At 34.8% G+C, this 64,488-nt stretch overlaps 5 protein-coding genes across 5 annotated transcripts in view; 4 read left to right on the top strand and 1 right to left on the bottom strand.

Moving 5' to 3' along the window:
* LOC111470312 (probable gamma-secretase subunit PEN-2) overlaps positions 1–874 on the top strand; it is a 4,245-nt gene extending 3,371 nt beyond the window's left edge. The window contains exon 2 of the mRNA XM_023115861.1: positions 510–874. Coding sequence (XP_022971629.1) covers positions 510–670 — 161 coding nt within the window. The 3' untranslated portion in view covers positions 671–874. The remainder of the gene's footprint in view (positions 1–509) is intronic.
* Positions 875–7,467: 6,593 nt separating this feature from the next.
* On the top strand, positions 7,468–8,350 carry LOC111470309 (transcription factor CSA-like). The gene is made up of 2 exons (XM_023115859.1): positions 7,468–7,669; positions 7,773–8,350. The coding sequence occupies exons 1-2, from the start codon at positions 7,477–7,479 to the stop codon at positions 8,234–8,236; spliced, it is 657 nt and encodes a 218-aa protein (XP_022971627.1). The 5' UTR covers positions 7,468–7,476; the 3' UTR covers positions 8,237–8,350.
* Positions 8,351–28,500: 20,150 nt separating this feature from the next.
* On the top strand, positions 28,501–32,103 carry LOC111470311 (ras-related protein RABC1-like). Its single transcript, XM_023115860.1, has 7 exons — positions 28,501–28,686; positions 28,828–29,006; positions 29,809–29,877; positions 29,963–30,028; positions 30,240–30,361; positions 31,347–31,475; positions 31,792–32,103. The coding sequence occupies exons 2-7, from the start codon at positions 28,871–28,873 to the stop codon at positions 31,897–31,899; spliced, it is 630 nt and encodes a 209-aa protein (XP_022971628.1). The 5' UTR covers positions 28,501–28,686; positions 28,828–28,870; the 3' UTR covers positions 31,900–32,103.
* A 1,206-nt stretch (positions 32,104–33,309) lies between these two features.
* Positions 33,310–36,857, top strand: LOC111470308. Its single transcript, XM_023115858.1, has 3 exons — positions 33,310–33,734; positions 35,704–35,842; positions 36,482–36,857. Exons 1-3 carry the CDS (start codon positions 33,375–33,377, stop codon positions 36,664–36,666), a joined length of 684 nt encoding a protein of 227 aa, XP_022971626.1. The 5' UTR covers positions 33,310–33,374; the 3' UTR covers positions 36,667–36,857.
* Positions 36,858–38,678: 1,821 nt separating this feature from the next.
* Positions 38,679–40,237, bottom strand: LOC111470306 (U-box domain-containing protein 26-like). Its single transcript, XM_023115856.1, has one exon. The coding sequence runs from the start codon at positions 40,058–40,060 to the stop codon at positions 38,864–38,866; it is 1,197 nt and encodes a 398-aa protein (XP_022971624.1). The 5' UTR covers positions 40,061–40,237; the 3' UTR covers positions 38,679–38,863.
* Positions 40,238–64,488: the final 24,251 nt, after the last annotated feature.

Genomic DNA, 64,488 nt, shown 5'->3' with positions numbered 1-64,488 from the left:
TCAACCTATAGTGGTGCTTTCTGGCCAGCACTCAGGATTCCCTCATTCAAATTCTAAGAATAGGTCACGGCTTCAAAAGGAATTTGGTTAACATAGTTTCAATCACAAATTTTGGATCTCTAGTTAGAGTTCCTAGGAACTATTGAGGGTATAACTAGGCCTAGGAGTGAAATTGAGGACTTTGTAGTTTCACTAGCTTTCTAGATGGTGTTCCTTGCATAAGAATATTTACAATTAATTCTCATCTTTTCTAAATATACATAGCTGAGCTTTTATTTTTTTATCTTATATCTTTCGTCAAAATTTTCCTTACTTCGGCTATTACGAGTTTTTGTTATGAATTTTAACAAGGTATATTTTTAGTTACTCCTAGATCCACATTATGGTAGCGTATTCTTTTTTTTTTATATATATAATCTTAATAGAAATTTACTTTTATTATTTTTCCCATTATCTCGGTTTGGTACTTGATAAAGTTATCTAACGATTTGAAATTACTCTTCCTTTAGATATTGTTGGCTCAGCTATTGGTTTTGCTGTTTTCATGGCCATTATCTCGTCTTGGGCCTTGACATTTGCCATTGGAGGAGAACGCCTCTTTGGACCTGTTTGGGATAAACTAGTGATGTACAACCTTGCTGACAAATTAGGATTAACAGGTTGGAGCTAGTCTGGTTCCATTCCTTCAGCAACCAACTTCGAACTTGTTCTTGTATATTTTAAGATGTGTAACTCTCTACTGTCATTCTTTTCTTGAAATATCAAAGTTGAAGCTTTTAGTTTCACTTCTCTAAGTGCTTCAAGTGTCAAACATAAACATAGAAGGGATCTTATATCGAACATAATTGAAATGAACAATATCAGGTTAAACAAACCCATGGTTTAAAGAACACTTGAACTTTAACAAACCCATGGTCAAATGCACACGTTTTGAAACGGTTCTCCCTGCAGCTGCGTCGACAGAGTTCTGTGGATTGAATTCTAAACTGGTTATCTGAAATTCTCCTTTGCTTCCCTTTTCTCCCACTTTCAATACTATAAGCTGTGCTCTGTTTTCTGATTCCCTACTTGAGAACATTCATTTTTCAGGTGGATAACATCTGATGTTATGAATTTTGTTAAAGTTCTTAAGGGACTGTGTAGAATGCATCAACGAGCACCCAAAAAAGGTACGATTATGTACTTCTATGATGTGATTATTAAATTTTATTAGGTTACTGTCGTATTCCCAGTTTGAGACATATGGCTCACAGTTGATTCACCGTATCAGATAGCATTGAAACTAGTTTGTTTTCAAATGCTAGTTTTGGATTATTGCCTGTATCAGATTATGCTGTGATTCACTTATTAAACTTTGGTTAGTAAAAATGCTAACCTCTTGATGTTTGGTGGAGTTATCAATACTCCAAATGGGAAAGCCATTCACTAAAATAGACATGAGAGAACCAAAAGACTTGCTAGAAATAGTGAAAGATGGGTAGGGTGGTTGGTGGGGGATCTGCTTTTTGAATGGTGTTTGTTTGGTTAGGTTTTCTTCATTACTACTATCCTCCTCTTCAATCTGGCTTTTCAACTTTAGCAGCACATAGGGGTCGAGTCGGGTTAGCACGGGTCGGGTTGGGTTGGGTTTGAAAGTGAAGAATTTTCTCTGAATCCACTTTTGTGTTTTGAAAATTGGTTACATTTTGAAATGTATTTTTCTTGGATGAAACAACTTAATTATTGGAAAAGCTTTGATTGGAGTAATAGGTCAGGTTTTAGTATATGTAGAATAGAGTTAGACGTTTCCCACATAGCATATTCTAATTTGAATCATATTTGGTATAAATGGATACTAACAGTTGGCACTCAGGGTTTTGCCTACTTCAAAAGTTAATACCCATCGCTGGATTTAGGAAAAAGTGCTCAACATTGATGATAAATAACATGATTTGGACGTATTTGGTTCATCTCTGAATCTTTTCTCTTGTGGAATAAGTTATTGGATATGGAAATGTGCTTTTTATGAATGTGAGAATAAAATAGCCATTGGTGAATCAGCTCCGTACAAAACCAACTTCTCTTAATAAGTGATTTTGATTCTTAGTGATTTTGTTAAGAGGTGTCCTTTGTCCGACCCTCTTCCATTTCAGGTGTCTTGTTATATGTTACAATCGTACTTTCTCGAAATTTTGTAGAGCGATTGTGCAATACTCACTCTCACTAATGAGTCAGTCGGTCAACTAGAATTACTTTAAAGATTTGATGAATTTGTTATGTTAAGAACGTCTGTAGTGACGTGAACGTAGGAGTTGTTAGGAAAGGAAAGGATTAGAACCTTAAAGAAAACCAAAAAACAAAAAAGAAATGGTAATGATGGGTTATGACAACCTAATGTAACTGCACAGCCAGAAATGCATTATGTGGAATTTGGAATGTTTCTCAAAATCTGTAATGCAACCAACCAAATGAATTGGGTTTCCCTCCCTTCATAGGTTGTTGGTGAGTTCTCAATAACAAAATACAAAAGCTTTAACTGTCCACAATTAACACTCTCCAACTTTCTTCTCTTTCTCCGCTCTAATTTCCGTGGGTTTTGTGTACTTTCTTGTTTCTTTTTCGTAAAACTTTGAACCGAACAATCCCTTTGTGAACTTTTTTATGCTCTTTAATCTCGGTAAATTCCGGATTTTGTGTATTTTCTTGTTTCTTTCCCGTGAAACATTTATTCTTAGGTATTCATATGTTCTAAACAAAACTTCGAACCAAACAACCACTTATGGATTTCTTTATGCTTTTTTTGTTAGATCTTATGTCGATTAGAGAGGAGAATGAAACATTCTGTATAAGGGTGTGAAAACTTATCCCTAGCAGACACGTTTTAAAAACTTTGAGAGGAAGCTCGAAAGAGGATAATATCTGTTAGCAGTGGATTTGGATTGTTACATCTTTAATCTTGGTAGATTTCGGGTTTTGTGTACTTTCTTGTTTATTTCTGATAAATTTTTTTGGCATTCTATCGTTCGAAAGAAACTTATTTATCATTTTTTAAGTTTGAGAAATTTAATTTATTAGATGGGATGTATTAAATATAAATATTAAATAACTTTATTGAATAATGTTAAAATCAAATGTCAAACAGAACTATTAATAAAGGTGGAGTGTGTTAAAATGGTGTATTCATCAGATGATTCTATTTATAACAACAAAATCATATTCATTTAATTCAAATCCTCTGTCCAATCAATGATTTTAGTCTACCTTTTTTTTTTTCCCTTAAATTAATTGTCTTTTAGTAAAATTGTCCGTTTGAATAATGGTTTTACCTAAAATAAAAATTACTATACCTATTTTAAAATATTGTGGGAGGCACCCTGGTTTTAAAAATATATTAAATTACCATTTTACCCTTCGAATTTTAAATCTCGATCACTCACGCTAGTCAAAGCCATCAGATACCGAATCAAATTCTGGGTATGAAGGAATAAAGGAAAATGACTCATGTTGGTCAGAATCATTACGGACCAAATCCAAATTTTAAATTTTGATCCAAATTCTGAATTTTAAATCTTGATCTAAATTCCGAACATGAATGAATAAAGAAAAATGACTCATGTTGGCTAGAGACATCAGGTACCAAATCCGAGTCTTAAATCCTGATCCAAACTATGGGCATGAATTAACAGTGGTAAATGACTCATGTTGGTCAGAGCTATCCGATACTGAATCCGAATTTTAAATCTTGATCTAAATTCAATGCAGGTATGAACAAAGAAACATAACTCAGTCTTAACTCAAATCCCGAGCATCCATCCTTGCAATTTTATTCTATTGTATCGAAAATTAAACCAAGATTGGGCACATGTTTCTAAACATCAACTATCCACCAATATTGCTTTGGAGTCAATAAATTTGACTTAATTATGTAGAAAAATAAGGTGATGTAAAACTTACCATATATAATGGATATTATTAACTCTTTTTCTTGGCCTTTTTTTATTGGAACAAAGATTTTTTTTTTTTTTTTTTTTTTGGGTAAGAAAATATATATTTTGAAGGTTAAATTTTAGTTCTTAAAAGTTAGTTACCATTTTTAACTATTTGGTCTAAATCCTCGGTCTAAATGTTATTATAGTTTTTCAACTTTTAAAAGTCAACATTTAATTGAGATATCAATTCATGCGCCCTTCAAAAGAAGAAGGAACTGTATACCGGTATACTGTTTATCACACCCTGATACCTAAATTACAGAGTGAAGAAATGTAGCAACACCTTAAAGTTTTGACGGTGGAAAACGAGGAACCATAATACTGTATTTATATGAAATTTCACTCGACCCGAAAATATGGACTTGGAATCAGATCAACTTGACCCTGAGGTCTCTTGGGCATCAAATCGAGAAACACACGTACCTGATCTTATATATGTATAGTTTATATTTATTAAGTATATATTTTAAGCCTAGAAAATAATATTAAATTATAGTTTTTAAAAATGATTTTATTTCTAATAAGTTCCTAAACTTTCAATTTTACCTAATAGTTTAGTTTTTAAAAAACATTTAGGAAACTATTTGTGACCACCCAAGCTCACTGCTAAGCTAGTAGATATTGTCAGTTTTGGTTCGTTACGTGTATCTTGTCAGTCTCGATTTTTAAAACACGTCTATCAGTTAGAGGTTTCTACATCCTTATAAGGAATGTTTCGTTCCCCTCTCCAACCGAGGTGGAATCTCACAATCTACCTCCCTGATGCCTTGCTCTGATACCATTTGTAACTACCCAAGCCCATCGCTAGCAGATATTGTCCACTTTGGCCTGTTATATCACCATCAACCTCACAATTTTTAAAATGCATCTACTAGAGAAAGATTTTCACGTCCTTATAAAAACGTTTCGTTCTCATTTACAATCAATCTGAAACCTCACAACTTTTAAAATGTATCCCATCAACCTCAAGATTTTTAAAACACGTATACTAGTTAGATGTTTTTACACTCTTACAAGGAACGTTTCATTCCCGTCTCCGACCGAGGTGGAATCTCGGGAGGGAGGGGGGCTATCGTCCTCACTAACACACAGTCCGATATCTTGCTCTGATCCATTTGTAACTGCTTAAGTCCATCGCTAGTAGACATTGTCCACTTTAGCGTGTTACGTATAATTATAAACCTCATCGTTCTCCTCTACAACAAACATGGGCCCTCACACTATTTTTACATAAAATTGAAAGTTTAATATTCTATTCAATAATAAAAATTTAATTTTATATCGGATAAATTAATAATAAATCTTCAGAAATTTATTAAACCCAAAATTGTTAATAATTATTATTAAATATATATATTTTAAAAAGTTTAAATATATTTTAGATCCAAAATTACAAATTTAATAATTGAACTTATAATTTAATATAGAAAATAATATATATTTATATATATATATATATATAATTAAACTGTTTTTGAGTTTGACCATTTGTGTTTGAATTCAGAGTCCAAAGGGACCCACTTTTGGGACATTATGACGTCATCAGAATCTGTTTACTGAGATTTGGCTAACTGCAAAAGGAAAAAAATAAGCAAACAAAGTAAGAAGAAAAATATTGTTGCTTATCCAAAAACACTCTCTATATTTATTTATTTATTTATTAAAAACCATAAATTTATTAACTCTCACCCTTTTAAGTTAATTTGTCTATTATACCCCCAACGTTCGAGGCGTTGAACGGAGTTATTAACCTCGATGTTATTAAGTAATTTGTGTTCGGGGTGCTGTGTTGTTTAGTCGTAGGTTAACAAAGTTTGTATTCGAAGTCTGATGTTGTTTAATCGAGAGGTATGAAGGTCGTGTTTGTTATTTTGTCTATTTTTGTATATTTTCTTGTTGTATTATATAATTTTTTAAATTTTAAAATAGTAATATTCTTTATAGTTTAAATAACTATATTAAAAATAAACCATTTTAATATGATTTAAGTTCAAAATAAATGCTATATATGATTATTTTATATAATTTGTATTTAGACTCTAATGGTATGAGATTTCATGTCTGTTGGAGAGAGAAACTAAATATTTTTTATAACGGTGTGAAAATCTCTCCCTAACAGACACTTTTTCAAACTATGAGTTCGACTGCCATATGTAACAGGTCAAAACAGAAAATATCTATTAACAGTGGACTTAGGACTGTTACAAATGGTATGAGATCTCATGTCTTTTGGAGAGGGGAACAAGATATTCTTTCTGAGTATGAAAACCTCTCCTAAGAGACACGTTTTAAAATTTTGAGTATGACGACGATATATAACCGATCAAAACGGATAATATCTGTTAATAGTGGATTTGGGTTGTTACATATAGTATGAGATCTCATGTCTATTGGGGAGAACGAAATATTCTTTACAAGAGTGTGAAAACCTCTCCCTGACAGACACATTTTAAAATTTTGAGTATGACGACGATACATCACGGGTCAAAACAGACAATATCTGTTAATGGTGGACTTGAGCTGTTACAAATGATATTAGAGCTAGACCCCGAGTGGTGTGCCAACAAAGACGCTGGCCTCCAAGGGGGTGGATTGTGAGATTCCACAATTGTAAGGCTGACAACGATACGTAACGGGCCAAAGCAAACAATATTTATTAACAGTGAGCTTGAGCTGTTACAATATATATATATATACAGAACAATCCTGAGGAAAATACATTTCTTGAATTGATTATTATATCATCAATCAAGACACTGAATGATATTAGAGATAGACACTGAGTGGTGTGCCAAGGAAGACGTTGGCCTCCAAGGGGTGGATTGTGAGATCCCACAATTGTAACGCTGACAATGATACGTAACGGGCTAAAGCAAACAATACCTATTAGCAGTGAACTTGAGCTGAGCTGAGCTGTTACTATATACGAAACACATGAATGAACTGAAAATCATGTCCAAATAAGAACAACCCTAAGGACAATACATTTCTTGAATTGATTATATATCATCGATAAAAAAATCTTCACTTTAGTTCCACATGTGTAGAATTTTACATGACCTTTAGGAATAAGAAGATTTGAATCTCGAGCCACACACCCATTAGCTTTCGAAACAGACTATTGAATTGAATGATTAAAGATCGAGTAGTAAACTGAAGAATGTATGTATCATATCAACGATGAAAGTAGAATTTTAGTTATGAAAGTGAATTGGACAGATACCAACTTCTTCCAACTGATATTAATGAGGTTTCCCTAATATATAACAAATAAAAAAAAGAATAAAAAGAAGAATTAATTGTAGTGAAGGGATCATCCCAAATAAGGTACTATTACTAAGCCAACCCATTTACCTAATTAGATCACTAAATGCCTTATAATGGGATGTGTTCTTTGTTCTTACAAACAAAATTAAATTTAAAAAAAAAAAAAAAAAAAAAAAAAAAAAAAAAAAANAAAATAAAATTAAAAAAAAAAAAAAAAAAAAAAAACTCTTCTTCTTCTTCAATGATGAGATCAAGAAGCAGCAGCAGTGGCGGCAGCAGCGGCGGTGTCGGTGGCGGTGGCTGCGGAAACAGCTCGGTCAGCTGCTACCGAGGCCACTGGCGGCCGGCTGAGGACAACAAACTCCGGCAACTCGTTGAACAGCTTGGCCCTCAGAACTGGAATTACATTGCTGAACATTTCGAGGGCAGATCCGGTAATATTTCGTTTCAAATTTTATTACATTTCTTCGTTGTGATTCGCAAATGAAAGTACAGAGACTAAAATGAACGGTTTTTGGTTTTTTTTTTTCTCGATAGGAAAAAGTTGTAGATTGAGATGGTACAATCAACTCGATCCAAATATAAACAAGAACCCGTTCACCGAAGAAGAAGAAGAAAGGCTTCTAATGTTTCAACAGCTTCACGGGAACAAATGGGCATTAATCGCAAGACATTTCAAAGGAAGAACAGACAATGCTGTGAAGAATCACTACCATGTAATAATGGCTAGAAGAAGAAGAGAACGTTTCACAATCTTCACTAATCACAACAACAACAATATTCTACGAACCCGTCATAGCTTATTGCCGTTTTCAAAGGTCCTACAAAGCTCTCATCAAAAAACAGCCATCAAATGGACACCTCTCATGGCCACCACCGTGCTTCGACATGGCGGTGGAATGTTGGCTCCGACAGCGACGGTTGCGGTGGGTTCCGACGAGAGGGAGGACCAAAAGAGGAGGGTTCCATTCATAGACTTTCTTGGTATGGGAAGCTCTTAGTTTTGCCAAATTTTTAATTTTCTTAGGATGTATGAGTTTCATCTTGGTTGTCAAATGTAAGAGTAATTATGGATTGCCAACTATATTATAAGAGATTATCCATTAACGTTTTTACCTATCAAATATATATATATATATATATATATTTTATATATTTTTCTCGATTTGAACTTAGAACGGGAGAGAGATTAGCGTAGATATCTAAAATATGTCTAAGTTATGTTTATTTCTTCGAAAAATTATTTTCAAAATGGGTTTTCTTGTATAACATACATCCGAGATAAAATTTTAAACTTTGAATCTCTCGAGTAGGAATACATAGATTTCACGCCTGATGGTCCAAAGTCGGCATATGATGACCCCAACATTTCTCTGCATCATCGGCAACATGGTACGTTATTAATCCTAGCTGAATACTATCCTCACAAACCAACTCGAGTTTTTCAGCATGATTTGTTCTCTCTTACATGCATTTAAGGAAAATTTTCACGAGGTTACTCAATATTAAATTGCTACGAGCAAAGCATGATTAATCTTGGAGTGCTTATAATTAAGCCACCAAAAAAGAATGTGCGGGAACCTTCATTTTTTTTCCCTCTTTGTTAACCCTACGATTTGGGTTCAACTAGACTCTTAATTAAGTAAGGAGTCAAAATAACAATTTTATCCATCCCGTTCACTTTTACCCAATTTTTCTAATGTTCACAATTTAGGGTTTAGGATTTAGGGTTTTAAAAAGAAAAAATTGGTTCACAAGGATAGAGGTTCGTTTTATACTAAATAATTAAATATATATATATATATATATATATATATATGTGATCGTTTGTGGATGTATATAATAAAATGATGTAAAATTCACAAAAATAAGTGCAAGTATACACTATCACGAGTATAAAGTAATAAGTAAATTATCAATTCCATAGGGAACCTATCTTTTTGGTTAATTTTATTGCTCGAAATTAAGTGAGTTTTTGGGTAACATTCAAATGGGTGTTCGTGATTTTAACTACTTAAACAAAACTAAAACAGATTGCCACTGTTGTCGGAAAAGCAGAAAAGGATGAGAAAATCAACTATGATTAGGAAGCTTCGGCTAAGAGAGATTAAATAGATAAGTTGTTGAGTTTTATGATAGATTTTAGTTCATTTTAATAGATTCTCAAGCCCACTTCCAAGGGTCATGAATGGTGATTATTTACATAATCGTTGTAATTTCTATTAACAATGCTGTAAGAGAAGAATTATTTCTACCCCTTCTATTACCCTTCACGTCTCCTTGCTATGAAACTAGAGTATTAAAGAGGATTTCATTGCTCCCTCTTTCTCCCGAATAAGAGAACAACTATGTATGTAAAGTAGCTAATTAAACACACATGTAAATCATTAACAACAACTCTTTCATAAACTAAAATCATACCGTCAACATACTTAAACTATATAAAACTCTCTTGCTTCCCCTATAAAGTTTAGCTCTCCATACAAAGTGAATTAAACAAAGGAACCTACATCTTAATCATATAAAATTGATAGAGTAAGAAAAGAGAGTAAGGAAATAGAGAGTTATCCAGCTTTGTTGCTGTTCTTCAATGGAAGTTCCCTTCCCTTGAGCTCTCACATCCACCTCGTTGTCCTAATATATCATTCTTGGTCTTCTCTTCCTTCGTTGTCCTAACAGCTGCTGGATTAGTGTTTTTCTTCTTCTTCTCTGGTTTTACAGCAGTTCACTACAGTAGAGGCACTGCTGTCTAATCCGATTTTTCTCTCCAAAGTGTGTCTCACTCTTCTTGGTCTTATTTTTCCTTTTATATTGTGCATTAGTTTCCCTTTAAGGGCTAAAAAGGAATAAGTAGTGCACATAGGATGTGATGGTGTTACTATAACATGTTCAGACGCAATTTCGATCTTAGACACACTAAGTACATCAATTATAGTAAATTAGTTAGCATGTTCAAAAACATTAAAACTCAATGAGTTTGAATACTAACCTTTTGTAGTTCAAATTCCTTTTTCCTCACGAACCGATTTCGAACCACCACTAATGTCTTCCCTACTATTCTCCGGCCTTAGAACAAAATTGTGGAATCCGGTGAGTGACTAAACTTGATAGGAATTTAGTATAGGTAAAGAGAGAGTTTTGAGAGATTTTCTCAAACTTTTTCAAGAAAAATTTCCATGTACTTTGATTACTCTATAGAGTCATATTTGCATGTTCATGCAAATTTGAGATTACCAAATTTTGACACTCAAACTTCAACTCAAATTTGTGGGGTTTATTGGGCAAACATGCAAGTTTGGTAAAAACAAATTTTGACACTCAAATTTGTGTGATTACATGGCAAACATGCAAGTTTGGTTAAACATGAATTTTTACGTGAGGTGGAGTCAACATTTTGACTTTCTCCCTTTTAATTCAATAATTAATTTTAAATTAAAACAATATTAATGATTAATTAAACAATTTAATTAATATTTAACATTAATTCAAATGTCAATCTCAATCAATTCCCGCACATATTGAATTATGAATCTCTATTCATAATTAAAATATTTAAATCTTATTTGAATATCTCTAATTCTCTTTTTTTGTTTAATTCATAATTAAAACAAAATACGGTTAAATATATTGTATATATGTAGTGCATTTTCCCTAATTTGAATTCGAACACTTCGAACTCACTCGTCACACTGTTTTAAGGTTTAGTCCGATATGAGCTAGAAGGGGGACCTAATGGACCTATAGATCATGGGCTCCAACGATTCGAGATTAACCGGCTAAACTCATTAACCTTGTTAACCAACATTCATTAACTACTAGGACACTCCAATATAGCTTAGTAGTTGCACTCCCCTTATTATAGATATATTTTTTCCATTTGATATAACCATGATTAGTAAGTCGATCCTTCACACGTTGTTCGTAACTAGAGCTGGATCAATTTACCGTTTTACCCCTCAAGTTACTTATTATTCCTTAAGTCCCATTGATTCTCTAATGAACAATTAGTTTGTGGTCCAACCACCAAACCGAATCCCTCTGGCCAATGGGAGGGTGAGGCCCCTTGTTTAAGGCCTGAAGTTAGTACTTAAGGGAACAACCTCTCTATTATTCTTAAAAGCGAGTAGGAGTGAATTCTATCTTGCACCCTATGTCCCCAGCTATTCACCCAGTCTTACCCTTGAAATGGGAGGCTTATTGAGTCGGCGAACTCGGCCACTCTCACCCATGAAAATCTAAGGATAATTATGAATAAACAGGAGTTCATAGTTAGCTCAGGATTAAAGTCGAGTTACCTAGGCCATCAAGTGAAAAAATCAGTCTCAACAGTAAACGACATTAAAAAGTGAGAGTGATTTTCTTCATGGTTCGATCTTATGCAATACTCATTGCATAGGATGCCCCCACTCACATGTCTCCACATGTACAATTTAGTGATCACATTGTTTATATCATATACAAAAGTGGACCGCTTCTATATTGTCCCCAGGATAAGGTACTCAGCCTTATCCCTGTACGATAGATCATTTTGACTATATACTTGAACTTGATCCACTCTTATGTCTCTACATATAGTTCAAGTAATCATACTATAGCCAGAGTATACTTAGTTTATTGGATTTAGATTAATGATCGTAAAATTCACTTAATTTAATAACAATCTTTACTGAATAAACATCAATAATAACTTTAAAAATAGAATATGTTTTTGTTTACAAACTCTGAGTTTTAGGACATAAAACCCAACAAATTCCCACTTGGACTAAAACTCAAGTGGGTTTTATAATGTTGAGTAGAGAGAAATATATAAATACAATAAACTAGGGCATCCCATACCCATGCATTTTCACCCACTTGCCATAAAGTACATAACTCGTAGTCCTAGACTCACTAGGTGGCCTTCAAACACTTTAGACGTGAAGGGCTTTGTAAATGGATCAGCAATGTTGTGCTTTGAAGCTATCTGTGTGACGATCACATCTCCTCGTTGTACAATATCTCTTATGAAATGATATTTGCGCTCAATATGTTTTCCTCGCTTATGGCTTCTTGGTTCTTTAGAATTTTCAATTGCTCCACTATTATCACAATAAAGAGTGATAGATAGATGCATATTTGGAACAACTTCTAAATCAGTTAAGAAATTCCTAAGCCATACAGATTCTTTCACTGCTTCACAAGCAACAACATACTCAGCCTCCATGGTGGAATCAGCAATGCAACCTTGCTTTATGCTTCTCCATATTATTGCTCCTCAGTTTAGAGTGAAAACAGATTTGATGTCAATTTCCTTGAATCGATATCGATCTGAAAATCTGAGTCAGTGTACCCTGTAAGAATCATATCCTTAGCACCGTACATTAGCATATAGTCCCTTGTTCTCCGAAGATACTTGAGGATATTTTTGACGACAGTCCAATGAGCATGTCCCGAATTGAGTTGATATATGCTAACAATGTCCACAGCATATCATATGTCGGGTCGAGTACACAACATGGCATACATCAGACTACCGACTGCTGATGCATAGGGAATATGTCTCATATTCTCAATTTCTTGAGGTATCCTAGGATTTTGTTCCTTCGACAAATGAACTCCATGCCTGAAAGGTAAATAATCCTTTCTTGGAGTCCTGCATCTTAAATCAAACCAACATTTTGTCGATGTACGATGCCTAAGAGAATGCTAGTGTTTTGTTCTTGCGATTACGAACAATTTGGATAACAAGAACAAACTGAGCCTCTCTCAAATCTTTCATTTGGAATCGTGTCGCTAGCCAATGCTTAATGTCAGTCAGAAATCCCACATCATTCCCAATGAGTAGGATATCGTCAATGTACAACACTAGGAAAACTATTGTAGAATTGACTATCTTCTTGTAAGCACAAGGTTCGTCAACATTTTGTTTAAAGCCATAAGATTTGATCGCAGTATCAAACCTTATATTCCAAGATCGAGATGCTTGCTTTAGCTCATAAATGGATCTTTTAAGCTTGCAAACCTTTTGCTCATGATCTTGTTCAATGAGCCCTTCTGGTTGAGCCATATAGATACTCTTCTCAAGATTTCCGTTTATAAAGACCGTCTTGACATCCATTTGCCAAATTTCATAATCATAAAATGTGGCAATGGGAAAGAGTATTCTAATCGATTTAAGCATAGCAACAGGAGAGAAGGTTTCTTCATAGTCCACCCCCTCTCTGCTACAAGTCGAGCTTTAAAGGTCTGTAGCTTACCATCTTAGTCTCGTTTCCTCTTGGAGATCCATTTGCGACCAATAGGTTTTACTCCATCTAGTTGATCTACAAGTTCCCAGACTGAATTGAAGTACATTGACTCCATTTCAAGATTCATGGCTTTGATCCATTGATCTCTATCTTCATTATTCATTGCTTGTTTATAGGTTAATGAATCCTCAATGTCATTATCAGGTATGATGACCTGTGTTTCTGCCAAACCCAAGTAACGATCGGGTTGAGTTATAACCCTCCCACTACGTCGAGGCATTCTTAACTCTTAAGAAGGATGTGATTGGCTAGAAGTGCCAGATCCATCCACAACTCTTGTTGAAGGATCAACCTGATCAACAACTCTTTTTGTTTTATCAGTAGTTTCTTTAGAAATCTCACTCAATACTAGTTTGTTGCGAGGTTGATGATTTCTTACGTGGTCTTCCTCTAAGAATGTAGCGTTTGTTGATAAAAATATTTTGTTTTCTTGAGGGTCATAAAACAGACCACTTTTGTCTCTTTGGGGTATCCTACGAATAGGAATAGTTTTGAACGACGTTTTAATTTCTTGGGGTTTTGGACCAACACGTGTTGGGCATCCCCAAATCCTGGAGTGACATAAACTACCTCTACGCCCCTCTCCAGAACTCATAAGGTGTTTCGGAAACACTCTTAGAAGGAAGCATGTTCAAAATGTATACAACAGTCTCCACTTCATATCCCCAAAACGAATTAGATAATTGAGCGAAACTCATCATAGACTGAACCATGTCTAACAGAGTTCTATTTCTCCTTTCTAGTACACCGTTCTGTTAAGGCATACTAGGGGCTGAGAGTTGAGACGTTATTCCATGTTCTATCATATAGTCCTAGAATCATAAGTCCATATACTCTCCACCTCGATTTAATCGAAGTGTTTTATAGTTTTTCCTAATAAATTCTCAACCTCAGTCTTATACTCTTTAAATTTTTCAAGAGCTTTAGACTTGTGATGTATTAGGTAAATATAGTCATACCTTGAATAATCATCAATAAAACTGATGAAATATTCATACCCTCCTTGTGCTTTGACATTCATTGGACCACAGAGATCTGTATGCACAAATTCTAAAGTTTCTTTGGCTCTATAACCTTTTTCGGAAAAAGGTCGTTTACCCTCAAGACAAGACTTACATGGAGGTAAAGAGTTGTCTTCTAACTGATTTAGAAGTCCTCTTTTAACCAATCTCCCAATCCTATTGAGATTAATGTGGCCTAGTCTTAAGTGCCAAAGATAGGTATTAATAGAAATCTTTTGCCGTTTATTTTGAGTTTCAGCTGTTTTAAACATCACGGTATTTAAAATAGCTTTTGTCTCGCTCGGTTTTAACACATATAAGTTGTTTTCTTGTTTTGCAGAACAAATATGAATACCTCTTTTGCAAGTGAACACTTCATTGATTTCAAAAGATACTTTATACAATTGTTCTGATAAACAAGAGATAGATATTAGATTTCTTTTTATTCTAAGAACAAAAAGTACATTATCTAATATAATGAATCTATCTCCAAAAAAACAACTTTAAATTTCTTACTGATCTTGCTGAGACAACTTCTCCTATTCCAACCTTGAGTGTTATCTTGCCTTCTGCAAGCATTCTCCCGGAACTAGTTTCCTGAAGAAAAAAAACAAATATGATTAGTGGCCCCAAAATCCAGTATCCAAGTTAAGTGATCATACTCTACTAAACATATTTCTACAACTAGTAAATCATATTTACTTGTGGCTTTTCAGCTTTCTTCTTTGCAAGATATTTTGGGCAGTCATTTTTCCAGTGCCCGTTTTCATTGCAATGGAAACATTTTCTATTATTTGTATTTTGAACCTTGAGTTTGCTGTCAGAGGAATCTTATCTTTCCCCTTACCCTTTTTGTCATATGCATCCAAAACTTTTCGGTTTGCATTTGAGCCAGGGTTTAGGGGACATTCCTCAGTTAAAACAAACCTCAAATCATCATTTACAAGTATTGTGTTTAGGTTTGATTTCCTTGTTGCGTAATTGTCACCGTTTAATTTCTCACAAGCGAGTAATTGTACTATCGAGCTTGACATGATGCGATTTAAAACAAATTCTATTAGTAAATTGACTTAATTTTTTTCTTAATCCAATAAGATTTAGCAAATGTAATAATGTACCCAAAAATTATTAATTTGCAACGATATTTTAGTGAGTTAGAGCAACTGCTACTGAGGGGCAGTCAATCATTCCTTCACTGAACCAAGACATTCTTGACTTAAATACTAATCTCATAATAACTCCTATTCGTATAGTCTTAGTTATCGCTACTTTGGTCAAGAATATACTAACTCTTTGTAATTCTTCATAAGTGTGACCCGCCATTTTCAGACCTCAGAGATCGGCCCCAACAATGCTATCGAATGAAAAAACCAAAGTTGGGAATGGACCTAAGAAATCCTATCAATTTCTGGAGTTTGCGTTGTTTTGACTCCCATATGACGACCCTCCGAATGGGTAGTTGCTCTAGGGCAACATGCAGGCGGAACATGGGAATCTCACGGTCAACCTAGTGGTGGAGACCATAGGATGTGTTGATATACTTCCTTCTCCCACTTATTATAAATACTTTCTCTATTCACCTTGTTATTGACTTATGCAAATACCTTACGAATGGAGGCCGCTCCAAGGGCAACATGAGGCCGAGCATGAATCTCACAGTGTGAATTTTCTAGAGAGCGTAAAAAGAAAACGATGTATCTCATATACTTTTTTCCTCCCACTAAGTATTTTAGACGGTTGGGTATACTTAGTACTTAGGTATATTCCGGCTAATTAAATTTAACCTAAGTCTAGGTGATTTTTCTAAGTATAATGCTAAGACCCGAGATAAAATTACAATGTCGTTTTGTCGAGGGAGCGAAACCCAAAATGGTGATATTCTTCATGCATACACCGTCAAACAACGCACCCCGATGTTGTCAAGAAGTGGAGCCTTTGTCAAATTTAAGCTCATGACATTACTAATGAAGAGGAGCCTCTGTGATGTATCCTTCTCTACCTTTGTCCGACTTGATCTGGATTCTAGCTGCCGAATCTCAAACGTTTAAATCCTCGATCGTAATGTTTGATATTCCACCTAACATCTCGCTTCCTATTCCAACACCAGAACATGTTGGAGTGGTGCCAGAAACTCACCTTATGATGATGTTCGAGCTCGAGCGTGGAAAGTTGATTCCATATTGATCTCACCCACTCTTCACTCCAACTAGATCATCTCCGCTCTCAATGTAATAGTCTTCAAGGTTGGAAATAGCTTATGATCGAAATATGTCAAAACAAATAAAGGGAGCAAAAAGAACGGGGAGAAATCTTTTGGAACAAAGAAACTTAATCACTTAGTTTTTCAATTCTCATCATTTTGTTGTAAAAAAAAAACATATATTGAGTATTTGGAGCGTAGAAAGCACTAACTTGCCTAAGCTTTCTCCTCAAGATAAGAATCACTAACAAATTTTCTAATTAAAGCACAAAACTTATCCACCATTTGTTAACTACTACCAATTCTTATATATAGTTGCTTCATATACTACCAATTCTTATATAGTTACTTCAGTAACTTATTCTATTATGTCTACTAACCATTCTTCGAAGGTTATTCGATATTAAGTCGGTTAACAATTCTATAAAGTTACTATCTAGTAACTTATTCTGCTAGGCCAAGTTTATAAGCTCACATTCAATACAAGATACCGGTACTCGAATCAAAAGTCAAAAGTAAATGTCTATATAAGTAAAAGATATTATCTCCATTAGTATGAAGTTCTCGGAAGAAATCAAAAACAAACTCAAAATACTTGTGTCCGAGGGCATATAATCTAACATCTTCCGAACCGCCGCATATACTCAATCGCATCCTAAAATACATTTATAAGTACGACGAAACTCGCTTATAATATATATTCGTTTTCTCATGGAAGACTTTGAAAAATTACTCTTAAGAATGTGCATCCGGGACTAAATGGTTAATTAATCTTTATTTAATAGTGATTGAAATATCAATCTCAATCTCATCAATTGAATTGCTTTTTCGAAAAATACGAGACATCTAAGTCATATAAATAAAGAGATATATTCATTGATATGAAAACTAAAAAATGGGAATTTTTTTTTATATCATTCCTAGTTCAATTTGACCGGATCAATGATCTTGTTTAAATTATATCTTATTTAAATCATATTTAAATTTATATTGAGATTCAAAGTTTTAATATTTTTTTATTTAATCTATCTAATATATCTTAAATAATTTAATATTTAATACATTAAATATAATAAATATTAATTTAAACCTTTCAAATTAAATATTTTTTTTATATTAAGTATATTAAATACTAATTTAACCCTCCAAATGAAATATATTTTCTCCATTTTTATTTAATAGGTCTAATAGATTAGTATATTAATTTCAATACTTCAAATTAGAACCTTAAAAATCTACCGAGTATAAGCTCCAATGATATAAAATTAATTAATTAAACTCTTTAATTAATCAATTTTCATTCATTAACTATAAGTCATTCCACTGTAAATTTATAGTTGAACTCTTATACGGTAGGGCAAATTGTGTCTATTGATATAACCATTATAAGCAAGTCGATCCTTAACGAGGTATTGTAATTATGGTTAAAAGTTTGTTTTACCCTATAATTATATCTTGCACCTTAAATACCATTGATTCTATAACGAACAATTCGTTTGGGCCATTGTTGAATCGACTACAAATGTCATTCTCATCTATGTAAATCAAAGGACAAACTCTCACAGGTAGAAGTATATGATCGAGTCACATATGATATACTTACGAAATATTAATCTTCTCAATTAACACATTTATAAAGAGTGATTAAATATTTTGTGGTATAGCCTTATGCAAACTCATTGTATAGGATATCCCCACTCACATGTCTCCACATGAACGACTTGGATCAAATCATTTGTAACAATTACAAAGTAAACCGTATCCAATCATTGCACTTGTCTAACCCTAAACCACTCTCCTAGGAGACCTGCTAGGTCACATGGTTGGTAAACAAAATGGACATGGAGACTTTTGTGGGGATCTAACAAAGATTTAGAATTTGAATTTGGCACATGGTAGCCCCGATAATTCTTTGCATTCTCTACGACACGATCCTTGTATCCATGCTAGGGATTTAGAATCTAGATTTAACTCATAACTTTCTCGGCATCCCTCGCGATATAGTCCTAACATCTCATGCTCAAGGTTCATATCAAGATTCGGGATCCCTTTTCCGTATCTTAACTGCCTCGATCCCCTATAACAAGGTCCTAATGTCCCATGCTCAAGGTTCATATCAAGATTTGGGATCCATATTAATGGTGTTAATATAACACATGCGAAAGCAGTTTGGATCTTAGGCACTTTTAGAACATTAATTATAGTAAATAACTAGCATGTTCATAACTATTAAAACTTAATGAGTTTGAATACTAACATTTTGTAGTTCAAATTTCTTTTTCCTCACGAACCGGTTTCGAACCATCACTAGTGTCTTCTCCACTATCCTCCGGCCTTAGAACAGGATTGTGGAATCCGGTGAGTGACTAAACTTGGGAGAGATTTTGTATATATGAATAGAGTGTTTGTGAGAGATTTTTCTCAAGGTTTTTCACCAACAAGAAGACCTTTCATGTATTATGATCACTCTATTTGTAGAGTCATGTTTGCATGTTCATGCAAATTTGAGATCACCAAATTTTGACACTCAAAATTCCACTCAAATTTGTGGGGTTTATTTAGCAAGCATGCAAGTTTCGTTAAACCAAATTTTGGCACCTCATTATTCCACTAACATGGATTTTTCCATTAAATGAAGTCAACCTTTCGACTATCTTCACTTTGATTCAACAATCAATTTAAATTATTAATTTCAAATTAAAGTAATATTAAATGATTAATTAAACTATTTAATTAATATTTAATATTAATTCAAATCTCAATCAATTTGAACTTGAGCCACATTTTAGTGATCTATAGTATAAGGATAAGGCTGAGTATCTTATTCTGGGGACACTATGGATGCGGCCCACTTTTGTATATGATATAAACAATGTGATCACTAAAATTGTACATGTGGAGACATGTGAGTGGGGGCGTCCTATGCAATGAGTATTGCATAAGATCGGACCATGAAAAAAATCACTCTCTTTATAATGTCGTTTACTGTTGAGACTGATTTTCTTTTCATTTGATGACCTAGGTAACTCGATCTTAATCCTGAGCTAACCATGAACTCCTGTTTATTTGGAATTATCCTTAGATTTGCATGGGTGAGAGTGGCTCAAGTTCGCCGACTCAATAGGCCTCCCATTTTAGGGGTAAGACTGGGTAAATGGCTGGGGACGTGGGGTGCAAGATGGAATTCACTCCTACCCTCTTTTAGGGATAGAAGAGAGGTAATTCCCTTAAGTACCGACTCCAGGTCTTGAACAAGGGGCCCCACCTTCTCATTGGCCTGAGAGGGATTCGGTCTACTGGTTGGACCACAAACCAATTGTTCATTAGAGGATCCGTGAGAAATAAGAAACAAGAAGTAACTTCAGGGGTAAAATGGTAAATTAACCCAGCTCTAGTTACAAACAACGTGTGAAGAATCGACTTACTAATCATGGTTATATCAAATGGACAGAAATATATCTATAGTGAGGGGAGTGCAACTACTAGGCTATAGTGGAGTGTCCTAGTAGTTAACGAATGTTGGTTAACAAGGTTAATGAGTTTAACCGGTTAATCTTGGATCGTTGGAGCCCATGATCTATAGGTCCATTAGGTTCCTCTGCTAGCTCACATCGGACTAAACCATAGAACAGTGTGACGAGTGAGTTCGAAGTGTTCGAATTCACATTAGGGAATATGCGCTACATATATACGATATATTTAACCGGATTTTTGTTTTATTTATGAATTAAACAAAAAGAGAGAATCTTAGATATTTAAATAAGATTTAAATATCTTAATCAAATATGTGTCGGAAAAAATTGGGATTGGCATTTGAATTAATATTAAATATTAATTAAATAGTTTAATTAATCATTTAATATTACTTTAATTTAAAATTAATTATTCAAATTAATTGTTGAATTAAATGAAGAAAGTCAAAATGTTCATTTCATTTAATGGAAAAATACATGTTTGAGTTAGTGAAATTTTGAGGTGTCAAAATTTGGTTTAACCAAACTTGCATGCTTGCCAAATAAACCCCACAAATTTGAGTGAAATTTTGAGTGTCAAAATTTGGTTAACTCGAGCATGCATGCTTGCCACATAATCCCAAACATTTGAGTGGAATTTTGAGTGTCAAAATTTGGTGATCTCAAATTTGCATGAACATGCAAACATGACTCTACAAATAGAGTGATCATAATACATGAAAGGTATTCTTGTTGGTTAAAAACCTTGAAAAAAACCTCTCACAAACACTCTCTTCATATATACAAAATCTCTCCCAAGTTTAGTCACTCACCGGATTCCACAATCCCGTTCTAAGGCCGGAGGATAGTAGAGAATACACTAATGGTGGTTCGAAACCGGTTCGTGAGGAAAAAGGAATTTGAACTACAAAAGGTTAGTATTCAAACTCATTAAATTTTAATACTTATGAACATACTAGTTATTTATTATAATTAATGTTCTAAAAATGCTTAAGATTCAAATTGGTTCCGCATGTGTTATATTAACACCATCACCAATACCTTTGAAATTATGTATACTAATCCACAATATCTCAAAAAAGAGTCGGCACAATTTAATATCATCTTAAGTCTAGTTAAACATTGAAAACATCATAAAGACATAGTAAGGGTATTCTAGTCATTTTTTTTTTGTCTCGATCGTAGCCTAATCATATTCTAATGTTTTTAAAATGATGCATAGTCATTCAAAACCTTATAATTATGTCTTATATAAAATTTCAAGTTATTTATGGCTCATTTGGACCATAAAGTATCATAAGGACATCGTAGGGATATTTTGGTCATTTTACCCTTATATTTGGTTTATGCCCTAAACATACTTCTATGTCTGTAAAAATTTTATACATTATTACTATATGGTACTAGGTCATTTAGTGCACAACGAATATCATTTAGTGAGTTAATTTCATAACTTATGATTCTCAAGTAAAACGTTCAATATAAGTCCTTAACTCGTGGTTATTGACCTAATCCTTCCATTTTTAGTTATTTCTAAGTTAACTAAGGTTTTAGGTCAATATAAAGAAATTCCTACCAACATTTTTTAAGAAAGATCAAAATGGCTACTTACTTGCTCGATTGTATTCGAGACCTTGGTTCTTACACCTGAGATGTTTAAATCTCTCACAACAACTTTTATAGGACATGTAGGGTGTCAATTTTAATGAACAGGATAACCGACTTGAAAAAGGGCTAAAACGAAAAAGGATTCATTGTCAGCTAGTTCAATTGAACCAGTAATGTCATTCAACCTCAGGCAGAAGGAGGCCTTGCATGGATCTTGGCTTGATACCTCAAAAACTTACCTTCTAAAGTCTCATAAGATATATATATATATATATATATATATATATATATATTTTATTATTCCTGTTGGATATGAAAGTCTCACATCGACTAATTTAGGGAATGATCTATGGGTTTATAAGTGAGGAATACTAACTCCATTGGTAGAGGCCTTTTGAGAAGCCCAAAGCAAAGCCAAAGCCATGAGAGTTTATGCCTAACAATTCCTTCTACAAACTTTTAGATAAAGTGTCGAGGAAGACCTAAAAACTCATTTCATGAATTTTGGCTCACCGTGGATGAAGTTATAAACCGTGGAAGATCCCTTGGAAACTAGCTTCTCATCGAAGCAAAACCCTTAAATCATTCATGAAAATTGTTAGAAATCTTCTTACAAAGGTGTGAGAATTAGTTTGAGTCTAAATGGTTGAGTGTAGCTCCTACTTCAAAACCTCAACTTTTTCACCAAATTGTGGTTCAAAATTCCTTATTTATAGTCCAAGCTTCCACGGACTTTGAAAGATCAAGAATTGACCTGAAAATTGGAATCAAAATCTTGAGGTTTGCCAGAGGAATAATCTCCTCCACTCAACCCTTTATTGACATCGTGGCAGAGCCCCATAGGTCATATCGGAGTTTTAACCTACGTGGACATTTAGATCTCCAAAATTTTGAGAAATAATCTAGCAGATCATTTTTGTCTACTTTTACGAATAGGTCATTTTTGCGAATGGTTAATGAGACTATTTTTCAAAATAGGAATAATCTCCTCCACCCAACCCTTTATTGACATCGTGGCAGAGCCCCATAGGTCATATCGGAGTTTTAACCCACGTGAACATTTACATCTCCAAAATTTTGAGAAATAATCTAGCAGATCATTTTTGCCTACTTTTACGAATAGGTCATTTTTGTGAATGGTTAATGAGGCTATTTTTCAAAATTTCTATTTCTAAATATTTTTAATATTATTTTTTTAAAAAATATATCTTGCCCTTATTTTGGATACTTTTCTCTTCTTGGACTCCTTGACTTGTTTATAAATTATTAAAAATTCAAAATTACATTTTTGCCCTCCTAATGCAAATTAAAGGAGTAATCAGAAGAACGATTCATAACTCTAGGATTAAAATCGAGTCGCTTATGATCATTCTGTGAAAATATCAATATTCTCAATTAAAAAGTATAAAAAAAGAATAAATATTTTATGGTTCAATCTGATACAAATTCATTGTATAAGATAAATCCACTTACATGTCTCCACATAAACGATTGGATAAAATTATTTGTAACAATTATAAAATGAGTGCATGGATACCGTTACCTGAACAAGACACCTAAAGTTATCCATCTATTATAGACCCTTTAAATTAATACTTTAACACGATTCTCCATATTACACACTATTCAAGATTTTATTAATAACTTTAGATTCATACGATGAATAATACTTGTAACTGATCAGACAAAAAAAAAAAGTTAGAGGCATCCGTGGTTGTCAGCGAGACCTGAAAACTCTAGCGAATACCGGAGTTTTCATTCTCACACGATCCACAACCCCCGCCCAACTTCTTGATCACCACAACACCAAACATCGGGCTTCAGCCACCTCAGAACCACGTGTAAGAAAAGAAAATGGTGAGAAAATGAGAGAGGCAGTGAAACCGACAACGCTCTCGCGAAGTGAACCTATATGAAACCGACGTCAAAACCTCCAATTTATGCCACAAAAATCATCACAGATACTTGTACACACACCAGAGAAAGATTTCGATGCTTCATACACGTCGTACACCGTCGGAGGAGGAAGACAAAACCTCGGGTTTTCGGATCTCCCTAGACTCAAAAATGAAAGAAAAAGGAGGAAAGAAGACGTCGAAAACGACGTTACTAAAGAGAGAGAAAGGTCGCCGGAATTTTTTTGATAACCAGGCGAAGAAGACGAATCCCGACCCACGACTCGAGCCAAAACCCAGTCGAGTCCAATACCCGCGACCCAGATGTCTCAGCCTAACCCAGAAAACCCAATCTGCGCCTCGACCTAACCTATCAGTCGTGACCCGAAACCGCAAACCGAAACCAACCCACAAACACTAGCCTCGAACTCAACTCCAACCCGTCTGTGATAGAACCCAACCCAGAAATCGTGACCAAGACCCAAACTGCTGATCGCTTGTGGATGTATATAATAAAATGATGTCAAAATCACAAGAATAAGGGCAAGAATAAGGGCAAGTATATACTATCACAACTAGCAAGTAATAAGTACATTATCGATTCTACGAAGAACCTATCTTTTTGGATAATTGTATCGCTGAAAATTAAGTGAGTTTTGAGTAACATTCAAATGAGTGTTTGTGATTTTAACTAATTAAACAAAACTAATGCAGAGTGTCACTACTGTCGAAGAACAGAAAATGACGAGAAAATCAACTATAACGAGGAAGGTTCGACTAAGAGAGATTCCATAGATAAGTTGTTGAGTTTTATGGTAGATTTTAGTTCCTTTTAATGGACTCTCAAGCCCACTTTCGAGCATCATGCATAGTGATTACGTCCATAGTCGTTTTTAATTTCTATTAACATAAAGTCTCCTTACAATGGAACTATAGTATTAAAGAGGATTTTATTGCTCTCTCTCTCCTCTCGAATAAGAGAACAACTATGTATTTAAAATAACTAATTATACACACATGTAAATCATTAATAGCAACTCTTTAATAAACTAAAACCATACCGCCAACCTACTTAAACTATATAAAACTCTCTAGCCTCCCCTATAAAGTTTAGCTCTCCATACAAACTGATTGAACAGAGGAACCCACGTCTCAATCATATAAAATGGATAGAATAAGAAGAGGGAGTAAGAAATAAGAGATTTATCCAACTTTGTTGTTGTTCTTCAATAGAAGTTCCCTTCTTTTGAGCTCTCACGTCCATCTCTTCGCCCTAATCTATCTTTCTTGGTCTTCTTTTTTTATGTTGTCAATAGCTGCTGGTTTAAGGCTTTTCTTCTTCTCAGGTTTCACAACAGCAGAGGCTCTACTGTCTAATCCGAAAATCCTCTCTCAAAGTGTGGCTCCACTCCTTTTTTTTAAGCATCATTTTTCTTTTATAATGTTTGTTTCTTCTCATTCAGGGAAGAGTGTGAATGTTTGATTAATCCACCACACCTAAATAGTGTGAAAGTTATCTTATTTATAATCATATGGAAATAGTAATAAATGGAAATAACAATAAATGGAAAGATACTTATGATAATAAGGCAAATATTAGATATTTGCCTTATAATAAAATATCAAATATAATATATATGGTAAACTATAATTTATTACTAAATATCCTTAACACCCCACTGCAAGCTAAGCGTCGGATTTAAACGAACGTGAAGCTTGAATTTGAAAAATTCAAAGAGGTTGAGAAATACTTTTCATGAAGATGCTAACAACCCGGTTCTTGGCCATCAAAAATTGCAGAGGGATCGCCGCTCAGCGGCGATGCTGCCTTGGCTTCAGCGAGAATATGTCTAACACATGAAGAGGGATTGTCGCTTAGCAACGATGCTGCTTTGGCTCTGGTGAGAATATTTCTAACCCCAAGAAGTAGAAGGGGAAACCTAGAGCAAGGGACAAAGACAAATATTGAAGCCGGAAGAGTCGCCACATTGGGTGAAGGAGCCAATTTTTGCGAGAATGGCAGTCGGAAGAGTCGCCTCATCGGGTGAAGAAGCCAATTTTGGCAGGAAGGGCGGCGGCAACTTGATTGGCGAATAGACCAGTGCGACACCCAGATTCCGAAGGTAAATCTCTGCAAAAGATTGATAGGTTTAGGTTAGGGTTTATTTGAAGGATGAAGGTTGATTAGGAAGAAAATGAGAGAGACTATATTGACCAAGGGGAAAACCGATTGGGTTGGAAAAGGTGAGGTTGTATGTACAGAGTATGACGAAAGGTGATTTAGAGGTTAATAGGGTGGAGCCGAAGAGTAATCAATCGGCTCCGACTACGACAGCCATGAAGACTGCCCCTGCGGCGTCAAAGCCAGCAGGGGTGGTGGAGAAGAAGATTAGAGGATTCAAAAGCCATTGAAAAGAAAGAATCGGGGTTGTTAAACCGAGAGGGCTCTGATACCATGTGAATGTTTGATTAATCCACCACACCTAAATAATGTGAAAGTTATCTTATTTATAATCAAATGAATGACAAGGATATGGAAATAGTAATAAATGGAAATAACCATAAATAGAAAAAGATACCTATGATAATAAGGCAAATATGAGATATTTGCCTTATAATAAAATATCAAATATAATATATATGGTAATATATATGGTAAACTATAATTTATTACTAAATATCCTTAACAAAGAGAAAGGATAAAAATTTTCACCTACGATGTTTCTAATTTGGTAGTCAATAACCCACTTGGAGGGTTTAGGGTTTAGGGTTGATGTGGATTAAAATTTCTAGGTCATCCTGGAAAGTTTTCTTTGCGAATTAGTTCAGCATCAGGGTCAACAATTTATTTCCAGATTTGCAAGCAGTGTTATTTCTAGATTTGATACAACATCATGGTTCCGTAAATGTTCTGGAATTTTACCAAATAATTCAATTAAGTGTACAATTAAGCTCGATTTATGCAAATTGATTTTCTTTTCATGTTAAACCACAATTGACTATTTCATGTATACTCATTAGAATAAATGGAGCATTTGATGAGAAAATGGTGAGTATGAGTGCAAAATTAACTCTAAAAAGACTTGATATAGCTCTACTTTTGGAGAGCTATCAATTGCTTGACGACCCACGCCTCGACCCGACTTCAGCAGCCCAAATCCTCAGCAGACAAAATTCCCGTAGCCTAATAATAGAACCCAGCCTAGAAACCGTGACCGAGACCCGAACTACCTGACGACCCGTGCCTCGACCCAACTTCGGCTTGCACACGCGGGCGCTTCTGGTTGTTCCACATGTCACCGTCTGGCCCAAACTCCCTCTCGGCTCCGATGGTTTGATCGACTCGGCAACTCCTCGGCTCCGGCGGTGTATTCGGCTCAGGAAACTTACTTTTGACTTGTTCGGCACTGTTTCGACCCTCCCAAACTCGATTTCAACCTCATTTAAGGTAAAATAGGTCAATATAAGACCCTATTTCACAATTTCAAGTTGGACTTTAATTATGTTGTTAAATATTAACAAGGGTGTTGAACGACCCAATAGGAACCAATCACAACAAAAGCGTAGGATGCATACAAGGAGCTAGAAGCTTGCGTATATTTTAGGGAGTACATTGGCTAAGGCCTTCCAAGTAAGTGGCTCTACCCTCGTATCTTACGCAATTGTATGTTGTATGTTGGCACGTGTCATAAATTGTAAGTTAGACTGTTACGATTTAATACGTAACAATATGCAATGGGAATGTATGCTATTTTTGAAATGACTTGATGTGCGATATAATTTGACGTGATGTGTTGTGCTTAGAATGTTGATGTGATCGTTGAGATGTTTTCGGTATGAATCGGATGTCATGGTATGTTATGATGAAAGCATGAAATGTGAGATTATGTTTCCTAAATTATATGTATACAACATGATATGTATGACATGAAATCACAATGTATAACATGAAACATAACCCTGTTAGAATTATGCATGATAGGAGAACTGGAAAAATGAGAAGTAATATAATACGAATGAAAACGATAACGAGATTATATCTATTAATGATAAAAGTAGAAATATTGGGGACCTCATGCATTATGTGTACTCATGCATTGAGGGGATACCCCTATTCTATCACGATGGTATGAACGCGTACACCCAAGAGCAGGAGAATGATCATTATGTTTTACATAGCGATGCCGTGATGGTTACTAATTCGAATGAGTGTCCGACCTAAGAAGCTCCTAGAGTATGCTTGCCCGATAAGGAAAGTAGCCTAGCGGTGTGCGAACTGACTGGTGAGTCTATTCTTGCAAGTTACCCGTTAGGATAGCACCGTAGGAAGATAGATTGAAGGATAGGTCCCGCCATCTCATTTGCATGTGTTTGCTACATAACCTTAATATGGGGTCGCTTATTGAGTATTCTTAAAATACTCAAGGCTTGTGCTAGATTAGTGTAGGTTGAATTGTATCTGCATTCATAGTATATGTTAGTATAGGTTGAATTTCATTTGCATCATTAGTATAGGTTAGTACAAGCTGAATTGTAATTGCATTAATAAACTATAGATTAGCATAGAGTATTTAACTCGACATATTTTATGAATTATGTTTCCAAGATTTTTGAAATGGATAGAAACTCATGCAACCTTGCCATTTAATAAAAATGAAGATCCGTTAGATTGTACCGTTCAAACTGTTAGCTGAAAATGTCTCACATTGATTAATTTAGAGAATGGTCATGAGTTTATAATCTAAGAATACACTCTCCATTGTACGAGGTATTTTGGGGAAATGAGAGCTTATACTATAAGTTCCAATCAATCGATTGCCTGAGTTGACTCAAGGGCCGGCTCCATAAAGGATTCGCCATTTTCATTTGCCATTCCTTTTTCTAATTCTATAGCCTAACCAAGATCACGGAGTTCTTCAATTTCTTTGTTTCGTTTCCCCTTTTCATTGGACGCGCCATCGATTTTACATTGGATTGGAGTATTTTGGTATTATGTCTGATCTGTTCTTACGGGATGATATCTTCAATTTCATTTATGTTTTTCTTTTCTAATCTCCCTTGGTAATGCCACATGCTGTTTTGCTTTCAATGAATCTGCTGAGATTTAGTTTTTCTTTTCTTTGATTAGGTACTTAACCGGGAGGATTCTTATTTTTTAAAATTGTTGATTGATGGATTCGACGTCGAATCAAACCGAGTTTGATTACTTGTTCAAATTATTGATGATTGGGGACTCGGGGGTTGGAAAAAGTAGTCTGCTCTTAAGTTTTACTTCCGACAGCTTCGAGGATCTCTCTCCAACAATCGGTTAGTTCTGTCATACAGATCTATATATATACATATGAGCATAGACAAATCGTTTGTGTTGTTTGCTGTGGTACATTGGTTTATCATTTTAAAGAAATTGATGTTAGATAATGAAATGCTAGTGTTGAATTTTCACTTTCATTTGCTGCATGGGATTGAGATGAGATTGAGTGCAAAAGATGAAATGAAAGGGAAAATTGAGAGGACTATTGTTGAGAAAATGAGGAATAAGATTGTGAGATTCCATTAATCTTTCAACAATATTTCATCAAGAAAAGAAAGGGGCTCTTAGACAATCAGGTCAAGCTTCATTTTAGGACAGTTAAAGGAAATTAGCTACATGCATTCATTTCTGAAAAGCTAAAATGAGAAGCAATTTCTAATGGAAAATAATATTTCCAAGTAATGTATGGTTCATTTTTATTGCTTTGTACTGTTGTTATTTGCAGGAATTGCATTATAGCATTATGAAAGGCCTTTTTTACCTGCGTTTCTTACTGTGGGAGTTGTTAGTTGACAAGATTTTCCTTTTACCTTTGTAAATTTGGTTGAATTTTAAAATGCACTACTGAAATTATGTTTTCTATCTCATTCTTAATTGAATTAGTATTAACAAAATTGAGACTTTGAAATGATATTTTGATTATAAATCCTACATTTTCATGTTTCATTGTGTTGGATTGCTTGATTAAAGTGCAAAACGCCACAAACCTTGCTAACTTCTACTTATTTGGCTTGTGATGGCAGGTAAGCATCAGAGAACAAGAAATCTATTCTAATTGATTGTCATTTTCATGCGCAGGTGTGGATTTTAAGGTAAAGTATGTTACTGCTGGGGGTAAAAGGCTGAAGCTTGCAATTTGGGATACAGGTAATTAAACTTCTCCACATACATGATTTACCAGATCTCCAAGCAAGGCATTCTATAGAATCTAATCCAATCTTAAATCATACAGCTGGGCAGGAGAGATTCAGAACATTGACTAGTTCATACTACAGAGGCGCTCAAGGGATCATCATGGGTGCGTTCTATTCCCCTTTTTATGCGATTGTTTTAAGGAAATAAAAATTCTTGGCTAAGTATAAATATTAAATATCCTAGATGTGTTTAGTTTAAAAGGTGTTCATTATGTTTTCAAATTCGAAGTTGTTCATTTGTTTGGCTGTCCAATATTATTCTACTGCCTTCTGTGTTGTTGTCTTGATTATGACATCAAAGGTTAACTGTGTCAGTTTATGATGTAACGCGGAGGGAGACCTTTACAAACCTCTCTGAGGTATGGGCGAAGGAAATAGACCTATATTCGACAAATCAAGATTGCATCAAGATGCTTGTGGGGAACAAAGTCGATAAGGTATGCATCTTCAACTTTCATTTGAAATTTTCTATAAGCCTGAAGCAGATTCCTGTAACATTTTTGTAGATGCTGGTTAATTTTCTATTGTAACATTTTTAGTGTTCCGAAGAATTTTCAGGTTAATTACTGATTACCATTTGATAATTTAAGAGCCGATTAAGTGAGTTATGAATAGCCATGCTTTTTCCATAAGGGTGTGTTAGGTATCCAAGCGGTTATATACTATTATTAAAAAACTTTGAAGAGTGTCAAGATACCTTAATAATGAAATCTAGACATTAGGCTGACTCATCTCCAAGCACAAAGGCCAAAGCCTTTCCTAAATTACATGTATGTTCTCAAACTCACGTCCCTACTACAAACTATATCAAACTCGTACTCTTAATTAACTTAACCTTCTTTTGTTAGTGTTTATTGGTATAAAGTTTATGCTCCCTTCAGATCATAGAGTTTATCTTTGTAACTTTGGGTTCTTGGATTTCATCCACTCTTTTTTGTAATTTCATTCCATGAATGAAGTTAATTCTTCTCGTAAAAAGCAAAAAAGAAATCATGGATTCTTATACAATATGAAGTCCTTGTGTTGAAGGTTTCGTTCAAACAATTGTTATGGCTTTAGAAATCAGCTCAATTAAAGCCTTGGGAATGAATTCGCTTGAATTTTTTTTTAATGAAATCAGTTCCAAACCCAGCCTTCATGTTGACTATCCATTCATTTCAATGGCTTTAATTAGGTCATACCCTTTCGACGGAATTATTTTCCCATTTCCCTGTAAGGAAGATTTAGATGAACATTTCAAATTAATACTACTAAATGTTTTAATTGGCTAATATATATATATTTTAACAAGAAACCGAACATTCCTTGGGAAGAACCTAAGGAAGTGAGGTTTAGTGAAATTCTTTTGCTCTCTATTCTCTTATGATATTGTTCTTCATACTCTGCATCCAGCTTAGTTTTTATCTGTATTTTCTTCTTCAGGAAAGCTTTAGGACAGTAACAAAGAAAGAGGGAATTGACATGGCTAGGGAATGTGGTTGTCTTTTTACAGAATGCAGTGCCAAAACTCGAGTTAATGTACAACAGTGCTTTGAAGAACTTGTTTTAAAGGTAATAGTATTAGTTCAGTACTTCTAGTTTATTTTTTGGTCAAAAGATCCATATTGATTGGTGACTGTCAGGAACGTGGTGTTTCCCCTGTTGTAACAACCACATCTTTGATAGTTCTCGAACGATAATTGCTGTCACGTTCCTGGTAGATTCATAAATAGGTTGAGACATCTATGAGAGTTGCTAGGCAGTGGAAAATTTTTGAAACCTCTCAAAAAGTCGCGTTTTAACAATGATTATTCCTCTTCTTTATCCTGCGAACTTACTGAATGGTGCATGGACGAAAAAACGTGATAATAATGATTCTTATGTGCAGATTCTTGAGACGCCCAGCCTTTTATCTGAAGGCTCTAAAGGAGTGAGAAAGAACATCTTCAAGGAAAAGCCTCCACAGCCTGATGCATCCGCGAGCAGTTGTTGCTGAAATCGGTTCATTGTCTCTAACTACATTTGCTGATTATTTTCCAAATTATTGTAAAATTATAGTAGAAAGGCATGGTGTTACAGCTTTTATAGTATCTCACAAATTACGGTACAAATTAAATGTGTTCTTGTCTTCTGGGCTGGCTTTCTTGTACAGAGAAAAATTGGAAATGGAAACATAATATTGTTTATAGCTTATTCAATTGTTGTTTATATATATATATATATAGTAGATAGTTATATATTTAGTAGATAGTAAAATTATATATAGTAAATTGAATCATATATATACCTCTTAGAAAGTGGTGTGAAAATGTACTTTCTGCGAAATTCAATACAAATTTTTAGCCAATATTCCTCTTTGTTGTGCGATCCTAACATCTTTCTTGTTTCATTTCTTTTCATTAAGTCTTAGATGTATTGTGACTGATAGATGGTTCTGGTTAGAGCTGGGCAGTAGGATAGAAGTGCCCCAACTGCAGGTATTCAATTGAAGAGTAAATCGGCCAAGGTCGAGTCCGATGTGAGATCAAAAGAAAGTTGAGTTAGGATTTCGACGAAAGGGAAGAACCTTTGGTTGTATTATCATATAATTTAGAGGTCTAGTAAGTTGGAGCTTCTTTTACAGGTTCATGGAATGTAGCTGCTAGATATGTGTGAAGATCTCTTGACAGGGGTCTCTTTTTGTTCAACTTTTGAAGTTGGTGAATGGTGGGATTAAAGTAAAAGCTGCTGCTTTAAACGTAGTTAAGTAGAGTATGAGATTAGTAAACACATGGATGAAGACTAATACAACATCTTTTTCATTTTTACTTGACCATCGAGACATTGTTTAGGTACGATTGCGGAGATCATGTGAGATCGTTAGAGATAAGTCATTCTCAAAGTTAAGGAGTTTCTCTGATTTATGAAATCTTTGATTTCAATCTCAAACGGGATTTTGTTGAATACGTTGAAAAGGTGAACAAAGTTATCAGGTAGGTGGGATGGGGAAGCCTTCTCCGTTCCTAACCTTGCTTCTATTTCAAATCTCATCATTCTAAATTTCCCATTATAGTTCTTTTTTCCATTTTTAATATTTTCTTTTAAAAAATATTTATTCTAAATAAATTAATATAAAAAAAATGTTTTATAAGAAAAAAAAATTATAATATAGTGCTTAGAAATTTCGGTCCCCGGAGAAATTTCTCTTTTACTACCTCTACCTGCTTTATTTTTTCTGTCCACATTTAGCTAACGAGAAGAAATCTCTCCACTCCTCTCATTTTCGGTTTAAACGAAAATTCACTGCTCCAGGGCCTCATGGACCAGTCCCTGATGAATTCCACACCTTCTTATCGTTTTGTAAATTGTAGTATGAGAAAATATAGAGAGATATTTAGAAATTTGATTCTAAAACGATATCTCAATGGTTAAGGCAATCTATATTGAAAATATGAAAATAAGGCTGAAGTTTTGCCACCAAAATCAACAGCCATGCCCATGGCATCTCCAACTGCAACGCCACTGATTCCCCATCTCCTCTTTCCCTCGTCTTCCACAAACCCTAACCCCAACAAACCTTCAAAACCCATCTCATTTCCTCGATTACCCACCAAACGTTTGCTTCTCTTCTCCCTTCCCATCGCCACTGCCCTTCTCCTCCCAATTCCGAGCAATCCGATTCAGCCCAGTTCTTGCGACGCGCTGGAAAGCTTTGACCCTGTCAGCCGTTCTGAGCGAGAAGCGAGTGCTGTTATTTCCCGAAGAGTATCTGAAGCTGTGGAGCTTCTTGATAAAGGCAGGGAGTTGCAAGCTCTTGGTGATTTCGATCAAGCTCTTCTCTACTTCACTCAGGTTTCAACTAATTTTGCGACTTTTATCATATGATTTTAGTTTTCGTGCAGATGTGTTTTTATAGTTGTGCTCATTGATTCGGTTCCGATTACTCTGTTTGAGGACTTCGAATTCCTAAATTTAATGCTAGGCGTGATTTCTGTCATGGTATCAGAGTCATGCCTGTCAATAGCATACTCAAGTGTCGAACAAAGAAGCAAGTCTCGAAGGTGTAGTCAAAAGTGACTCAAGTGTCGAACAAAGGGTGTACTTTGTTCGACGGCTCCAAAAGGAGTTAGCCTTGATTAAACGAAGACTGTTCGAGGACTCCATAGGCTTATGGGAGGCTCTATGGTATATGTTGTAGGAGAAGAAGATTGTTGAGGATTCTTGGAAGAGAAGTCCCACCTTCCCTAATTAAGGGAAAGATCATGGGTTTATAAGTAGAATACTATCTCTATTGGTACGGAGTCTTTTGGGGAAACCAGAACCAAAACCATGAAAATTTATGCTAAAATTGGATAATATTATACCATTGTAGATGTATATGATTCCCCGCTAAGTCTTGATTGGCCTAACCTATATAAACAATGTTCAGCTGCAGTCTAGATATAATGTTTATTAAACTTACGGCAGACATCGTGAAAAATTGAAAAATTAATATGCTTTGGCGGAGGCTTAGTGTTGCAGTTGTACTTTTCTTGGCAACAATTTGACGATTGTACCGCACTCACTCCCAACACTGAGTGAGTCAAGTCAACTTAAGATCGCGTCACCTTCGACCGGGCAACATATGTTCAAGCCTTTGGCTCCATTTTGAGAAGAAGGTTTTAGAAAACGGAGACAGGGAGATTTTGAAAGAGAGTTTGAAAGCAAGATTGAGAGAGATTGAAAACAATGTTATATGACTACAAGCAAAAGGCAACACAACGGCTTAAATAACATATAACTTTTCAGGTAGGGAGAATTTGACAACTAGTCGCATCACCCTATAAGACAAGGTTATTTAGGTCTAATAGGCCTAGATGTGATTTCGCCGAACGGTCATACAAAGTCTAGGTGAGAGGAACTGACGACTAATCGCATCCCCCTATAGTACATTTTGGGACATTTTATGTCTACCAAGCATAGACATGATTCTGCCGAACTATCCTACACTTAGAAAATTCAATAAGAAAATTATACGTCATGAAAGCAGTAAAGGAAAGCAATAAAGTGATAAAAGACAAGGATTTAGGCATGCTATGGTATGCAGTCATGGGCAACACGCCTTAGACAATCATCATGACCATGACACTTAGCATGCATTCAAGTGGGCATGATCAGAATTTGATCGGGTTTGCTGTAAACGAGTAATGAAGAACCTGCCCACCTCTACGCTCTAAGAACCGATATGCCTTGTTTTGAAACTCCTCTCTTAATTGCAATTGAGAATTTCCAACTATGGATTGTGCTTCCACTAATATATGTATAACAAGTCATTCATGATTTGAAACGAGGACTTAACTGAACATCAGAGATTTTTTATTATCCAGATAGAAGTATGAGAAATTATTACGTTTTGCATTTATGATTGTGCTTGAGATTAGCGTCCGTGCCATGGTGGATCATTAAAATTCTGATGTTCAGGAATTTTCGCATAAACAATCATTCTATAGGCTCTAAGATGCAGATATCTTAGAAAACATAAAATTCTGAGTGTTGTTCTGAGAATCAAATAGAAATAAGAGGGTTTAGCATGTGACAAGAACGGTGAGATCCCACGTCAGTTGGGAAGGAGAACGACAAACCTCTCTCTAGTAGACGTGTTTTAAAATCCTTGAGGGGAAGCCCTTAAGGAAAAGTCCAAATATGACTATATCTATTAACGATGGGCTTGAGCCATTACTAGAAGACTTTAGAATTCTTTCGTTTTGAAGCTCATTATCAATCCACATCCCTTGTTTTGTTGAGAGAGAGTTAATTAGTTTTTGTTCTTGTGTAATTTCAGGTAATTGATAAATATAAAGATTTTGCCTTCTCGGACTATGCTCGAGTAGGCCGAGCATTCGCCCTGTATGAAATTGGTCACCGAGAAGAAGCAATTGCAGAGATGGAGGATGTTTCCATATCACTGAAGGGATATCCAGGTAACTTGAATAGATTTTCCACAACAGTTTTAGCTGGGGAAATGAACTTTCTCATACAATGAACAAGTCATTGAACATATATGAGAATATGTTATTTAATGATTCTTCACACAAAAGTTTGCATCAAATTTATGAAATTTTGAGGGCCCAATTTCAACTAAGTTTTAGGTCAAATAGGATGAATTTGAGAGTTTGAGGTAAAAAAATGATACACATCTCAAAGTTAGTTGTCATGATTGAGGTGTACGATTATGAGACATGGATACTTACTTGATACAGAGACTATGAATGTTGTTCTTAGAAAATCAAGGGCGTGGACATGGAACAATCACGTATATTAGTATTACATTCTTATATCATTTTTAAAAACTCTTCATGTCTATCAGGTCCGAGCCATGAGGCTCACCCCGGAGCCCCTGGTATAGGGGAGAAAAACTTCAAATCTCGATTATAAAAAAAATCAATAATTTATACATTCATTCATATATTTAAAACAAGTTTGATGTATTTCACTCTCAAAATATCGAGTGAAATTCGGAATGCTCTCGAGAGACCAATTATAATACTTCATGAGAAATATTCCTGGGTGTCTCTTCTCTTATAATACTAGCATTGATGTATCAGTATATTATTTTGCAGAAGTGCATGCGGCACTGGCTGCAGCCTTATACGTGGATAAACATGCTCCATTGCTGGCTGAAAACCAATTCACCATAGCAACTTTGCTTGATCCTCATTATGTGGATATCTCGTATGTGAAAGAAACAAAGCACTGGCCTCCGAGTTTGATTAGTTCTTTGAAAAATTTCTTAACACTTTCTTAGACATTTGTAATAATGTATAATACATACAATACAGCTTCTGTCATAAAAAAAAACTGAATTCCTTGTTTTCTAAGTGTACAAAATGTATCATAGTCTATAGATAACTCTACAAACCCATGCAAGTAGTAGAAAAATAGTTTATTTCAAATCTCTTATCCCTTCAAATTGTAATATGAATTGATTTTCTTTCATTTGATCTTGCTCATTGCTTATCCTCCTTCATGTTTGTTCATCAGCTATTCCGTTTACTTTCTTGTGGATCTATCATTGAATGTCGAAGGTGTAGTCAAAAGTGACTCTAGTGCCGAACAAAGGGTGTACTTTGTTCGAGGACTTCAGAGGAGTCGAGCCTCGATTAAGGGGGGGTTGTTCGAGGGCCTCATAAGTCTCAGGGGAGGCTCTATGGTGTACTTTGTTTGAGGGGAGGATTCTTGGGAGGGAGTCTCACATCAACTAATTTAGGGAATGATCATGAGTTTATAAGTGAGAAATACTATCTCCATTGGTATGAGGTCTTTTGGGGAAGCCCAAAACAAAGCCATGAGACCGTTTGCTCAAAGTGGACAATTTCATACCATTGTGGAGGTCCGTGATTCCTTGAATATAGATCTTGAATCTATTAGGAACATTTATGGGAGACTTCATTTTTTCATGTTATTAGCCTAATCCATGAAGTTGAATGGAAAGTTGAGGTGGATAGAGATGGATAATGGAGGTAGCAAAATTGTTGTCAGTTATTAAGGTTGATTGACCCCTACTAGAAAATGGAGGTCACCATTTAGGAAAGCTTTTCTTTCACGCTGAAAAGTCTTTGCTAATGCTTTGATATTAACTTTTGAAATGGCTAGGCCACAATGCTTTGTCCTCGAGTTCTTTTAGATCTCTTGTGGGTCCTCATATTAATAAAGAACTCTCTCTTTTACGGCCATTCTAGTGTTCATAACATGCTTTCACAAACAAATTTTTTCTCACTTCTTCAAGAAAGTTCACAGAAAATATTGCATCTCTTTCTCATTGTTCAATTATTTGTAGTTGTGATGTGCTTTTTTGGGAAGGAAAAGTCCCATCAGAAAGATGCAGGGGTTCAGAATTCAGGAAAAATGCCATCGTTGACAGGCAAGCTGGAAGAAGTGCTTCCAGCAAATTGAGTGGGCCATTCAAGCATGTGCCCTGCCCTTGCCTTTCTAAACCACATGTAAATCTCTTCAGTTGCTGATACTATTATTAAGTTGGAAGTATTGGACACTTGTCATGATTATTAATAAGGTGTATCATGATATTTACAGGCTTTCAATTCTGAACCTCCTATTGGACATGGCAGACTTGATCCACACATCATCAATGGCTGTGATTCTGTCTCAGGTTCACTTAATTTAATCTGCTTTAGTGATTCTCTTGTATCAAATCAAATGATACCAAATTTTGATGTGTGAATGTAACCGCTAATGCTTATCGTTAACCGATATTGTCTTTTTTTGTGTTTTCTCTTTCAAGCTATTTCTGGAGGTTTTTAAGACGTGTTTTCTAGGGAGAGGTTTTCACACCCTTAAAAATAATGTTTCGTTCCCTACTCCAACCGATGTGGGATCTCACAATTCACCATTCTTCTAGACCCAGCATCCTAGTTGACACTCGTTCCCTTTTCCAATCGATGTGGGATCCTCAATCCACCCCCTTTCGGATCAGAACCAGACACTAGGCAATGTGCTAGTGAGGAAGTTGAGCCTCGAAGGGGAGGACACGAGGCAGTATGCTGAGCCCCACATCAATTGGTGAAGGGAACGAGTGCTAACGAGGATGCTAGGCCCAGACAGAGGGTGGATTGTGAGATCCCACATTAGTTGGAGAGAGGAACGAAGCATTCTTTACAAGGGTGTGGAAACCTCTCCCTAGAAGACGTGTTTTAAGAACATCGAAGGCAAACCCGAAAGAAAAAACCCAAAGAAAACAATATCTGATAGCAGTGAGCTTAGGCCGTTGATTGAGACAGGCATATTATAAGAGTTTTCAGATACTGAAATGCATTTGCATGTGACTATAAATCTCCAATGACTGGATGTTTCTATACCTGATGATGTACCCTATTAGATATTTCTTCTATAGCCAATCAAATTTGCAGGCTATAATGTAAAGATTCACATTTGAAAGGGAAAAAAAAAAAAAAAAAGCTGAGGGGATAGAATATTATTATCACACCTTACATATTCCTTTTGTCCTCAACCCACTTGGATCTAAGAAGCTTGAGCAGAATTCTCGCCTTTGTTTTGGTCTTTGCACAGCACTGACTCTGCAATAGCAGAAGCAATTGACTCAATACTCCGCCTCTAATGGCCTCTTCTCTTGCTTCCACTGAATCATAACATAAAATTATAAGTGATCCAACAGCACTTTCACTGCCTCCAAGATCTGATACTCTAAAAACCATCTTCACAATAGCATTCACACCATTTGGATTATTTACCACTTCCACTTTTGCACTTCTCATGACTAAAAGTTTCTCAATTGCTGCCATTGCCACTCTTGCAGAGCTTCTTTCTCGTTGTTGAGCATTAGAAATGTATGTAATAAGCCCTGTAACTGCACCTTCCACAACCAAATTATTGATGTGTTGTTCCATGTTACTTAGTGAACATATGGCTTTGGTTGCAGCATCGGATACCTCCGAGTTATGGCGTAGAAGTTGCACGACTTCACGCAAAAGCTCGGTAGCGTTTCCGAGCAAAACACCAAGATCTTTAGTCTGAACTGAAGATGAAATTGCCTCAACCAGCTGACACAAACTGATCTTGATGGTGGCAGTGCCATGACTAAACAAAACCATGAACCTTGATAGTTTAGACTCCTCCATTAGCATATTTAGGGACTGTATCTGATCAAGAGAAACCATAGAAACCACAAAACTAAGCGCTTGCTCTACAAATTCCTGATACTCTTGTGATAGTTTAGCTTCTGCTTCACCAAAAACCAACTCCAAAAGCACTGACAAGAACCCAAATTGGACGAAACAAGAATTACGAGAAGGAAACTGTTCACATAAAATCCTAACTCTTTGAAGAACTTGAAGCTTGTATTCATAAGAAAACTCATGAGATTCAAGTTTGGTTCTCAAAGCAGCCATGGAATCAATAGCAGAAACGCAGTGAGGGCTTATTTGGTCACCCATTTGAAGCCACTGGCTAATCAAATGGCGAAGAGTATTATTAGGCACAAAGGAAGGGTCATGAAGCTTCTGCATTGTAACAGGACATGTGAGGTTCCCAGATGCCAGCCATTTCTGAATGCTGGATCTTTCATAGGTCTGTCCTGTGCAAAGGGTCACAGGATCCTTGAACAAATCCAGACTTATTGGACATCTAAACAAGTGAGGGATGGTCTCATGAGCTGCTTCTTTCATGGGGAAGTACTGATATGGATCAGAGATTGTGGTGTGCAGAGTGACAGAGATCAGAAAGAGAGGCGGCTATCCGATGAGTGTTCTTGTAAGTAACGATATGAGGAAGAAGTGTAAGAAAAATTGGTCCCCATTTCCTGTGATATGATATAGAATTCAGTCAAACTGACCCACCATGAAACAATAATAGTTATTGCCTTTGAAGTTTGAATCGACCCTCTTAATAAGAAAAAGTGGCCAAGAGAGAGAGAGATTTGACTGAGAAATGTTCCATGAGAGAGAGAGTTTTGACTAATATCTCTAACTCCCCTCCTAATAAATATTGTTCTTTTTGGTCCATTACGTATCGTCCTTAGCCTCGCAATTTTAAAATATGTTTATTAGGGAGAGGTTTTTGCACCCTTATAAAAAAATGTTTCGTTCCCCACTCGAACCCACTCGAACTGGTGTGGGATCTCACCGAAATTTTCTTGTTCCATGAAAAAGAGGGAGCTTTGAGTATGTAATGTTAACAACAATCCCTATATTCTTTAGAAATCTCATCTCAATTATGGTATAGCGATTATGAAAACTCAACCCTCTTTTTTTTTTTTTTTTTTTTTTTTTTTTTTTTTTTTTTTTTTTTTTTTTTTTTTTTTTTTTTTTTTGTCGAGTTGTTTTTCTTTAATTATTTTGAAAAATCATATTTATTATGAGATCTCACATCGATTGGAGAGAACGAGTATCAGCGAGGACGTTGACCCCAAGGAGGTGGATTGTGAGATTTCACATGGTTGGGACGGAGAATGAAATATTCTTTATAAGGGTGTGGAAACCTGTCTCTAGCATACGCATTTTAAAAACCTTGAAGAAACTCGAAAGGGAAAGCCCAAAGAGAATAATATTTGCTAGCGGTGGGTTTGAGCTCTTACACTTATCCAAAATACATCGTTAACATTGGTTACGAGACCAAGCAAATGTCAACCTGTAAACCGACTCAAATTTTTTTGTTTTTCCAAAAATTCGATATAATTTATTTTTGGTTCGTCTAGAAGGCATATTAAATGGGAAAAATCATTGAAGTAATCCACTTAGAATCCATAGTTTTTTCTTCATCATGACATTCCATCACACATGAACAACCTTTTTGTAGCAAAGAAGCCAAAGTTTATTTGTTCACGTAAAGTGTTAGAAAAAGGAAGTCAATATATTTTAATAAATAAATTAATAAATAGAAACACCCTATAAATTGCCTTTTTTTGTGAATTATCCCCTTATTATTATTATTTTTGTCTTCAAAAATTTTAGAAATATGTTCTATTTAATATAAAATAAAATTTCAAAGACAAGTACACAAAACCGTGAGGCCGGTGACGATATGTAACGGACAAAAACGGACAATATCTACTAGTAGTGAACTTGGACGGTTACAATGTATGATATTTAAAATTTTATATAAACGATAAATTTCAAAGGGTAAATCAAGTGGATGCAATTTAGTCTTCCTAAAATAATCCAAATTCTACTAACTTTCCAAATTATATAAAGGTGATCTTGTTTAAATAACGGTCAAAAATGGACGACAATGATGATGAACACAGTTGATCGAACATAATATTTTATTCAAACTAATGTCTATTTATATTAATAGAATGAAAAATGGTCGACATAAACTATTTATGATTTAAAAGACTAATGAATGAAAAAATGTGATTAATACTTTTTGAATAAGACAGTTTCGAATCAATGAACAGAAACGTTACTAAACAACGTCATTTGATATCGTTTTTTTGAACAATGTGTTATTTTAGGGTAGCGTTTAAGATTAAATGCATGCACACCCACCATATTTATTCGAAGGGCAAATTAATTCCATCGACTTTGACTTTTGACTTTACCAAACCTCCCCCACCTCACTACCCAAAGTTTAGTCTATTATTCCTTATCTACTTTTTGGTATGACTTTCTAAGCCAAAAAAATTGAGGTTTGTGTTGATAGAAGCTATTCATTGTATCGTTTCTTTAGGGGTAAGTCTTGTTGTGGTCCTCGAACGATCATTAGATTCATTTTATTTTGATTTTTGAACTTTTAAAAAATGTTTGTTTTTCTATTTCGATGGTATAGATTGAATATATGATTTGAAATACGTGTGTATTTGTTATTAGAATGAACGAATTTTAGTATATCTTAATAGATAAGACATCAACTACCATCTTAGAAATAGATTAAAGGCGTTTTGAAGCTAAGCTATATAGATTCCGTAAGTGGGTAAGTGGGTTAGATTAAAAATGTCCATTTAACCTGCAAAGCGAGGGCTCTATGGAGACCTGTCCTAAATGGGGTGAAAAAATTCTTGTTTCAATGGACAATAAGGAAGGAACCGAGAAAATATTTCTCTTCGTTAGCTAAACGAGATTGGGGACGAAGATTATCTTCTCTGTCCCCGTTTCCAACCCTACTTTTAATATTAGTGTGGAACAACTTTTAAATTTCAAATAATAGATTAATATCAATCCTAAAAAATCAACCCTTTAAATCTTAAAAAAATAAAAATCAAATGAGACCATTACTAACCATATTCAAATGATTTGAGAATCCGATCAATTTGAACTATTTAACTCAAGTAAAATAGTGGATTGGGTTAGATTTTTTTTCGGTTCAGATTGTATTAAATTTTTTTAAAATTAAAAAAAAATTCGAGCGGGTTCACAAGTTGACATTTTTTTTTTCGAGCAACCCGAAAGATAGGGTTACAACTCAACCTTACTTTCTCATACTTTTGTGATTATTATGAAGATTAAGAATATTTGACGTTTGTAATTGATGCATTGTGACTTGTAAATATTTGATATTTCAACTTTATAAGATTTTAGTTATTTGTAAGTTTTTTTTTTTTTGAATAATTAAAAAAGAGAGAACGACCTGACCATCCTATCTTGGGTTGTGAACTTTATTCGTGTTGTTCAAGTGATCAATTCAACCAACCTAAAATATTTGGGATGATCGAAAAAGATTTATCCAACTCAATCCAGCCCGGGAAGACTTTTTTTTTTAATTTTTTTTTACACCCAATTTTTTATTTTAATGTCAATTTCAAAAGGGAAAGTCAAGAATATTTTAGCTTTAATGTTCCCTCAAGATTAGGTAAGTTTGGCCAAAAGATATTGGAAGAGAGAGAGAGAGAGAGAGAGGAGAGAGAAAGAGAGATTGAGACATCGAAGCAACAAAAAGACAGATGAAAGAGCAATATACATAAGAATTCAAAAACAATAATTTATATTAAAAAAAAAGAAAGAAAATGATCTTTGAACTCAATCTTGTCGGCCAGTTGATCAGCTCGAGTTACACTCACAATAGTCTTTCATTAGATTTTGGACACTCTCCTTTGTCTTAACATTTATTAATGAGAGCTGAAAAGACCATTTTACCCTTTCGGAGTTGATTTTGACTCTTTTTTTTCTTTTTTTCGTAATTTTCTTTTTAATTTTTGAGTTATGGACATTTTTTCTGAATATTTTTCTCTCCTACCTTATCTCAAAATTCGGTTTCTAAAATCTAGCAAGTTTGGGATTTAACAAAAAAGTTGAAAATTTTTGTATAGGCTGAGTTTAGGAGTTACAAAATCATATTGTAATCCTATATTGGATGTCCTCTTACGAATTTTCATACAAAGTATGTGAATCAAGATAAAGTATGCTAAAAGAAATTGTGTTGATTTGTGGAGATAGTTTTACTTGTGTAAGCAAATTTAAAATAAGTGTGTAACTCGATAGTGGGATAACTCACCAAGAAAATGGGTTGCTTACTCTAAAGAAGTGCCCCAAGAGTGAGTGCACATGTTCCTCGAGCTATTACCTCGTGCTTAAGGTGAGTGACTTCAGAAGTGTTGTGGAGACTAGTATTCAGTTAAGAGAGAGCATCAAGATGAACATGAGCAACACATAAAATGTAGTTGCGGTAAGATCGGAGAAGTATCATTGCAGCATTTGCCACATGAAGGTGGCCTAGTTGAGAAGATGGTTAAAGTGTAATGCCAACACGAGACTATCTTATAAGCTTCTAGACCTTGCTTTCGATAAGGTTATGGCCATGACAAAAAAATATCGTGACACACAAGCCCACTTTGCTACTATAAAGTGATGTGACCATGACAAGAGAATGTCGTGATATAGATCTCTATGTAGCTCAGGGAATACGATAGTTGAGTCCAAAGTGGCCATGTTTGGAGTGAACTTCCTCTAGCTCAGGTGAGAAATGCCCATGCTAGTTTTTCTATGGTTTGTTTGGTGAGAACCGAGTTGAGTCCGAGAAGTGGGTGAGTTAGTTCCCTAGTGGGATAGCCCACAACAATTAGGTAAGTTGTGTTTTCCTGTGCGGGAGTCCGAGAGAAGTTTCGTTAGTGGCCATAAGTGGTGTGCAAGTTTCCATATTCACTCTAGAGCACGATCAAGTTCAGCAGATAAAGTTAGCAGTAAGTCTGATGTTCGAATTATCATTAGGACAATACCAAGATTAAGTGGGAGAGAGTGTCACAATCCACAATGTCATTCTACCCCCAAGTAAGCCATCGAGAACGATGACTAGTTTAAGTGGGGAAAAGCGTCACAACCTCACTATGAAAACAATAAATTGTGATCCCCAAATGCCGACAAACAAGATGGTTACCCTCAAATGGCATCCATTCAACCACGTGAGGGGCGAGACAAGACAAATGCTATGATGCAACCGAGGAGGACGATGCATCCTCCAACATACTGAGAAGAGTGCATTAAAACCAAGTTGAGGCATAGACAAAGTTGGAGAGAACGAGGCGACAAAAGTATTGATGTCAAGTTTAGAGGGGCAGATAGGGCCAGATAGCATGGACACAGGAAGGTCATAACCTCAAAAATTAGAGAGGACCATATAGCATGGACACAAGAGGGTCCAATGCCTCAATATAATCTAGATAGATGGATGTTTGAGATGTCCCGATGATATGAACGACACATGGGTCAATTCTCAATGAGCATGACTGAGCGAGTTATGATGGCCAATGGCATCCCAAGACTTGGGATGATATCAAGACATGTGGGTCATTGAATCCAGAGGACATGTTAAGATGTAACGTTGCATATGAGAGACCTTGGCCCCAGGTAGAGGCAAGGTTAAGTTGAATGACTTGGCCCAATGTAGAGGCAAGTTGATTTGAGTCGCAGACGATTGAACATGCATGCACGGACGATGTGTGTGCCTGAACAAGCTTAGATCTTGCAAGACAATAGGTTCATATAATTATTGGACTTGACTCTACTGAGTTGGTGATGATCTTTTAACACTTCTCAACACTAGTCTGCATTTATTGCACCATATTTAGCTGACAACAAAAACCATCATGTTTACCTGTATATAAGCATTTTGTAAATAAATTTGTCACTTGGCCATCCATTTTCTTCCTTAAGAACTTCTCTCTAACAAAATTTTAGTGGGACTGCACATGCTTTGTTTTAGCACGAAACATCAGCTTTTCTACTAGTCGAACAACAAGTTGATTGTCGCAATGAAGTGGTATCGAATAGTTAACTTTTTGGTGTGAGTCCTCCTTAAAAGTTTAGCCATGTACTTTTTTGAGTTGCTTTGGCCGCTACTCTGTATTCTGTTTCTATATTTGACGATGATACTATTAGTTGTCTTTTGCTTCACCAAGAAATTATTTTTTAAACCGAACTTGAACACATACCTAGTGGTTGATCTTCAAGTATCGTGATCTCCTACACAATTCGCAAAACAATATCCAACTAGCTTGTAGTCTTTATTTCTTTTGTTCAAAGTATCGTAGTCGACTGTAACTTTGACATACCTCAAGTTCCATCCAGCCGCATTTTTCAATCCTTTTAGCTGATTCATGTAGATCTACCAATCCAACTCTCCATGCAAGAAAGCATTTTTCACATCCATCTGTCATAATTTCGAATCTCTACTTGTCCCAAGTGCTAGTAGAACCCATACAGTAGTGATCTTCACTACTGTACTAAACATTTCATCATAGTCTAGTTCATATTGTTGAGAGATCCCTCAAACTACAATTCAAGTCTTGTATCTCTCCATTGACCCATCCGAGGGACACTTTATTTTGTAAATCTACTTTCAAGAGATGAGTTTGACATCTCCTAGTCTTGGCACTAGTTCCTAGATTTGGTTTTGCTCCAAGGCTATAATTTCTTCCTTCTTGGCCTTTTGAAAGCTGAGTGTTGTGATGTTTCATCGTACAACCCATAATTTTTAGCTTCATCTTCTATAATAGCTGCGTTAACATCTTTGGATTTGGTTTTTGAATTCTTTCAAGCTGTCTAAGTTGTTAGGGTGTCATCTTCTTTTCACCGAGTTCGATTGGTTGAGTCACTTCTTGCTAACTAACATTAGTGTCATTAATTTTTAGAGCGTCAACACTTGACCAAATGTGTGCCTTTTGCTCCTTGTCTTTTATTGTAAAATTTCTTCAGTGTTGCTCGAGTCTGGTAAGACTTTCATCCTTGAGGACCACCATGTTTTTGCTGCGCCACTTTGATCGCTAGTCATGTGGTTTGAGCATCTTAAACACTAATTCGATCATTTTCATAATTAATGTGTTCTCCCATCATCCTCATGACCACTAGCTCATGTTCTTCTAAGGCACATAGTACCTCTACATCTTCTTCATCCTCTATCTCATTTTAGGAGGTTGCCGCATTGCTTTCAATAAACTTTTTCTTTGACCAAAAATCATTTGACATGTGGTCCTTCTTTCCACGATTGTAGCAAATGCCTACAAATCTCTTCCCTTGTGAACTCTTTTTGTAGTTCTTATCCCAGATTATGCGTTTCCTTAATGACTTTTTCCTGTGACAAAATTTTTGCATCCATCTTTGGTGGAAAACTTATTGTTGCTCCAACTTTCATTTGTGTAGAACGCTTCATTGTGATGCATGCTATTTACTTAGTCATGACTTCTTGGCTGGCTAGAAAATGTTCGAACTCTATAAGTGATGGTTGAGCATACCCTCCATGTACAAAAATAATGAAACATTTATATTCTAGTCACAATTCAGGGGTCCTCTTCATTCAAACTTCTCTAATGTCGGACTCTTAATCTAGTTTAGTAATCTTCTAACATATTGACTTGGCCTTATGGAAGTACTGAGCAATCGTCAATGTCGCATAATGAGGTTGGTAACAACTCATTCTCAAGAAGTTGTAACCGCGTATCGTTCTTCTTTGATAAAAGCATCATGAATGTGTCCCATACTTCTTTCAGTCTCTTGTTATCCTGAATGTTCTCTGACATTTCTTTTTCGACTGTAGTTTTCAAGGCAAACATTGTGAGCCTGTTTTGATCCTCCATTTGCACAAGGTGCCATTAGAATCCTCTTTTTGTGGCGTAATTTTGCTTCCACCAATAACCTCCCAAAGGTTCTATCCTTGTAGATAATACATCATGCATGTTGCACACATGTTATGGTTGTTTATGTTGAGTTTATTGATTCTTCAGAGGACTTGGAGATCATCCATCGTGCTGACAATTCTTCACTAATACCTAACAAACTTTTTGACACAAAACTGGAAGAGTCATGGACTACTCAGATATAAAGAAACTAACTCACTAATAATCTCAAGAAATTGTTTCTGATGTGGAAGATTAGACAAAGTTGCAACTACAAAGTATCTTAAGAATTCCAAGAGACTTGACAACTTATACCATCCTTACTCTTATACCAGATTGCTGACATATTTCTTCGTGGGAAACATTCACACTTTTACTAAGAACAATCAACAAGAGATTAGAAGACACTTTATAGAATACTACCACAATTTACTTTGCTTGAGATTTCTTGAGATGAAAAACTTAAAAAGGGCCAGGGGTATTTATAGTGTTATTTATATTAGAGCCTAGTAGTATAGATTTATTTATAAAATATGTAAATCTCTATTCATAAAATACCTAAATCTATTTATTCTTAAAATATCTAAATATTTTTTAATAAATATCCACATTTTAATTCCAAAAACATATACACAGTGGGTTCATACAATTATTGGATTTGAACTATTGCGATAGTGATGATCTTTTAACGTGACATACTAGCATGCGAGCATATCTTGTCTTAGGTGGTTAGAATATTATGACTAGGACTTTAGATGTGCAATTATGGATAAGAATACATTATATCTTGTGTAAAATTATAAAAATGCCCTTAGGTACTCCGATAGCCGTGTCAGCGACCTATGTCAAATCCAATAGCACTCCTTGCCAAGTCGTAGGTCCACAGGAGTAGTACCGCAAGCTAGGTCTAGTTCGGTCAGTTAGGGTAGTGCATCAAGGCAATTAGGTGTTACCCCTTCGTGGAAATGACTAGGGGTTTCCTGAAGGGTCTCTGTATTGTAAACCCATCCTGAGAGGAAGTGAGGAATCACACAGGTGGATATAGTAGTTGACCAACACACGAGGTTGCTCCCCCAAACTTAGAGCGAATATGTGACCCTATGGAAGGGTCTGCCAATTAACCTTCCATAGATGATGTCCATATCAGTAGCAGTAGATGTTATACTATCCTAGTGCCTTAACTTAGGATGCAAGTCCTTCATTGCCTAGTTAAAGCAAGCTACCTATGTCGAAGTATAGAAAGATTGAGCAACCTGCATAAATCCCAAAGAGTAAAAATGAGATGGAACTTCAAGGCTTCCTCAAATGATCCGCCCGTATTTCCTAGAGCCAAAAGAAAAATTTGTGGTAATCAACTAAGATAAGAATGCAATGAGTGCCTACAAGTTGTGGGGGAATGCTCAGAAGTCGCACGATCATAGAGTGAGTTGTCTTAGGACGTCAGTCTTGTTTGTGTATTTTAAGTCTTTCTACATTTATTTGAACTTGTACCTCAAACCCATTTTCTGTTCACAATAAAACTTGATCGATTCTGGTTTGTTTTTAGTTGTAGCTTTGTTAATTTTAAATTATGCAAATGTTTATTTTATTTTACACTAATGTACTCTTATTTTATTTGCTTTAGCTTTCGTCTTTTTCGTCTCGGTCTAAAATTCGAAGTCTAGAACATCGTATTGTGACTATTACTAATTTATCGATTTACATATATAAAAAATTTGATTAAAGATAGATACTAAATCATTATAACATTTTTTCAATTTTAGAATTTGGATATAAAGAAATGGCGAAGCCTATGGACACACGTAATCTGATGGGAAGTTTCAATACGACAAACAACACCAATTTTCTTCCATTTATTCCATTAGATAATTCAACTCTTTAAATTTCTCAAAAACCTATTTATTTTTTTCAATGTCTTCTTTTTTTTTATATATATATATATATTATTAAAGTTACCCAATTTGAAAAATGATTGAATAATGATGGCATCAAATATTCACATCTTCTATACCAATTTGAAATATTTTTGTTGGTTGCATTATTGAACAATCAGTCTCTTTCCATCACCGGCTCTAATGTCGTTTATGAGGTCTATGGATTTTTTAGATAATGAATGTTAACGAGGACGCTGGACTCGAAGAGGAGTAGATTGTGAATTCCCACATCAGTTGGAGAGAAGAACGAAACATTGTTTATATGAGAGTAGATACCTCTCCCTAACACACATGTTTTAAAAACATTGAGGGAAAGTCTGAAAGAGAAAACTGGACTGTTACAAATGGTATCAGAGTCAAACTCCGGGCGATGTACCAACGAAGATGCTTAACCCCGAATGGGAGTGGATATCGAGCGGTGTGTCAGCAAGGACGTTGAGACCTAAAGGGGGTCGATTGTGAGATAACGAATGCCAGAAAGGACATTGGGCCCCAAAGGGGGTAGATTTTGAGATCTCACATCGGTTGGAGAGGGAAACAAAGTAACGCTGGGCTCCGAAGGCGGGTGGATTGTGAGATCTCACATGTTTGAAAAAGGGAACAAAACATTCTTTATAAGGAGGTGTGAAACCTCTTTTTTAAGTCTATATAAAATATATGTTGTCTTAGTTTTTATAATTTATAATTTATATAAAAAATTTCATTTATTAATGGTCACATTTAAAGTGAGGATACACTTAATGCATCACCCATAAATGATACTTTTTTTCCACTTACAATTGGGGCCATACATGTTAGTGGGTTTTCAACTATCATTATTGGCCACGTGTTAGCAATATATATCGCGTTCACGTGTTATCAATATATATCATGTTCAATAAGGTTGATGACTCGAATAACTTGAATAAACCTCACAATTCGACCCAACTCTCTATTTTCATGTTAAGCTGTGTTGTCAGGTTACTGTTTTTTAATTATTTAAAAATTCTTGAATAACTTTATTTTAGATCGACCCAAATAAAGTTCACAATCTAATCCAATATAATACATGTTATATTAATAACTAAAATCTTATAGAATTCAAATATAAAACATTTACGAGTCACAATGCATCACTATTGTTGGATGATGAAAGTCCCACATCGGTTAATTTAGGGAATGGTCATGGGTTTATAATCAAAGCAATACACTCTCCATTGGTATGAGGCCTTTTGGGAATCCCAAAGCAAAGCCATGAGAGCTTATGCTCAAAGTGGACAATATCATACCATTGTGGAGAGTCGTGTTCGTCTAACATGGTATCAGAGCCATGCCCTAAACTTAGCCGTGTCAATAGATTGACAAATCTTTAAATGTCGAACAAAGGACTCCAAAAGGAGTCAAGCCTCCTCGAAGGTACGAAGGCAGTAAAAAATGACTAAGACTCCAAAGGAGTCGAGCCTCGATTAAGGGGAGGCGTGCTTTGTTTGAGGGGAGGTGTTGGATGATGAAAGTCCCACATCGGTTAATTTAGGGAATGGTCATGGGTTTATAATCAAAGCAATACACTCTCCATTGGTATGAGGCCTTTTGAGAATCCCAAAGCAATACACTCTCCATTGGTATGAGGCCTTTTGAGAATCCCAAAGCAAAGCCATGAGAGCTTATGCTCAAAGTGGACAATATCATACCATTGTGGAGAGTCGTGTTCGTCTAACAACTATAACTAATTAAGGCGTGCTTTGTTTGAGGGGAGGTGTTGGATGATGAAAGTCCCACATCAATACACTGTTTGAGGGGAGGTGTTGGATGATGAAAGTCCCACATCAATACACTCTCCATTGGTATGAGGCCTTTTGGGAATCCCAAAGCAAAGCCATGAGAGGTTATGCTCAAAGTGGACAATATCATACCATTGTGGAGAGTCGTGTTCGTCTAACAACTATAACTAATTACAAATATTATATATTCTCAACGAATTGATCGAGTTGATCTAGACAAAAATAAAAAAATAAAAAAATCAACCCACAAATGGAACGAGTTTTTTGAATTTTAAAAAATTCAACCCAATTAAACAACAAAATTATATCATTTTAAAAAAATATTCAAAATAAGATTTAGCAACAAGAGGCCAAAACCTAGGAATGAAAATGTACTAAAATGCAAAACTATTTATGAATGTCTTGTCAGCAAACATCGTCAACCGAACATGGGTCCCTTTACTTCTACATATGGCTAAACGTAGGATGAGTGTTTAAAATACTCAATGAGTGACCCCATATGGAGGTTAGGAAATTAATGGGACTTAATTGTTCATGAATATTCATTGAGTTTACTTTCTATTTTAGGTAGGGTTGGATGCATTACTATTTCTCTACCCACATACTATACACGAATCCACTAGTAGGCTCGTTAACATACCTCTATGCTTGACTATGAACTAGCGCTCACTCATGCTGTCGAAAACCAACGGAAAACAATGAAACATGAATAATATTGTGGTGTACGCATTCATACATAACATTAGGAATAAGTAATCTATGATGATATGACATGCAACATGTGTGAGGTTGCAGAATAAAATCATGATTTACAAGCACATAATGCTTTCTTATGAAACGTACATACATATTTATGGTAATGCATTCATATTTATCATACATGGTATATCATGGTGTTTTGTAAGGCATAAATATGATCATATCAACATAGTATGATAATCAGACATAAAGAAAGTACATGCATCACATAATTTATACGAATAGCATCACATAAATAATAATAACATGTAAATAAGGCCACATGGTACAAGATATTCATGCATCACACAATATCGTCCAACCTAGTCTGTAGATACTTCAATAGTAAGTTCACTTACCGTTTCAGAATCAACATGGTGCTCCTAAGCTCATCCTAGTTGATTGTTCTTAGGTCCAACTCAACTAAAGTTTAGGTTCATCCATGACATTACAATCATTCAAAAAAAATCGAACATAAAGTATATTCATGAAACGAGCCTAACTTAAAATGAGCCTTAAACTGTGTTAATTATTATTAGGTATCTAAAACATTTGCTATACTACTCTTTCTAGCCTTAATTATGTTAGAAATGATTTTGAGACAATTCAATATGGGCAAGAGTCATCCGAGCTGACATAAACCTATGAACTATAGAAAAGATTTTCTTTTCCAATTTGACTATGACATCGATTTTGACATGTGAACTCATTCGAAGGTGTGACCCATCTCCTAGGGTATAGCACCATCGGTCTCAAGATGGATTCTAAGGTGTACTAACTTGGCCATGCTCTTATACTTATACTGAAGTTGTGGTTCATGACAAGATATGAACTAGTTTCGGTTCCAACAACATTGAAGGAATGAAGGGACATTATGGTTTCTTAAGTTGATCATACCAAATTTTCTTCTACAAATGATTAGATGGAAAATCTTAAGTAGGACCATAATGTCATGTCAAAGTCTAGGAGAGTTTGATCCTCGTGTTAGCTATCTACTAGATACCTACGTGGCCTCTAAAATCATCACGAGGGTTGGTAAAAAATGCAAACCTTGTTGGAAGGCCCCAATTTTATTCTACATACGATACTGATACACTCAAAATTCATTGAGTTCAAAACTCAAAGCAAAATCTTATCCAGACTAACCTAGGTCTATCCATCAGTGCACATGTAGACGCCTACCATCGAAATAAATTCACTACTAAAGTTAATTGGGTAACTCTCCATAGATCCTGAAAAATACTGAAAGAATAGAAAAGTAACATTGTCTCTAACCACTGAACTAACAAGGCATAAGATTTTTTTGGCAACTCACAGGTGCTCGTGGAGTGGGTGGTACTTAGCTTAACCTGTACGATATTCATGAGGTCCTCAACGTGTCTTATCTGAGGCTAGCACATTCTCTACCATATTATTCTATGGAGAACATTGTGTAAAGTACTTAATCTGAGCATAATTTCATATCACGAGCTAACAAGCTAGCAAAATTATATCATGGAGATAGAAGTTCATTTAAAAGAACATGCCCTAGCTTTCTTTTAAAGGGTTCGTACTCATGCTTCGTTAGGCTTAAGTTGAACATAATGCACAATAACCATGGCATAATATCATATGCATAAATAACGTGCCAAATGGAAGTAACTAGCTATTCGATAATATATAAAACATGCTCAAGGTTCACTTTATCTTAATGGGGTTGATCACAAGTTTAGATGATTCTTGTCTTAAGACAAGTTCAATTCTATCATAAAATGAATATTTTAAGTTTTAGAGTAATAGATGGTGATTCTAATCAGTAATACTTAAAGAGAATCCAACGTGACTACTCTTCTGTTCAAACATATTTAAAACCTCATCAAGCATGCCTCTATAGCTCCAATTTACATCAAAGCTCTCGAAGGTCGTACATTCGTACTGCTCCTTCAGTTGACTTGTCATGGCTCCAAGACTTTTGTGGTTGTGCAATCTACAATATGAACTCTCAAATTTTCTCATGATCCTTGTACTCATTTTTCAGGTTGTGATTTCACACCATCCACCCCTTGGGATCTAGCATCTTTACTAGCACACTGTCTCGTGTCCATTTCCCTTCGGGGCTCAGCCTTTTCGCCAGCACATCGCTCCATGTATGGCTCTGATACCATTTGTAACGGTTTAAACCCACTGCTGGCAGATATTGTTCTATTTAAACTTTTTCTTTTGGGTTCCCTTCAATGTTTTTAAAACGCGTCAGAGAGGTTTCCACACCCTTATAAAGAATGTTTCACTCTCTTCTCTAATCGATATGGGATCTCACAGGTTTTATCCCTTACGTGGAACTAGATGTTAGCTTCAACCTTATCGTTTCCATCAACGAAACTCATTCATGGTACCTTGCAGCTCTATGGATAGCATGGCGTAGAGAATGGAAAATCCATGACTGCAGTTTCCTCTGACCTTTGAAGGAGAACTAACAATTTGCAGTAAACTTGCTGGTTGCCTTTCTTTGAAGGAACATTAGTCGATCTCTCATCTATTCCCGAAGGCAAGCAAACGCTGAAGATCCTTCAAAGATTAGCTGAGAATTATTGGGAGAAGAGTCTCACATCGGCTAATTAAGGGATTGATTATGAATTTATAAGTAATGAATACTATCTCCATTGGTACGAGACCTTTTGGAGAAACTAAAAGCAAAACCATGAGAACTTATGCTCAAAGTGGACAATATTATACCATTGTGGAGATTTGTGATTTCTAACATGTTATCAGAGTCATGCCCTTAACTTAACCATGTCAATAGAATCCTCAAATGTACTTTGTGTTGGCTTATTGGCCCTTGATCTCACATTAATTAATTTCAATGAATTAATTATTGATGTTTTGATGATAACAAACCTACTTTTAATTATTAACTATTTTCAGTTTTTTGAACTGTCCACAGTATAAGGTCGGGAATAACGATTACAACAACTTTTCAATTACTCAAATCAGAGCTAAAACGAAGAAATTAGAGTCGAGACAACATACCCGACGTGATGATGTGGCAACAAAATCAAAATGATGGACAAATCAAAATATATCAAAGTATGACATTTATAATATTGGAAGAGTAACACATGGTGGAGTTTTTCTTATTATTACATTTCTAAATAAAATTATTTTTACAAATATAAATTTGAATATAACCGTTACTCACATCGAATTTTATTATTACTATATTATATTATTATATTATTATATTTTAAAATTTTGGTAGTTACTCACATCATTTTTATTATTATTATATTATTATATTTATAATAAATTTTGAATTACATTTTACCGTTACTCACATAACTTTTTATTATTATTATATTATATTACTATTATATTAAAATTTTGAAATAAATGAATTTAGAAAATTTTCTTACTTAATTACTTTTAATCTCCACCTTCCATTATTCCTAACACAATCCAATGGTCAATATTCAATCCTACATTTTGCCACTTTTCTCCTCTATATAAACTCATCTTCCCCACATTTTTAAAAGATATAACTTACATACATTCTTCAATCCTCATTTGTTCAAAGTCTCCATTGTTTATTGCTCTCTCCAAGCTTACAAGTTTATTTCTTTTCATCTTATTCTTGAGAGGGATTATTATTATATTGTGAGGAAATAGTTGTCAGTATCCCAAATTGTAAATCTACTCTTTGAGAGAGTTGTGGTGTGTTATTATCAAACTCAAATACTTGTATCGGTTTGATCCTGCGTCGTTGAAAGGATTGAGTTTGCTCTTGAACTCGTAAAAAGAGCGGTGTACCGGTTTGGCTCTGATCCGTGGAAAGAGTCGGAAAAGTTCTTTATTCAAATTCCCAAGAGGCGCTTGGGGAGTGGAGTAGGTCGAGTTTGACCGAACCACTATAAAACTACGGTGTCATTTTCTCTAACTCTTTCCTATTTAATTTCAAGATTATTATTATGTTTATTGCATGTTCTACTTGATTATTGTTTTGACTTGAATTATTTTGTTTTAGTAATTATCATCTTCTACTTATTTGTAAAAAGTTTTATCATTAGAAAAATTAATCAAGTTTAAACACTTTTATCGTTAAAACCCTATTCACCCCCCCTCTAGGGTTGCCATACCGATCCAACAATTGGTATCAGAGCAGGTTGCTCCTATAGATTTTTTATCTAAACTTTATTGTTCGAGCTTATGGCAAACCTACGTGTTAAAAATGGTTTTAGTGAAGGACAATCAACTTCTAGGCCACCTTATTTTGATGGAACAAATTATACATGTTGGAAAGCTAGGATGAAAATTTATTTGCAATCCGTTGATTATCAATTGTGGTTAAATGTTAGTAATGGTCCTTACATTCCAATAAAAATTGTTAATAATATTGAGGTGCCTAAATTAGAAAATGAATTTGATGAGCATGATATGAAAAAATGTTCTTTGAATGCTAGTGCTATCAATTGTCTGTATTGTGCCTTAAGTAATGATGAATTTAATAGAGTATGTATGTGTTCTTCGGCATATGAAATTTGGAAAACTCTTGAAGTAACTCATGAGGGAACCAATCAAGTTAAAGAAACAAAAATTAGCATGTTAGTTCATAATTATGAACTATTTAAAATGGAGGAAAATGAACCTATTGGTGATATGTTTACTAGATTTACTAATATTTTAAATGCTTTGAAAAATCTTGGAAAAGTATATTCTACCTCCGAAAATGTAAGAAAAATTCTTAGGTCTCTGCCTAAAAGTTGGGAGGCAAAAGTGACGGCGATTCAAGAAGCAAAGGATCTCACAAAGCTTCCTTTGGATGAACTCATTGGTTCTCTCATGACACATGAGATTACCATGAACGGGCACATGGAAGAAGAATCCAAAAAGAAGAAAAGTATAGCCCTAAAATCCATCAAAGTTGACTCTGAAGATGAGGACGTCCTTGATGAAGATGATGTCGCCTACTTCACACGTAAGTATAAAAATTTTATTAAAAGGAAGAAACAATTAAAAAAACATTTCACAAATCAAAAAGAGTCAAAAGGTGAAAAGAGCAAAAACGATGAGGTAATATGTTATGAATGTAAAAAGCCGGGTCATATAAGAACGGATTGTCCTCTCCTCAAATCATCTAAGAAATCCAAGAAGAAAGCAATGAAGGCTACTTGGGATGATAGTGATGAAAGTGCAAGTGGAAGTGATGAAGAAGTTGCAAATTTTTGCTTCATGGCTCATAGTGACAAAGAGGATGAACAAGAAGATGAACAAGAAGATGAGGTAACTCTTGAATCTCTTTCTTATCATGAATTATTTAAACTTGTTGATGAGATGACAATTGATTTAGAAAAACTTAGTTCAAAGTATGTTGTGCTTAAAAAGAAATATAAGACTTCAATTATTGAAAATAAGTCTTTGCTAAATGAAATTTCTTGCTTGAAGGAGAAGGATCATAATATTGTTAAAATTGATGTACCTTGTGAAAAGCATGTATTTGATTGTGATGAGAAAAATGCATTAATTGATAAAGTCAAGACTCTTGAGCATGATTGTGGTGAAAAAGATAAATTAATTAAATTGCTCAAAGAGAATGAATCAAATAATTTGCAAGAACTTGGTAGGGCTAAGGAATCTATTAAAATGTTAACAATAGGTGCTCAAAAATTAGATAAAATACTTGAAGGAGGTAAGTCATATGGTGATAAAAGAGGATTAGGCTATATTGATGAATGTTCTACACCTTCAAGTTCTAAAACAATCTTTGTTAAAGCATCCCCTATCTTGCCTAAATCTAACACATGTAAATTTGTATCTAAGTATGATAAATCTAGATTTGTGCCTATATGTCATTATTGTGGTGTTGAAGGTCATATTAGACCTAAGTGCTTTAAATTGAAAAATTCTCAAAATATTCATTTAGGAAGAAAAGTTTCTCAAAATACAAAGTTTAACAATGTTTTAGAAAATAATTTTTCGAATAAAAATAGAATACACAAATTTAGTCCAAGAAATAAATTCTTGCATAATGTCGTTTGTTTCTCGTGTGGTAAGTTTGGACATAAAGATTATTCTTGTTACTTATCTAAATACAATGTCTTTAATATGAATGCAAATATGAAATGGATTCCTAAATTTGTGAATACTAACTTTCTAGGACCCAAACAAGTATGGGTACCAAAAGGTCAATTTTGAATATCTTTGTTTTTAGGTTTGTTTGAAAGCCTCCAAGAAAAATAAGTGGTACTTGGATAGTGGTTGCTCAAGACACATGACGGGTAATCCATCCAAGTTTGTCAATCTTTCCAAGAAGGATGGTGGCTTAGTAACCTTTGGTGATAACAAGAAGGGTAAAATAATTGGTAAGGGTACTATAGGTAATGACTCTTGTACTCTCATTAAAAATGTATTGTTAGTTGATGGTTTAAAGCATGACTTACTTAGCATTAGTCAATTATGTGATAAAGGTTTTAGAGTTGTATTTGATAAGAATAATTGCATAATTGAAAATGCTAGTGATAGAAAAGTTTTGTTTGTAGGAAATAGAGACGATAATGTGTATACTATTGATTTGAATGATTGTCCTACAAATGATAAATGTCTTTCGGTTTTGCTTGATAACTCTTGGCTATGGCATAGAAGACTAGGACATGCTAGTATGTACTTGATTTCAAATATTTCAAAAAATTCATTAGTGAGAGGTCTCCCTCAACTTAAATTTGAAAAAGATAAAATTTGTGACGCTTGTCAAATGGGTAAGCAAACTAAGTCTTCTTTCAAATCTAAAAATATGATTTCTACTACTAGACCTCTTCAACTACTCCATATAGACTTATTTGGCCCTTCTAAAATAGCTAGTTATGGAGGAAATTATTATGCTTTTGTGATAGTGGATGATTTTTCAAGATTTACTTGGGTTTTGATGATAAAACATAAGAATGATGTTTTGAAAAGATTTGCTAGTTTTGTAAAAAGAGTTCAAAATGAAAAAGGGTTTTTAATTACTAAAATTAGGAGTGACCATGGGGGAGAATTTAACAGTGTTGCCTTTGAAAAATTTTGTGAAGATAATGGTTTTTCTCATGACTTCTCCTCTCCAAGGACTCCTCAACAAAACGGTGTGGTTGAAAGGAAAAATCGTACTTTACAAGAATTTGCTAGATCAATGTTAAATGAGTATGATTTACCTAAATATTTTTGGGCGGAAGCCGTTAATACCGCTTGTTATATTTTAAATAGAGTTTTAATTAGACCTTCATTAAATAAAACTCCTTATGAACTCTGGCATAACAAAATTCCAAATGTTGGGTATTTCAAAGTTTTTGGTTGTAAATGTTTTATTTTGAACAACAAAGAAAAGCTTGGAAAGTTTGATTCAAAAACGGATATTGGTATTTTTCTTGGCTATTCATCTACTAGTAAAGCTTATAGAATTTTCAATAAGAGAACTTTAGTTATTGAAGAATCTATGCATGTGGTATTTGATGAATCTTGCAATAATATTTCTAATGAGTCTATTTGTAGTGATGATTTAGAAAGAAATTTTGGAGATTTACTCGTTAGTGACAACGGCAAAGAAATTGTTACGAGTAAAGAAGAGATGAGCTTAAAGGAAGAAGGTTCTTCATCAATGCCAAAAGAATGGAGGTATGCCTTGTCTCATCCCAAGGACTTGATTCTTGGTGATCTCGAACAAGGTGTGAAAACTCGCTCTTCTATTAATTTATTTAATAATCTTGCTTTTGTTTCTCAAATTGAACCAAAAAGTCTTAAGGATGCCGAAAATGATGAGTTTTGGATTTTAGCCATGCAAGAAGAGCTAAATCAATTTGAAAGGAACAAAGTTTGGGAATTAGTCCATAGGCCATCTAATACTTCTATTATTGGAACCAAATGGGTTTTTAGAAATAAAATGGATGAAAATGGGAATATCATTAGAAATAAAGCTAGGCTTGTAGCTCAAGGTTATTGTCAAGAGGAAGGCATAGATTATGAAGAAACTTTTGCACCCGTTGCTAGATTAGAAGCTATTAGAATGTTACTTGCTTTTGCTTCTTACAAAAATTTTGTATTATATCAAATGGATGTGAAAAGTGCATTTTTGAATGGTTATATTATGGAGGAAGTTTATGTAGAACAACCTCCCGGATTTGAAAATGTAGAATTTCCTCATCATGTCTATAAGTTGAAAAAGGCTCTTTATGGCTTAAAACAAGCTCCAAGAGCTTGGTATGATAGACTTAGTAATTTTCTTATTGGGAATGATTTTAAAATGGGCAAACTCGACACTACACTCTTTATTAAGATTAAAGAAAACGATATGCTATTAGTGCAAATATATGTGGATGATATCATATTTGGTTCTACTAATCCTTCTTTATGTGAAGAATTTTCTAAATGTATGCATAGTGAGTTTGAGATGAGTATGATGGGAGAACTCAGTTTCTTTCTTGGACTTCAAATCAAACAACTCAAGAATGGTATCTTCATCAATCAAGAGAAATACACTAAAGATTTGCTCAAAAGATTCAAGTTCAATGGAGGTAAGATTGCAAGAACTCCCATGAGCACATCCACTAAGCTTGACAAGGATGAAAAAGGTAAAAGTGTGGATATTAAAGCTTATCGAGGTATGATTGGATCTTTACTTTACTTGACCGCTAGTAGACCCGATATTATGTTTAGTGTATGTCTTTGTGCTAGATTTCAATCTTGTCCTAAGGAATCTCATTTACATGCCGTTAAGAGAATATTTAAATATTTGCTTGGAACTATTGATCTAGGATTGTGGTATCCTAGAAATGTTGAATTTAAATTGGTAGGATATTCTGATGCAGATTTTGCCGGAAGCTTACTTGATCGTAAAAGTACTAGTGGAACTTGTCAATTTCTTGGTAGTTCCTTAGTTTCTTGGTTTAGTAAAAAGCAAAATTCGGTTGCCTTATCTACTACCGAAGCGGAATATATTGCGGTTGCTAGTTGCTGTGCTCAAATTCTTTGGATGAAACAAACTCTTTGTGATTTTGGATTAAAGTTTCATAGTGTGCCTATATTTTGTGATAATACAAGTGCTATTAATTTAACTAAAAATCCTATTCATCATTCTAGAACTAAACATATTGACATTAGACATCATTTTATTAGAGAGCATGTGCAAAATGGACATATTATTCTTGATTTTGTAAACTCTAATAATCAACTGGCCGATATTTTCACCAAGCCATTGAATGAAGAAATTTTTTGCAAAAATAGGCTTGAGCTTGGTATTATTCGTTGTGATATATCTTGAATTTTATAATTTTTGAATGCATGTTTTTAGGGGGAGCCATTATGTCATTATTAAATGCATTCTCTTTCAATTGTTCATTTTGATGATTACAAAGGGGGAGAAAATTAAGAAAAATATGTTCTAAATTTGTTATTTTATAATTTATGAATCATTTACTTGGTGTTTCATAATTTCTTGAGGCATTAATATAAGGGAGAATATGCTCTTGAGTGAAATTTATGATAATATATTAGTATGTAGTGATATTATTACATGGATGTTGTATTATTGGTTTTTATGAATTTTTCTTTAAATGATTTGTCATCATCAAAAAGGGGGAGATTGTTGACTTATTGGCCCTTGATCTCACATTAATTAATTTCAATGAATTAATTATTGATGTTTTGATGATAACAAACCTACTTTTAATTATTAACTATTTTCAGTTTTTTGAACTGTCCACAGTATAAGGTCGGGAATAACGATTACAACAACTTTTCAATTACTCAAATCAGAGCTAAAACGAAGAAATTAGAGTCGAGACAACATACCCGACGTGATGATGTGGCAACAAAATCAAAATGATGGACAAATCAAAATATATCAAAGTATGACATTTATAATATTGGAAGAGTAACACATGGTGGAGTTTTTNAAAAAGAGCGGTGTACCGGTTTGGCTCTGATCCGTGGAAAGAGTCGGAAAAGTTCTTTATTCAAATTCCCAAGAGGCGCTTGGGGAGTGGAGTAGGTCGAGTTTGACCGAACCACTATAAAACTACGGTGTCATTTTCTCTAACTCTTTCCTATTTAATTTCAAGATTATCATTATGTTTATTGCATGTTCTACTTGATTATTGTTTTGACTTGAATTATTTTGTTTTAGTAATTATCATCTTCTACTTATTTGTAAAAAGTTTTATCATTAGAAAAATTAATCAAGTTTAAACACTTTTATCGTTAAAACCCTATTCACCCCCCCTCTAGGGTTGCCATACCGATCCAACACTTTGTTCAAGAGCTCCACAGAAAGAATCGAGCCTCGATTAAGAGGAGGTTGTTCAAGGGCTCCATAGGCCTCAAGGAAGGCTCTTTGGTGTACTTTATTTGAGGAGAGATCGTTGAGGATTGTTGAGAGAGGAGTCCCAAATCTGCTAATTAAAGGGTTAATCATGAGTTTATAAGTAAGGAATACTATTTCTATTGGTATGGGGTCTTTTGGAGAAACCGCAAAGTCATGAGAGTTTATGTTCAAAGTAGACAGTATCATACTACTGTGGTGGTTTATGATTCGTAGCACACAATACTACCATAAGCAAGCCTCCTTTCGTTTATTCAAAACTTTGGAACTGCAATTCACCATTTCAGTTCCTTTTCCTTAACTATTATCTTTTATTTTTTTTCTAAATTCTTTTTCAACTTCGGACATTACAAACCGTGATTTACTTACAATACATAACAAGATAAAAAGGTTTGGAATGGGCATACAACGAGAGGCAACATATTCTAGACAAGCATGATTGTGACATCTTCTCCATATTAATTTATTGACGTTACAGTCAAACGAGATTGTACAAAAACATAAATGTTAAGAATGAGAAATAGAAATAGAATTGGGATCGAAAGTATGATCTTGATTCATGTATACCAGTTTAAATAGGATACAAACTATCACCTAATACCTAAAAATAGGAAAATATATAACTAACTAAATCTTGTAAATAAATAATATAACTAACTAAATCTTGTAAATAAATAATATAACTAACTAAATCTTGTAAATAAATAAAATATATAGTTAATCAAATCTAAATCTAACCTAAAATATACTACTAACAATCTCTAAATATCTCAGATATACTCCTAACTAATTATTAATATCTCCAAATATCATATCTTAATACTCCCCTCAAGAAGAGTGTGTGTCAATCACACCTAACTTGTCCTTCAAAAAATCAAATTGATGTCTTCTCAAAGCTTTAGTAAAAACACCTGCCAATTGCATTTTAGTCGAAACATAGCACGGTTTGATGATTCCAGCTTGTAACTTTTCTCGAACTATATGACAATCTTTTTCAATGTGTTTCGTACGTTCGTGAAAAAATGGATTGATTGCTATATGTAATGCTGCTTGATTATCACAATATAATAATGCTGGTTCGGACAGTGGAACATTCAAGTCTTGAAGAATATATCTTAACCAAGTTAACTCTAAACAAGTATTTGCCATAGCTCGATACTCAGCTTCTGCTAATGATTTGGACACATTAGTCTGCTTTTTAGACTTCCAAGAAATAATTGAATTTTCGAGGAAAATACAGAACCCATAAATAGACCGTCTGGAAGTTCGACAGCCACCCCAATCAGAATCGCAATATGCTTGTAATCTTAAATTGTTTTCAGATGGTAGTAGAAGTCCTTGACTAGGAATTCCTTTGATGTATCTCAGAACTCGAAGAGCTGCCTCCCAATGTGGTTTACTTGGTTCATGCATAAATTGGCTAAGCATACGAACTGAATAAGCTATGTCAGGCCTAGTGACGGTCAAATATATTAATCTGCCAATCAATCGTCTGTATTTACTTGGATCATTCAACTTCTCTCCTTCCGTTAAAGAAAATTTCAGATTTTGCTTCATAAGAAATTTGTCTAGACGTGCTCCTGTAAGACTTGTGTCTTGAAGAATGTCTAGAGCATACTTCCTTTGAGACATAAAAATTCCTTTTCTAGACCAAGAAAATTCAATGCCTAGAAAATATTTCAAATTTCTTAAATCTTTGATAAGAAATTTTTGGAGTAAACTAGTCTTGAGATATTGAATTTCTTTGAGATCATTGTTTGTCAATAGAATATCATCAACATAGATTAGAACTGCAGTGAAAGAAGCACATTTACTCTTAGTAAATAAAGAGTAATCTGCTTTGGATTGAGTGTAGTCTGCATTTTGTATAGTTGAGAAAATATGGAGAGCCAATTGCGAGAAGCTTGTTTTAATCCATAAAGAGATTTATGGAGCCGACATACTGTATTCTCCCCCTGTCGGCAAAGACCGGGTGGTAAAGACATATAGACTTTCTCGTCTAGATTACCATGGAGAAAGGCATTTTGAACATCCAACTGATGGGTGAACCATTTTTTAGCAGCAGGAACAGTGAGTAGGCAACGAAGTGTAGTAAGTTTCGCTGTAGGAGAAAATGTTTTTGTGTAATCAATACCTTCAACCTGAGTGTATCCCTTTGCTACAAGTCGAGCTTTATAACGTTCAACAGAACCATCAGGGTTTTAATTAATTTTGTACACCCAAGAACAACCAATAGCTTTATGACTAGGTGGTAGAGGAGCGAGAGACCATGTATGATTACGTTCCAAAGCTGCAATTTCAC

Source organism: Cucurbita maxima, unplaced genomic scaffold, assembly GCF_002738345.1.
Source record: "Cucurbita maxima cultivar Rimu unplaced genomic scaffold, Cmax_1.0 Cma_Scf00044, whole genome shotgun sequence".
NCBI lineage: Eukaryota > Viridiplantae > Streptophyta > Magnoliopsida > Cucurbitales > Cucurbitaceae > Cucurbita > Cucurbita maxima.
This window is presented reverse-complemented; position numbering and strand designations above follow the sequence as displayed.

Coding starts and splice junctions, on each gene's coding strand:
- LOC111470309 (XM_023115859.1), top strand. CDS start 7,477: ATGATGAGATCAAGAAGCAGCAGCAGTGGCGGCAGCAGCGGCGGTGTC. Junction 7,670..7,772: donor ACATTTCGAGGGCAGATCCG/GTAATATTTCGT, acceptor TTTTCTCGATAG/GAAAAAGTTGTAGATTGAGA.
- LOC111470311 (XM_023115860.1), top strand. CDS start 28,871: ATGGATTCGACGTCGAATCAAACCGAGTTTGATTACTTGTTCAAATTA. Junction 29,007..29,808: donor GGATCTCTCTCCAACAATCG/GTTAGTTCTGTC, acceptor TTTCATGCGCAG/GTGTGGATTTTAAGGTAAAG. Junction 31,476..31,791: donor TTGAAGAACTTGTTTTAAAG/GTAATAGTATTA, acceptor TCTTATGTGCAG/ATTCTTGAGACGCCCAGCCT.
- LOC111470308 (XM_023115858.1), top strand. CDS start 33,375: ATGCCCATGGCATCTCCAACTGCAACGCCACTGATTCCCCATCTCCTC. Junction 33,735..35,703: donor CTCTTCTCTACTTCACTCAG/GTTTCAACTAAT, acceptor GTGTAATTTCAG/GTAATTGATAAATATAAAGA. Junction 35,843..36,481: donor ATCACTGAAGGGATATCCAG/GTAACTTGAATA, acceptor ATTATTTTGCAG/AAGTGCATGCGGCACTGGCT.
- LOC111470306 (XM_023115856.1), bottom strand. CDS start 40,060: ATGAAAGAAGCAGCTCATGAGACCATCCCTCACTTGTTTAGATGTCCA.